Source organism: Aegilops tauschii, chromosome 6 (genome assembly GCF_002575655.3).
Source record: "Aegilops tauschii subsp. strangulata cultivar AL8/78 chromosome 6, Aet v6.0, whole genome shotgun sequence".
Classification (NCBI taxonomy): domain Eukaryota; kingdom Viridiplantae; phylum Streptophyta; class Magnoliopsida; order Poales; family Poaceae; genus Aegilops; species Aegilops tauschii.
Window position 1 is genome coordinate 292,891,089 of NC_053040.3, and position 72,089 is coordinate 292,963,177.

Below are 72,089 nucleotides of genomic sequence, written 5' to 3' on the forward strand. Positions count from 1 at the left end.
GAGCACAGGAAATCTAGACCTGCTCATTCTCATTTGCGCTGTCCCCCAACACCCGTCACTTTCTTTCCTTTTTCAACCAAGAGATAGGTCCACTTCCCCCCACCCTTCGCCATCCACCATGCTTTCTTCGTCTTTTCAACCAAGAGACCGGTTGGGTAGCCAGTATCTACTACTTTCCCCCGTTTCCTCTTAGAACCAAGTCCTAGATTCATGCTACAGCTTTCCCACTTTCTTCCCTGTTTGAACCAACTCTTATAGTCGACTGTATGAACTAGCTTTACCTCTAATAATAGTAAAAGTCTAGGTGGCTTTGGAACAGCGGACGGAAGTAGAAAAAGATTCACACGAAGCCAAGTGGGGAGTTGGGGCAGTAGAGCAAGGCAGGTTTCGAAGGAATATATACATGAGGGTCGTTGGCATGTGGCAAAGACGGCGTCGGGAGGCCGCATCTTGGCCCACAATACCGCAGGGAGGAAGAAGGGGTCGGAGGCCCTCCGGAGCCGGCGCCCTCTCGGAGAGAACGGCACGGCGGCCGATCGGGACACGCGGGCAGCCGTTGGTCTCCTAGCTCGCCGCCGATGACAGCATGAATGATGCACCTACACCCCTGCCCCGGTCGAGGTTGTCCAGCCGGATTTGTGACTAGCCGTGAGCTAAGAGAGAGTGTGGCCACCTATGTCTTGCTTAGATCTGGAGAGCATGAGAGAGTGAACGAGAGGAACCCTAGTAAAGCAAGTGCTAAGGCTCCTGCTTATATATGTAGTGGAGTGATTTTGTTGTACCAGCTTCAAAAAAATGCGCTCCTACGTGTACCCGTGAGTGGGTGTGAGAGAACTAGTGCGTGCGTGCACCGCTTCTCTTCGTGGTGTACAATATACTATGCCCAAAGAACGTTCACCACAAGAGTAATAGTACAAGTGTGTGACATGTGAGCTAAAATAAAATGTGCGCGACGTCTTTTGTTTTTTAGAAGTTCTGAGGGTAGGGTGTGAAGAGCACATATGTGTGTGACGTCTACCTGCAGATAGACGGTGGGTGCGAGAGGACTCGGGAGGGTGCGTGTGCGTGAGAGAGAGGGGGGCACGTATCAATGCAATGCATGTGTCCATAAATCATTATCCGACAAACGTTCGCCACAAGCCTTTTCCTGACGAACGCCGTAAGAACCGTTAGATCGGCATCCGACAGTGTCCGTTTTGCCATGTCATTTAACAGAACAGCCACTCCTCCAACACACAAATCTTCCACGTAAGTGTTAGCAAATGCCGCATGCTCCCTCCGTTCCAAAATGCAGTGCATATAGCTTTATTGAAAATTCAAACCTCGCAAACTTTTACCGAGTTTTCGTGTACCAAATTGCACATGTAGAATACCCTGTATATATCATTTCATTCATCTTCGAGAGGTAACTATAAAGATGGGGGAGGAGTCTACAAAGAAAGACCATCGTATCACCTGCAGCAATTTCAACCATCCTTTGGTGTGGAGGAATATCATAGGAACTCTATATGATATGATTTTTATAGGATTTTTTCCTTTAGAGCCAATTGGTTCATAGGAATATATTCATATACTCCACATTTCAAAGGAAATAAACATGATATCATTTCTATAGCTTTAGAGCCACTTGGTTCATATGAATGGATTCCTATACTCCCATAATTTCAAAGGAAAATAAACATTAGCGTATATTCAATAGAAAAGTTCCTATGATATGAACCAAATTACATCTCTTTTCTAATCCCTCCTCATAGGAATTGAGATACATGTTATCTCTAGATTCAATAGAAAAGTTCCTATGATGTCAACCAAATGACATCTCTTTTCCAATCCCTACTCATAGGAATTTAGATACTCCATGTCATCTCTTTCCCTACAACTTCCATGTATACATCTTATATTCCTAAATAGCTAGTACAACCCACTAGTAGCTTTTTTCCAAGACATGCAACTATGGCACAAGAACTATATAGTGTTTGAATAACTTGAAAGATGGTCGCTAGATGAAGCTAATCCGACAGTGCAGAGATGGCAAATCCGAGCACTACTGGCCGTTGGATATCATCAACATTCCACCAGATCTTCCACATGTACAATTTAGAAGACTCCATGGTTGAACTTAAGCATAATGCACAAACCTCAAAACACATGCACTTCTCCTTTGTTCTAGAATCTTCCGTATCATAATTGATTTTTTTCTAAATGAAATGCCATTATTTGTTTTTTACTTTATGCTTTACAATGCACAACCCCATGAATCTTAACATTTTTATAAAACTAATTGATTTTGAATGAGATGAACTATAAGAACTAAACGAACATCTACATCATGCATATGTGACTCAAAGCTTTACATGCTATAGTGTGTATTTATTCATAATTTGGTTTCGAAATCTCATGCGTTCAATGCATGTGTACCTTACTAGTTTTGAGTAGAGTAGCAAATTTCATGCGGCCCCGGGTATATCAAAATGCAGGGCCCATGCATCATTGCCTTTCGGTCGAACCTACGTCCACAATTTTTTGTACGTACTATATCTCCAGTGGTCCCCGAACCCAAAATGCTGCCTCGTTCCCCTAAAACCAAGCGGCCCACACATATTTAAGGCGTCGACTCGAACTCAATCCCTCTCCCGTTTACTACGGTGGCCCCGCACGCCCTAGTAGTACTCCTACAAACCCTACCGCCGCACGCATCATCGGTTTTCTTCAAGAGGACGAGGGAGAAGCTGATTTGTAGTGGAGGCGCTTTCAAAAAAATGATCTGTAGTGGAGACCCCTACCCTAGGGTGCCCTAGGTAGCTGCCGCACGCAACATTGGTTTTCTCTTTTCTTTATGCTCTTGCACCCTAGAGTGAAATGATGGTTGCTTCGTCCGTCCAGCTTAATGCGGGAAAGGTGGGGCTTTGTGATTTGACCCCTCATCGCTCATTTTCTACTACTGCGGCGCTACGACCGGGGTGCCTCCAATTCCAACCGCTGCTCCGAACTGTAATTTGGTACATCGCACGTGGAACAAGACGGTGGATGAGCCACATGTCGGCCAAAGGGGTCCTGTTAAGTGTGTCGCAATTTTGTGTGCGGACTGACCCTGCTTGAGTCGCTACGCTAACACGACAGGTGCAGCCTACCACTTGGTTTTGATCCTTGGTGAATCCCGACTATATTGATCTAAAAAGATATGTACTGAACTACCCTCTCCGTCTCATTTTTTTAGACGTGTCGGTTTATAGGGCATGCACATAGTTCTAGGTCATCCATTTGACTAACTAAATCTGAGTCACTATGTCACAAAAGTATATCATTGGATTATTAAGCGGATGTAGCTTGTAAACATATATTGTTCATCACATATATAGCCAGTTAAATTCTCAACCTAGAACGACGTGCATGCCATGTAAACCGATACGGAGGAAGCATAGTAGTAAAAATGATGTGATTTTACCGAGCGATCGGCGGGGGAGCATGGCCTGTCATGCGGTCCCACATGTCATGATGTACCAAGGCGATGCGCGTATCCCTCTTGAGGCAGAAGCAATACTACGTGGTTTGAGATGATGGCGAACCAAAGTGTGAAATAATGGTTGCTTCGTCCGTTCTGGGAAGGTGCGACATTGTGATTTGACGTCTCATTGCTCATTACTACTACTACTGGGGCGGTACGACTGGGGTGCGTCCCCCCTGCTGTTCTGCATTGTTATTTGGTGCTTGACACTTCGACCCGGTTGCTATATGTCCCACATGTCAGCGACTGGAAGTACAGAATTCATGAAAGCGAGCGTCGACGGAGGAGTACAAGACACGGCTTGGGTTTTTGCTGCTTCGCGCGATCCATCGATACAAATCCGGACTAAAAAAGGCGAGGGCGGGTCTTTTCCCGCGCGGCAGGCAGGGGACTTTGGCATAGTCTATTCGAGGCAAGGAGGCAGGAAGGGAAACAAGCAAATAAAGGTTGAGCGACTTAGTTTTGGGAAAATCTGATTTTACGGAGTACGTACCCACTAGGGTTTATAGGGCTCATCTACAAAAATTCGTTTTTCCGTTTTATAAGTCTCAATTCTACTACTAGTAGTAGTACCATCACATGTTGGATTTCGAGGTGCATTAGATCACCCGATGCAAGCAGTGTCAAGAGAAAACTCACCAATGCATGTAGAAGTTCATGGAAATTTAGTGGTCATTCATGCATTCGTTCTAATTAATGCCTCGGTAAACATAACTTCTTGAGAAAAATGAGCGTACTAATTACTTGTGCAAACTAGGAGTACGAAATTAATTCGACCACTCACCGTCTACCTTGGTTGGAGAGATTTTGAAATTGAGCCATAAACTGGAAAGGAGGGAGTAGTAACTTTTGTGTCGATTACTATTTGTGGCCTTGTATAGATGCAAAATGTATTTTTTTTATAGTGGCCTTGTATAAGTAAATGGAGGGAGTACTAAAGGACATATATATTCCAAACAATATGATAATCTCTCTAACCAAGGTAGTAGGGACGAGGAGTAAACAGAGGGAGTACTAGTAAAATTTTCTCCTCGTCCTGCGAGCCACCGCACGCGTGGGAGAGGGAGCGGGCGTAAGGCGTAGTAAGCAAGCTTCACCTCACCCTGCGAGCCACCGCGCCCGTGGGCGGGGGAGACGGCGTACTAAGCAAGCTTCTCCTCATTCTGCGAGTTGACGGGACACATCAAAAGTACTCCAGTGTATAGAGCCTTGCCTCTAAGGTAGGCCCCACATGGTTTGCCTCTTTTTTAACATAACGCGTCAAGTCGCAATTTGTTTGTTCACCCGTGGTAGACGATCCTCCCTCCATCTAGTGGACAACCAGTACACGTGTCAAGTTACCACATGGGCTGCCTTTTCGTACAGAAATGAGCTCCACCGTGTACCCGCGCGGGTGTGGTTGGGAAAGAGACAGGAGTACGTGCGCCGTGCGTGCACCTCTTCTCTACGTGCACGCCCCCCACCTACGTGGGTGTGTGTGAGAGGGACTATAGAGATACAAACCTAGACATAAAGACCGCTACAAACATCAATGTTCTGCTTATCACAGATAAGATTGATTAATACTCATAACAATCCATGTCCTTGACAAAGGGTGCATGCACGTATAGGTTGTGCGTGGGTCTTGCGTCGTGTGTTGTGTGCATGCAGGCGTGCGAGTGTTGCGTGCGTGCAAGGGTACGTTTCAGTGTTGCATGCATGTGTGCGTATGTGCGTGTGTTCGTGAGTGCATGTGTACGCGTCAGTGTTGCATGCCTGCATGCGTGCGTGTGTTCGTTATGTGTACGTGTCAGTGCTGCACGCCTGCATGCGTGCGTGTCTTGCGTGCATGCATGTGTACGTGCGGGGTGAGGCTACACGTCAGTCGACTGACTTTTTCATCTCTGGTCATTAGATTTTCCAGCCGTTGGATACGAAATCAAGGGCCTGCAGTTTATCATCAAACTCCACCCCCTGACCCGCCAGCCACCACCGGCCGAACCGCCGGCCCCCGCCCCCCGCGGCCGGCCCGCGCCGCCACGCCGCCCTGCTCGCCCCGCTCGCCCCGAAACCACTCCTCACCGCCGGTCCGCCGCCGCACCGGCCATCCCTCTAGGCCCCCCCGCGCCGAGATTTTTCTCCGGTGATCCCCACCCCACCGCCCAATCAACGCGCCCCCACCGCCGGCGACTGCCAACCAGAGGTCTCACGACTTCTGGTACCCACCAACCACTAATTTATTACCATTTCTGTACTTCATATATGTGCTGACGGGTGGGCCCTATGGTAATGTGCGCTGCTGAATGTGGACCGTTTGACTGGTCAATTGATCGTGTGATCAACAAATTACGGAGCTGTATGGTGAGCCAGTGACCGTATGATCACCCTAAAATGTACTCCGTATTTTATTAACACAGTACAGACTCAAACTACCACTTCTTTCTTTCATATACAGGCTGACAGGTGGGCCCCACGGTTACGCGCCCCAATGGTGCAACACTAGTTGCGCCACATGGAACGTTTGACTGGTCAATTCGTTGTGTCATCAACAAAATACGGAGTTGTACGGGTGAGCCAGTAACCATATAATCATGACATGTATTTTTTTAACACGGTACAGACGCAAGGGCTCATATATACGCGCAAGCACTCACCGCTATAAGCGCACACACGCAAACCCTAACCCTATGAGCACCTTCGAGAGAGTGGGCCAGCATATGATCTTGAGATTTTACGAAGTCACCATAGGTGCCTCGTAGTCGAGTGGAACATCTCCTCCCACTGAACGCACATCACCGGAAAATACTGAAATTAACCCAGGATAAATGTGAGCGCCTGGACTTTAACCCTGGTGGGCTCGAGAAACCACTGTCCTCCTAACCATACAACCACATGTTGGTTAGCACGACAAAATGTATGTGGTGACCGTGATGAGCTTATTCTGAAGTCCAGTGACCATATCGTGCTTTCGCTTCAAATACAATGACTGTAAGTGTCGTCAACAAAATACGGAGCACGCATCAAATGCAAAGTCCGTCAGTGTCATCAAGAAAATACAGAGACGTATCGTGAGCTAGATACCGTATGATCACCACGAGAATGTATACGGTGACCGTAATGAGCATATTCTGAACTCCAGTGACCGTATAGTGCTTTAGCTTGAAATACAGTGACCGTCATGCGTGAATATGCCGTGGGCATGCATACTTTTAGAGGGCCGAGAGATAGTTTGTCTCCGGATGTCCGGTGGAGACAAGGAGAGATATGCCCTTCGTTTCTCTTTCCCATGACTAATATTTTAGGAGAATATATAAACATTCACAATGCAGAACAAATATTTTTGGATGCACCACGCAATTAACTTTCATGTATAACATTGTACTATTGTATATGCTTATTTTCTTAGTGGCCGATTGCGTGTGTGGTGTGGTGGGCACATCATTTCTAGTTGTTGTGGGTCAACATGAGGACTCATTGGTCGGTTCCAACCTGCGCCGCATAGGTTGGATCGAGACACGTTATACGAAGACCCATGTGGAGGACTCGGCGTACAACACGAAGCTAGCTACCAGAGTCGCGGGGGACTCTATCCCCACTGGTGATAAGCCGACTATATATGATTTGTAACCCTAGGCCCCCAGTATGTTATAGAAGCTTGGGGGCTAGTTCGTCGATAGTATACACACATGCACAATGCCTGGTATTCACGTGTACTTTGTACACACCCCTATCACTAATATACAGTACCAGGAGTAGGTTTTTTCCTCAACTGCAAGGGTCCGAACTAGGGTAAAACTTTGCCTCGTATTACAATCCAGCCTAACAGTCATGTACTTTGTACACACCCCTATCACTAATATACAGTACCAGGAGTAGGCTTTTTCCTCAACTGCAAGGGTCCGAACTAGGGTAAAACTTTGCCTCGTATTACCATCCAGCCTAACAGTCAGGGATATCCTACCGAATGATATGACGGAATCATATCTGCTAACTAATAAGAGAGAGGCGTGTCTGGGGGGGCAATGTGTGCGAGAGAGGCCTAAAGATAATGTGCGTGCGGGAGACACGTAGGCACATATATGTGCGTATAGAGGGCTAGTAGAGACCATGCGTGTGTATATATGCATGTGAGAGAAATAGTGTTTTCCAACTGAGATTAGTGAAAAGAGTGGTACATAGTAGTCAGAAAGAGAGAGAGAGATACAGAGAGAGCATGTGTGTGAGACTCCCCGACACCACGAGAGAGATTGTGAGCATGTGTGAAAGAGAAATGCCGATGGATATAAAGTGTGTGCACTTATGCGGTAGATAGAGAGATATATAGCGCGTTTGTGAGAACGGGCCGAGGCATAGTGCATCTACGTGTAAAAGGCGGTTCTACGCATTAAATTAAAATATAAATGGCATTATTATTTTTGGATGAGATAATGAATTTTGCAAATTGCGTATGGACGAAAGTCGGTCTATCAGACACCCATACTCTATTGAATTCTAGCATGTGCATGTGTTTATTTCATATTATCGATCCATAGAGTGAGAGCGGTTTGTAATACAGGCAATGGATGCTTTTGCAATTCATATATAAACATTAATTAGTGCACTCCATGTTGTTAGTGTGAAGCACTTTATACATTTGTCACTTGCATGGATACATTCCAAATTGCTAGCTACGAAATAGAATACATGTCGAATTCAACATAAAGGGGGTTTCGAAGATTCGAATTCATAGGAAGTGCATTCATCTATTTGAACCCGAGATAATGGCATTTGTAAATGAGATGTAAAAGGGGGCATCAATCTTTGTTGTGCGTTTGAACATGCTATATATATTCATACGCATGTCTAACTTTTTTTTTGCAACCAAGGAGATTATATCTGGAACCATGCATGAACTGAGGTAAGTTGCATATTTTTTAATATATACTCGTGTACAATGTATATTCAAATGTCCCACCTCCATTCCAAAATAATCGTAGCTTTAGGATTTTCAATAGTAAAGATTTGTGAAGTTTGACAAATCCTGAATGTTCAATTCAAGAGAACCAAAAACGTTAATGCTTCTGCTCCCAAATATTGAACGAAGCGCCAAATAGGCCTCTGGTCACCCGAAACCACGCGAGACTAATGTTTGGTGGTAGGAAATTACTATCTTGACTCTGGCCCGTGTAGCCTATCGGCCCGATGTCCAAAGGTCCAAACCGGGGTAGGTTTGTAACTTCACCAAGACGCCAGTCTCAACCGCCTCCGAGAAGCATTCATCCGCCGTGGGCGCCTAAACACCCATGCGCTCGGCCGAAATCTATCCCGCCCACATTTGGGACACCTGAGATTACTGTCCTACCCCCAACCCGCAATATGTCCGAAATTTTAGATGGGGCAAAGTTTGTAACTTTCCCCAAATTTCAAACAAGCGCGTCCCAAACCGAAACATTCTTCCCCTTAGTTCCCCGCATCCCTCTGTTTCCCCATTCATACTCCGTGGGCGCCAAAACGCCCTCTCCACCAGACGCGAAACCCCAGCCTCCTCCGTCCTCCACCCCATAGCGCCCAATCCACCGCCGCCCTCCTCCATCACGCCGGAGCAGGTACCGCGACGCCGTCGTCCAACGCAACCGCAACGCCCTCCAGGACTTAGCAGCTGAAGCCGATGTAGAGCTGCCTCCACGACGCCGACGCCGACGTGCGCCGTACTAGAACTACTCCGACCACGCCGTCCTGCGCCTCACAGCTGCCGCTCCACTGTCGCAACCGTCCACCGCACCGGAGCTGTTCCCGCTACGCCGTCGTTCGCCGCCTCGGATCTGCTTCCCCGCCGCCGACAGACGGCCACCGCACCACACTCAACGTCTTGGCCATGGGTTCGTCCAAGGCTGCACCGTCCTCCACAACTTCTCGTTTCCAGCGAACCACAAGAAGATCGTTGGAAAAACAAAAGGAGGACACAGCACTGCCAGCAGAAAGAGGTAATCCTCTTCCCTTATTCGTGCAAACCTTACGTCTCTGCTCACACCGTATTCATCCCACGAAAGAAACTAGTTGAGCGCTTCTTACTGCATCTTCTTCGTGATACTAAATGCACAAGGTTTCCTCCCTTTACTATTTCACCTTTGCTAGAGGTCAGTAGCCCGCCTGGATTTCAATTCAGTGTCAGTCGAACCGCAATTAAAAGAAGCAGCACCAGCTTAGGCGCACGGAGCACCTAGTCCGCCTGTTCGCCGGGGAAGCGGCGCATCGGTGTCTATCATAGGGGTGTGGGGCGCACGAGCTGCTTGCGCCCGATCTGGAGGTCGGCGGGGCTTGAATGGATTGCTAGGGGGCGGTGCCAAGCACAGCGGTGCAGTGAGGTCGAGGGGAGGGCGCGGGCAGGGGACTGGGCCGGTGGTCGCTGCCGTTTCGAGGAAGATCATCAACACTGACTGGATGGAGGTAGATGAAGGCGATCTGCCCGTTCTTTGTACATCGGACGGTGCATAAAAAATGGACTGACCTATTTTTTCAGTCGAATGTTATTTCATAGAATCCTGTAGTAATTTAGTGTGCCATGCATGTTGTAGAGCTATCATATGTCTCCCATCATTTATTTCTCACCGACCTGCTATCTTCTACCTTTACACTGTACTAATTGTGCACACACTTCACCCATACTCACACTAGTTTTTTTATGCATGGGTATTTCAGACTCTGACGCAGTGTTGATGAATGCTGAAAAGAAAAGACAGAAGTCGCTCCAGTGTAATTCGAAGATAAGCACTAAGCGTTTCAGCGCTCTAAAGGATGCAGTGTCAGCAGTTGGAGACAGTAAATGTAGCTCTGCAGTTGATGATCTCAATTGCCACACACAACCATCCCAGGTGCTTCCTTTAACTTCGCGTTGTCAAATGTGATTGCATGTTGCATATGGTGTCTAGCTTGTATTGCTTCCAATTTGGTTAAATTGCATCTGCTTACTTTACACATTATACCTTTGATAATGACATGCCTTCCTGTTTTTGATACATACTACATAAGTCTATTAACCATGTTCATACATCAAACTAATGCTCTTTTGTATCCCTCGTCAATAACTTATGATGAGACAGTCACCCGGGTGGGTTACTGTGAGACGCCATACTCGTTTAAAGAGTGGAGTGTCATCCTCCCCACATGATTCTCAAGAAACAGCAAGGCTAAATGAAGATAGTCAACGTAGCTCTCTAGTTGATGACCGCAATTCCCCCACACCACCATCACAGGTGCTTGCTCTAACTTCGCAGTGTGATATGTGGTTGCATGTTGCATACGGTGTCTAGCTTGTAATGCTTCTAATTAGGGTAAATTGCATCTACTTAGTTTACACATAATACCTGTGAATATGACATGCCTTCCTATTTTTGGTACACACTACATCTATGTGTTAACCTTGTTCTTACATGAAACTACCTCTCTTCTGTATCATGCATCAATCACTTACGATGAGTCACCTTTATTCATTGCATATTGCATATTATTTCTAGCCTGTTTCCATGTATTCCTTCTAATTTGGTCAAATACATTTGTTAGGGCACCCTTTTAATTTGGCAGAGTGATATAGGTTTCATCTTTCATATGGTTTCTAGCTTGCATTGATTCTAACAAGTTCAAGCACCTTTATACATCATACATGTCAATATGTCACGCCGTCCTGTTTTTCATACATATTCCATCCTCCTATCATGCGGCTGCCTTACATGAAAGTAGTGTTCGTCAGTATCATGCATCAATGAGTTCTGAAGAGCAAATTTTATTCCTTTTTCTTGTGGGTTTGACTTGACAAGGCAAAATCAAGAAAGAGGAAGGAAAAGAGGAAGGACGACGATGATGGTGGTCCTCTGCAGCAACGTAAACGGAGCATCTATACCGATTCTCCTTGTACTGATAGTGCATTACAAGGTCCAAGTCTCCGCTCCCCTACTCCACCATCCAAGGTGCTTGCTCTAACTTGGCAGTGTGATATCTGGTTGCATGTTGCATATGGTGTCTAGCTTGTATTGCTCCTAATTAGTGTAAACTGCATCTACTTAGCTTTCACATGATACGTGTGAATATGACACGCTTTCCTGTTTTTGGTACATACTATATCTGTCTATCACACCATGTTCTTACATGAAACTACTCTTATTGTGCATCCCGCATCAGTCACTTATGATGGAACACCTTTAATTTGGTAGTCTGATATTGGTTTGCGTCTTGAATATGATTTCTAGCATGTATTGCTTCTAGTTTGATGAACGCCACCTATGACGAGACAGTTTTAACTTGGCAGAGTGATATTGATTGCACCTTTCATATGGTGTCTAGTTTGCAGTGCTTATAATTTGTTGAAGTGCCTTCTGCTTAGTTACCACATCATAGGTGTGAATATGTCAAGCCGTCCATTTTTTCGTACATATTCCATCCTCGTATCATGACTTTGCCTTTCATCAGAGTAGTGTTCGTCAGTATCATGCATGAATGAGTTCTGAAGAGCGAATTATATTCCTTTTTCTTGTCGGTTTGACCTCACAATGCAAAATCAATAAAGCTGAAGGAAATTGGCAAGGCATTGGATGATGGTGGTCCTTCCGAGCAACTGAAACGGAGGTTCTCTACAGATTCTACTCCGCCATCCTCCCAACAAGATTCGCAAGACAACGCAAGGCTAGACAGTCAACGTAGCTGTGTAGATGATGAGCACATCTCCCCTACTCCACCATCACAGGTGCTTGCTCTAACTTGGCACTATTATATGTGGTTGCATGTTGCGTATGATGTCTAGCTTGTATTGCTTCTAACTTTGTTGAATTGCATCTGCTTACTTTACACATAATGCCTGTGAATATGACACGTGTTCCTGTTTCTAGAACATACGTGTACATGATGAGCACATCTCCCCTACTCCACCATCACACGTGCTTGCTCTAACTTGGAACTGTTATATGTGGTTGCGTTTTCCGTATGATGTCCAGTTTGTATTGCTTCTGATTATGTTGAATTGCATCTACGTAGCTTACAACTTATACCTGCAATGATCACTTACCCATAAGACACATTTTACTTGGGACTGTGATGTAGGTTGCATCTTGCATTGTCTTCTAGCTTGTAGTGCTTCTAATATCTTGAAATGGCACTTACGACGAGACACTTTTTACCTGATAGAGTGATATTGGCTGCATGTTCATATGGTGCCTATCTTTCATTTCTTCTAATTTTGTTGAAATGCCTTCCGCTTACTGTTTTTTCATACATATTCCATCCTCCTATCGTACGTGTGAATATGAAACGCTGTCTTTTTTTGTATATATTCCATCCTCCTATCCTGCGCTTGCCTTACATCAAAGTAGTGTTCGTCTGTATCATGCATCAACCAGTTATGCAGAGCTAATTTTATTCATCTTCTTGTGGTTTTGACTTCATAAGGCAATATCAGAAAATAGGAAGGAAAAGAGTAAGTTAGGGGATGTTGGTGGTCGTCCACACCGACGCAAACAGATACTCTCTAGATTTGCCACGTCTACATGATGAGTTCATCTCCCGTACTCCATCACAGGTGCTTGCTCTAAGTTGACTGTGTGATAATTGGTTTCATGTTGCATATGTTGTCTAGCCTGTATTTCTTCTATTTTGATTAAATTGCACCTGCTGAGTTCATACGTTATACATGTGCATATGACATGGCGTTCTGTGTCTAGAATACATTGCATCTATCTATCATACCATGTTCTTACATCAAAGTACTGCTATTGTGTATCCCGCATCAGTCACTCACTTCTATTTTGTTGAAAATCCTTCTGCTTAGTTTACACATCGTAGCTGTGAATATGTCATGCCGTCCTGTTTTCCTTACATATTCCATCCTCATACGGTTGTCTTACATCAAAGTATTGCTTGTCTCTATCATGCATCAATGAGTTCTGAAGAGCAATTTTATTCTTTTGTGTTGTGGGTACGGCTTGACATGGCAAAGTCAAAAAAGAGCAAGGAAAATAATATAGTAGGGAGTGGTGTTACTCATCGGGTGAAATGGAAAAGGATCGGCCATCCAGATTCTGCTGGTACTTATAGTGCAGTAGAAGGTCCAAGTCCACCGGCTAAATCTACAAACACAGTATCACCTGCTCCACCAGCTGCAGCATCCGCTTCAACTATACCAGCATCTCAACGAGTTACTCGTTCGTTTGCTCTGGAACTGGCCAGTTCCCAAGCTGCCTTCACACCTAACACTACTTCCGAAGCACTACTGACACAACAGGACTTGGCAAGATCAGATGAACCTCATGAGCATCAACACCAAGATGGTACCTGACCGAGTCAAGTTGCAGTTGCATGCTCCTTTATATGTACTCTCATAGTTTGATGTACACTAACACTTTCCATATTCGTTGTTGAACTAGCACCACGACGCAAGCGGAAACATACATCAGGGATAATGCTTGACAAATTAACAAAATCTAAAGGAGGAAGAATGGAGATCCATTTTGAGGCAGGTTTAAAAAGGCCACGTGATGCTACAGAGTCGGCCAAGTTAGTATCAGAGGCAGCCGTTGCCGTTAGGTGTCATGCACGTATCCTCCCAACGTGGATCCAGTACAGGAATGAGAAAGACAATACCCAGTTTAACACCTTCCTTGACCATTTATCCGTAAGTAATGTTATTCATCGCAATTAGTAATATTGTCTTGCTCTGTCCCAAACTTTCTAGCTTCCTCCTAATAAGACTCACACTCTTTTTTCAACAGATGAGGTTCAAGTTGGATCCGAAAGATGATGCAACAAAACAAGCATGCGCTCCTGTTTTTCAGTCTGCTCTGCGACAGTATTGGTACCACCTTAGAAAATCTCACTTTGAAGGCAAGGCTAACAATGAAATCGCCCAAACATCTCCAGTGGAATATATTACAGATGAAGACTGGACAGCCCTTGTTAAACACTGGTCTGATCCAAAGTATCAGGTAGGTTATATGTATTTGATCAGACCACATATTGAACTTATATTTATGTATGTGCCTTACAAGTGTATCTTCTTCTAGGCTAACTGTTTGAAGAACAAAACCAACCGTTCTAAAGTGAAATTCCAACAGACAACAGGATCTCGTAGCTATATTGCACACTGCGAGGCTCTTGTAAATAGCTGCTACTTCCTTCTTTTTTCTGTGCCATATTATCGTATCTATATTGACTTGTTCCAAATATAGAGGAAAGCCTGTGCGGACCAAAAAGAACCTGAACCGAATGCAGTGCAAATCTTCAAGGATTGCCACACCAGCAAGATGAAGGGCATGAGCACACCAGTTCAAGCCGCTGTTGTAAGTCCTTACTCCTCCCGCCTTTGAATTGATTGGCACTATGATGTGTTCATTTAACTACTTGGTTTGCAGCCAATGTCAGTTACTCTGTTCACTTTTATACACAGTTGTCTTAACGTATCATTTCACCTTACATGGTTTAAAAGAGATGAAGGATATTCTTTTGGTCTTGATCTGTATTCTAGTTGTTATGTTCACGTGCGCACACAATGATAAAATATCCTATTTGTTTTATATCTGTTTGCCCATGATATGAATGATGTCATACTATGTTCATCCTACTTTAAACCATGTCTCTTTATCCTTAGATGTCAACGAATGTGAGGAAATAGACAATACAGTAGGCATGCTACATGGACATATGTTCCGTAAGTGATTTTATTATGTAGTTGTCACTACAATACATGCTAATGTATTATAGTAGTTCACCAAAATAAGTTATGTATAAACGTGTAACCTACTTTGTTTGTTTTTGTCTCATTAGTAACTTATCTGGTACACTAATCTACAAGTTCAAACTTTTAGGAAGCTATGGAAAAAATGATTGAACAGCCACAACCACCTGAAGGTGACGAGGCTACCACAGGCACAATGTCACCTCTTGCTGCAGTGCGTCAGTATCTCTCCACTAACAGTGCAAAAAGCACCTTCCTGCGTCATTCTGGGTTGGTTGTCAAGGTAACCTCGTCCAAATCGCCTACTGAACAAAATCTTCCTGCTAGACAGAGTGATATATCTGTGCTCCAGACACAAGTCCAATCCCTAATGGACCTCGTTTTGGAAACAAGAATAGTGGTTGACAAATGTCGTCAAGATATGAATGGTTTTGAAACCAGACTATCAGACATTCGCTTCGTTGTTCAAGAGCAATGGCGGAAAAAAGGTGAAGATCATGCTGCTCCATCAGATTCTATAGCCTGAAACATTAGCACTCAGGTCAAATGATCTGTGCTTCTATACATCTGATGGTGCTTTTATCTGCAAGGACCGTAAACTTTATGCCAACAGGATTTTTGTTGTGATACAACATTTATGCTGCTGCCAAAGGTTGCAATAATTACGACGCTATTTTTGTATAGTGTAGGTTTATCTTAGTAATGTATTCGCCCGAAAGCTTCGTAGGAGCCCAACATGCCAATATTCGTCGGGCCCATTCCAATTGGGCTAAAAGCGATTATGGGCCGAAATTTGCATGTAGCCCACTAAAAATATCTGGGCCTCAATCAGCATAAGATTTCATATTTTTCTGGTAGGCCTGTGCCCATAGTGGGCCTTTAACAGGCCTAAACATAATTTGAGCCCTCAGTAACAATAGTGGGCCTTTAAAAGACCGAAAGTGAGATTGGGCCCATTTACGATGCGGATCTTTCACAGGCCGAAATTCGGACGAGCCGTAAATGCGCCGACCTAATACACGGGCCTTTAACAGGCCAGAAGTTCGGTCGGGCTAGATTATCGTCATTTTTATATGGGCCGTTAATGGGCCCGATGTGATGTTGGGCCACATATGGCCCATGGATTTCGTCTGACGTTAATAGGCTGAAAATCACAACAGGCAGAAAGTGGCCCAAATCTATGGTGGGCCGCTAACTGGCCGAATGTCAGACATGGCCAAATATGACCCAAATCCTTCACGGTCGTTTATGGGCCGAAAGTTTCAATGGCCTGTTAATGGGCCCAAATGAAGCAGGACCTTTAATAGGCCGGAAATACACCGGGCCGTAATTTGGCCCATATACTTAGCGGACTGTTAACGGGTCAGAAGTGATCATGGGTCGCGATGATGACAAGTTTAGGAAAGGCCGTTGACGGGCCGATTTGACACTAGTCGTACGGGCCTTAACTGAGAATGTTGGGCCTTTATCTGGGCCGGCCCATTATGGTCCGCAAAATCTCGCGGGCCTTTAGCTATCGCGGGCCTTTAGCTAGGCCGGCCCGTTATGGCCCGCAAAATCTCGTGGGCCTTTAGCTGGGCCGGCCCATTATGATACAAAAAATCTCGTGGGCCTTTTGCTGGGCTGGCCCATTATGGACCGCAAAATCTTGTGGGCCTTTAGTTGGGCCAGCCCATTTAAACTTTATGGGCCCCTTTTGGGCCGGTCCATGTGTCAGAATATCATAGGCGCATCTCGCCCATTGGATGAGTGACACATGTGCCAACGCGGAGCCAACACGTGTTTCCTCCAGCCAATGATGATTTTACACGTGGAAAATCCCCATGGGTCGGGGCTGTTAACGGGTTATCGGATCCAAAACCGGACCCGATAGCTTAACGGTGTTCCGTTACGGTGGATGCCACGTGTCGGTCACCCTTGACGAAAGCACTTCTGTGACGCGCGATTTATCGTCATGGAAGTGGACACTTCCGTGATGATAATTTTGGTAATGTCATGGAACACTTCTACGACAACACAGGTATGACTATCTTGATTCTGTCATAAAATTGTCATGGATGTACATACATGACAAAAAATGCGACCTACTGTGACAAACACGTATCATCACGGAAGTGTATATTTTTTTTAGTGACTATGACTACGGAGACTCTCAACGAACAAGCTTTGGAGGCGACGGACATGGTGACGAGCAAGGATGATGCTTCCATGTTTGGAGGCAAGAGCGAGGATGTGCCATCTTTGGCTTTCATCCATGGCGGCGGTGGTGAGATGATCGAGCATGGGATTTTCCCTTCGGTCATGGAGGAAAGCTATAATGTGCTATCTTCGGCCTTCATCCACGGCGACAACGATGAGATGGTTGAGCATGAGATTTTCCATTCGACCACGGCCGCATTTTGTGATGACTTGAGTGACTTGTGCCACGATATTAAGAGTGAGAGAGAGTACACCACTAGCCCCATATTTGATGAGTTGCCCCAATTCCCATGTGAGGAGAGCTACAACCCCCACCACTTGAGTGAGATCAGTAACTCCACCATATGTGACTTTGAGTGCACCTATTTTGAGGGAGTGGGTGAGCCACCACATAGAGAGAGTGAGATAGTTGATAGGTCATGTGAGGCCACCTTCAACAGTAATGACTTAACCTCTACCTCAACTGTGTCTTCTCATTTGGTGCTAGGTCCCATCTATGATGACGCGCCGATACTCGACAACTTCGTCCTCCCTTTGGACAAGACGATGGCCATGGTGGAATATGATGCACCCCCCACATGGTTCCATCAAGATGAAGAAGATGACCACAATTCGGTCTTTACCACCTCACCTACACCACTTGAGTGGAATGAGAACGGCAAAATAGGTGAGGTGATGCTCTAGTCCCACTAATGGACTATCTTGACATTGATTGCTTGCATGATGTTGGTCCACCTATTGCCATGCTTCATGCTAGTGCAACTTTCCCATGCGATGATTTACCCATCTATGATGAGTTTGATGATTGCCATGTGGAGTCTATTAGTTGTGATGCCATGTTGCATATGATTTCTTGTGATAATTCTCTTGGTCACATCATGTTTGACAATCCGCTTGACTTGTCATATGATATGCATGAGATCAACCATATGTCATATTTGCAGTCTCTTCGTAGTAACTATGCATATGCCATTAAAATGAACCCAATTTGCACTTATGGCATAGATAACAAGCTCATGGTTATTGGCATTTCTTTTTCTTGTGATGATATTGACATGCTACCTTTGCATCATTTATCTCATATGCCATGCCATGACCACCTAGCTTCGGATATGCCTTGTTTTGGAAGTTGTCAATTTTCTCCATATGATGTTTCCGATATTGCTCATGAGGAGACCCCCATAGTTTCCTCATACATTTTAGGAGATTTTCATCAATCCCATCCATTGCATAATCCCAATAATTATGTGCACAATATGCTCCCCATGAATGAAAATGATATTGATGTGTCATATACTTGTATACTCAATTTGTGTCCCCATCGTGTTATACACAATAACTATTCTTTCATGATGGATGACATGTTCTTATCAATGCATCAAATTTCTTTGAGCAATGCTTCTCTTGTGCTAACTCACATGTGCACATACACATCATGATGGATGATGTGTACATTTACCACGCACACACTTTCTTTGGTTTGTGTCTCTTTGTGTAGGTACCCATGAATACTTGTCAACCTCACAATCCCATGAGTTGATAAAACGAGCTCTAGAGAGCAATGATGATCTGGGATCCCGTGGATTGGTTTTCACACCATTTCCATTATGCAATGACTTCGTGCATTTCTTCTACATGGCCCTCACATGGTTATGGGTTGTTGTCCATTACATATTCTATGCCCATATTGCCATGTTCACTTTGCATGATATGCTCATTCCTATTCCTTTGCCACGCATTTGTGACCTATGCTTTGCATTACACATGATGATTGATTCTCGTTGTATGTGTATTTGCATGCTTGGTGGAGATATTTCTTGTTATTGCCATGTTCCATTTATGACACATTCCTATGATGATACTATGATCTTGCTTTGTGTTCGTGCTTGCGATATGTCATGTGCATTGCCTATACCTACTATTTGCTCACATGACATGATTGCCATGATTTCCCCTAGTGTGTTGCATCTTGGCTCCACTAGTTTGCATGACATGATTGATATGCTTGCTTATGTTGCATCACCAATGATTCATACTTGCTCGTCTCATGAGGTTGATGACAACCATCTACATGATTTGAATATGATTGATATTGCTTCTTATCATATGTCTCCATATGTTGCCTCTCTCATGCTAGATGATTTTCCATCCATTGAGTGCAAAAATGCTTTTAGTCATGCTTATGAGATTGCCCCTATAGCATTCTCGCATATATTTGGAGATTTTGACATATTTTGTTGTGAAGCATGCTTGTCTTCCTTCTTTGCACCATACACCTAGTGCCATGAATATCGCCATTGTTGCATCATATTATTCATGCACTTGTGCTTCTAATGGTTATGTGCAAAATAAGAGAACCATCGTGATGGATGATGTGTTTATCTACCATGCACATACGTTGTTTGCTTTCTTTTGTGCATGTGTGGGATACTTTGTCGGTGTACAAAAGAAGGGGTCCCTTTTTGCACCCCTTTACTTGTGCGCAGGCAGTCGCAGCCCCACGCCCCTGGCCACGCTTGGCGGGGCAGAGGAAGCAAAGGCACAAGACGACCAGACCAACGCCAAGCCGGAAACACAAAGAGCAGAAGGCCAAGGTGGACACCCCCGGCAAGGCCCTTGCCGGGGCGGCCTCCACAGCCCCGGCAAGAGCCTTGCCGGGGCAACTCGCCCAACGCCAGCAGGGCTGCCACCCTTGAGCCTGAGAGTTCCAACGCCTTCAACTACATTGGAACCAAGGCTCGGGAGGCGCCTCCGTGGTGGCATGCAGATCTTTGTGAAGACCAAGAGCATATAAGACTAGATAAATAACCAGAAGACAAAGATCCTCGGCAAGATCCTTGCCAAGGATACTCACGAGACCCCCGGCAAGCTCCTTGCCGGGGACGACCACGACGCCGCGGCAAGACCCTTGCCAGGGCCCCGGCAAGACTCTTGCCGGAGACATCCGCGGGGCCACAGCTAGGCCCACATCTGCCAAAACTCCACCGTCGTTCCCATGTAGCTGCCAGCCCACCAACTAGTCGAACACCTGCATGGCAACATGCGGCCTCTAGTCCAACTCAGCAAGCACCTGCGTGGTGGCATGCAGATCTTTTTGAAGGCTCTGCCACCGCACCAACTCAGCAGCCAGCCAGCCAGCGTGGCACTACCCGCCTCGTCAGTTCGGATGCGCGTCGAAGCCAGGCGAGGCGGCGACAGCTAGGACGAGCTTCCTTGTCATCCTCGATAAAGCGAGAAGGGCACGTCGGCAGTGCATTAAATGCGTTTGTCCTACGGTGCCAGAGGATAGAATCGACCACTGTATAGCTTTCCACCTCCCATGTGCCACTGTGGTAGCCCCTTTGTCTATAAAAGGAGGCCCGCAGCGTACTAGGGGTGATTCGGACTTTTTGGACCCTGCATGCCTTGTAGCTAGTCCAAGAACAACAGATCAACATAAACCAGCAGGAGTAGGGTATTACGCGTCACTCGCGGCCCGAACCTGGATAATCCCCCCGCGTTGATCTCTCAATCCCGCTCTTTCCACAGCCCCGCGCCCGCCAACCGTAGAAAAAGGGATTCCTCGTGATCCCGTAGGTGTCGTTTCCCCCGACATCTTTGGCGCGCCAGGTAGGGGGTGCAAGCCGTGGAAATCTGGTTTTGGAGCCGACGCAGTGACTCTTTCATGAGGATGGCTCGAAGGGAGAGGGCGTCGTCGATCAACCACCCTCTGGTACCGTCCGCAGCCCCGACGGCTATCCACATGGCCCCGAAAAGCTAAGTTTCGGCTATTTTCTTTTATATAAGTTTGTCCTCCCCAAAAGATATCGTTCCTTGTACGGGAAACCTGCACGCAATGGGACCCTTCCGCTATTGGCAACGCCCTTGTCTCTGTCTCGAGTCCGCTCGACAGTTCATGCGGCCGCGCTAAGAACGACAAGGTGGCCTACCCGCTACCAACAGCGCTCTTGTCCTGTTCCGAGTCCGCTCGGCAGTTCAAGCGACCACGCTGGCGGCGGCAAGGTGGCTTGCCTGGTAGCAAGCATTGTTCCGGCAGGGTGCTAAGGATCCGTCCTCAAAGCACCATGGCATGGGTTTACACGCCGGGAGCCTTATCTCAACAAGCGTAGGGTGCAAACATACAAAGAAAGATCTAACGAGAAGATAGCATGCGTGATATTGAAGTACTGCAGAGTTCCGTTACATCAAATAATCGCTGCGGTTCTAACTTAAGATAAAATTGTCTTGGTCTTGAACTCGCAGGGGCGACGAGAAACGGGGTGCCTAGTCCCGGCGCTGACCCTCTATCCTCCGAACTCCGTCGACGCGGGTGATGATGGGCTTGATATGCTCCTCGAGCGTCGCGAGGTCCACATCCTCCGGCAAGCTGTCCAACGCGGCGTCGAAGTCGAGGTTGGGGTTCCAGTACGCCACCTTGGTGAGGACCTTGGTCAGGGCACCCCGGCAAAGCTTCCTGTCATAGCCCTAGAATTTGATTGCAAATAGTTGCACAAGCATCCACGCATCATGTCGAAAGTTCTTTGAAAGTTGAAATGGGGATTGTTGAAATCCTAGCACAAAATGAATTCAACTAGGTTCAATAAAAAATATTTTCAATGAACCCAAATGCCCTTTAGAAAAGTTCATGATTTTTGATAAAGGTGAAAACCTCTGCCAAAAATGATGCACATATTTCTAGGCCATTCTTATTGTATTTGACTTTGGGCATTTAAATACTATAATAATTTAAATTTTCAAATAATGTTGGAACTATTTTAGGGCCACTGAAATAATTCAGCAAGTGTCCATGAATATTTTCAGGATTTTAGGAAATGCCTTGGTATTTTTCCTAAGCTCAAAACAACAGCAGAAAACTAGAAAACGGAAACAAAAGTAGAAAGACAGAGAGAGAAAGAAACCCACCCGGGCATTTTTACCTAGCAGCCCAACGACCGGCCCAGCCCACCCCTGGAGTGCCAGTCGTCCCCAACCTCCTGCCAAGAGGACTGGGGCGCATGCTCGCTTCGCGCTGGCCACGCGCCGCGCCACCTCCTGCTTCCCGCCGCTACCCCGATGTGCCTGGGGATGCCACGCTAGCCCCCCGACCCATCTGGCCCATCCACTCTCCCTCTTTCCATCTCCTCGCTCGATCCCCGCCACAGCCGAGCGCTGCCGTCGCCGCCGCTCGCTGTTGCTGCGCCCAACGCCACAGCCTCGCCTCTTCGACGCGTCCAAGAGGATCGACGCGTCTCCCTCGTCCTCTCCGTCAAGCCACGAGACTCTGGACACCCCGCACCGGCGTCGCCATCGCCGTCTTCAACCTCAGCCGCCCGAGATCACCGGCGATCGCCCGTCTTCTCCGACGCCTCCCCCGAGCCGCAGAGCACCCCCACGACACCGCTGTGAGCTCCTTCGGTGATCCCCTCCCCCCCTCGTGGTCTCTGCCGTGCCGTAGTCCCACTAGCCGTCGCGCCCGCGAGCGTCCCACTGTCGGCCATGTCGCCGCCGTGGCCAGGGCCACCGCAGCTCGCGCCCGCGCATGTCACCGCGCTCGGCAGCCTCCTAGAAGACCAATGCCACCGCCCGCAGCTCCGGCCGTGCACCGCAGCACCCCCGAACCTGGCCGTGCTCCGGCCGCCGCCCCGAGCTCGTTTACGGCAAGCTCCGGCGCCCCCGCAGCCTCCCGCTTGCTCCCCTGGATGCAGCGCACCTTCAGCTACCCGTAGACGCAAACCCCGCACAAAACCGAGCCCCGTAGCGGGTTTCCGGCGAACTCCCGCCACCGATCTAGTTGTCGCCGGCCTAAGTCCGGCGATGATGACGTGGCGCTATATTTAGCGGCTAATCCCCTAATTAGCACTCTGACATACACTGACAGTGGGCCCCACCACAGGATCAAACCCCAGTCAACGCTGGATTTGACCGTGGTTTAGTCCCTGTGTCAATGACATGCGGGTCCCACCAGTTAGCTTTGACCCTGGTCAACTCGGCTGACCTACTGACGCAGTAGTGACACAATGCTGATGTCATTAATCATTTTCTGGATTAAAACTAATCCTGGAAATTCCAGAAATTGTTATAAACTTCTAAAAATCATAGAAAATCAACTGTAGCTCAGAATGAAATAAATTATATATAAAAAATGATCAGAAAAATCCAACCTATCCATCTGTACCATCTTCATGCATGTTTGAGCAACCTGAAGCTACTGTATATGACAATCTGAATTAATGGCATTTGAAATGCCTTATGTGGAGTTTGAATTTGAACCCTTGGTTCAAATCAACTTCATTTAAAATCATTGCTTGTTGCATTAGCTCAAATCACAGCATGTTGCCATGTCATGATCATGCATCATATTGTTGCATTGCATTGATTGTGTTCTTTCTCTGTTGCCGGTGTTTGTTCCCCCTCAATAGACGTATGTTCCGACGATGAGATCGATGACATCAATGAAGAACTATACTATGTTCAGAAGTGCCAGGCAAGGAGAACCCCCTTGTTCATTCCGATACAATCCCAATCTCTCGCTCCTGCTCTCTTTTACTGCATTAGGACAACAACGATTCAATTGTTACATGCTGCGATAGTTGAACCCCTTTCCTCTACATGACATGTCATTGCCACAGTAAATAGATGAAACCCACTAGCATGAGTAGGAGTTGTTTGAGCCCTGATGTGCCTACTCATTCATGCTTGTTTGTCATGCCTGCTATTGCTTAGAGTTGTGTCAGGTGTGATTCATCGGGGATGAGTTGGAAAGTTGTGAACATGTCCTACTGTTGAGAGCTAAGTGTGTGAACACGATTTGGTAAAGGTAGCGGTGAGAGGCCATGTAGGAGTACATGGTGGGTTGTCTCATTGAAACTGTCCTCAGGAACTGAGTTCTGTGTTTGTGATCCATGAGCAGTTACTTCCACACATTGGGTTCTGGTAACTCGACCCCTCTCAGCTTATTAATCAACTCAATCTCTGTCCAGGGGTTGCAACTAGTTTCTGGTGTTTGTAGGTAGTGTTAGTAGTCTACCAAGTGGCACCCAGTACATGTGGGCTTGGGACAGACTAGGCACCGTGGCCGGGTATACCAAGCATCGCCCGTTTGGTGGGCTTTGGGAACCCTGTACACATCGTTTGGGGCCGTGAGCGACACCCCGGACGGATCTCCTTGCGGATGGAACTCGAATAGGCGATAAACCTGGACTAGAGACTTGTGTGGTTAGTCAGGTATTGGCCGAATCCCCCGCCATGCTTCCGCTTGAAGGTTGCCGAGATACACGACGTGTACATGGTGCTAAGTGGTGAGAGCGTGTGTGAAGAAGTACACCCCTGCAGGGTTAACATCATCTATTTGAATAGCCACGTCCGCGGTAAAGGACTTCTGGGGTGCCTGTACAGTTCATAGACAAGTGAAAGTGGATACTTTAAAATGCGCAAGATAAGCACGACTGCTATGGGTGGCCTTCTCATAGGGAGACGGGAGCGGATCCATAGTTGTGTGTTGATGTGGTGAATATGTGGACTCGTGTGCGCCACCTCAAAAGAGTTACTTGCAGTCGTAGTACAGGGTAGCCACCGAGTCAAAGCTGGCTTGCTGCAGTCAAACTCCACCACCCCTTTGTTGATACTGATGCATATGTAGCTAGTTCTGATGTAAGTCTTGCTGGGTACATTTGTACTCACGTTTGCTTAATTTATGTTTTTGCAGAGAGACTTCAGTCTCGCTTGTAGTTCCGCGTGGACTTCGACGTTTAGCTTGTTACCTCAGCTACGATCTTGTGCCCTCAGCAGGGTCTTGTAGATAGTCAGGCTTCTCAGCCTTTTCATTTGTAGTTGTCCGTACTCAGACAAGTTAAGCTTCCGCTTGTGCTTGTGCTTGTATGACTTGAATGCTGGGTCATCAGACCCATGTTTGTAATATCTGGCTCTTCGGAGCCTAATGAATAAATACTTTGAGTTGTAGAGTTTTGTTGTGATGCCATATCGAGCATATTGTGTGTATGATTTGAAATGCTTGGTATGTGTGGGATCCGACAACCTAGTTGTTTATCCTTGGTAGCCTCTCTTACTGGGAAATGTCTCCTAGTGTGTCCACTGAGCCATGGTGGCTTGCTACTGCTCCGGAACACTTAGGCTGGCCGGCATGTGTCCTTCTTCGTTCTTGTGTTTGTCCCTTCGGGGAAATATTACGCGGTGTCTATCGGAGTCCTCTTAGCCTGCTACAGCCCAGATTCTCCGGAGTCTTGTTAGCCCAGCTGCTACAGCCCGGATTTACTCGCTGATGACCGACACGTTCGTTGCTGGGTCATGTATGCCTATCCCTGTAAGTTAGTGCCACTTTGGGTTTACGACTAGTCATGTCGGCCCGGATTCTCTGTCATATGGATGCTTGCGACACTATCATATACGTGAGCCAAAAGGCGAAACGGTCCCGGGCCAGGTAAGGTGGCGCCCATGGGAATACTGTGCGTGAGGCCGCTAAGTGACACTACAAAAAATACACTTCCATGATGATACGTGTTTGTCACGGTAGGTCACGTTTTCTGTCATGCATGTACATCCATGACGATTTTATGACAGAATCAAGATAGTCATACCTGTGCTGTCGTAGAAGTGTTCACTTCCATGACGAAAAATCGCGCGTCACAGAAGTGCTTTCGTCAAGGGTGACCGACACGTGGCATCCTCCGTAACGGAATGCCGTTAAGCTAACGGGTCCAGTTTTGGATCCGATAACCCATTAACAGCCCAGACCAATGGTGATTTTCCACGTGTAAAATCATCATTGGCTGGAGGAATCACGTGTCAGCTCCCCGTTTGTCACAGGTGTCACTCATCCAATGGGCGAGATGCGCTTATGAAATGTTGACACGGGGACCAGCCCAAAAGTGGCCCATACAGTTTAAATGGGCCGGCCCAACTAAAGGCCCACAAGATTTTGCGGTCCATAATGGGCTGGCCCAGCAAAAGGCCCACGAGATTTTGCTGACCATAATGGGCCGGCCTAGCTAAAGGCGCACAAGATTTTGCAGGCCATAATGGGCCGGCCCAGCTAAAGGCCAGCGAGATTTTGCGAACCATAATGGGCCGCCCCAGCTAAAGGCCCACAAGATTTTGTGGACCATAATGGGCCGGCCCAGCTAAAGGCCCACGAGATTTCGCCGACCATAATGGGCCGGCCCAGCTGAAGGCCCAAAAGATTTTGATGACACTAGTAGGTCGGCCCATTAACAGGCTGCCATGTTTTGGGCCAAATGTCGGCCCATATTTGATCCGGTCCATTAACAGTCTGCCACGTTCCGGGCCTAATAAAGGCCCATATGAGATCCGGCCCGTTAAAAGCCTACCACGTTCTAGGCCAAATTACGGCCCAGATCAGGTCCAACCCTTTGAGAGGCTTTGGGCTAAATTATGGCCCATATCAGATTCCGCCCGTCAACTGGACAATATGCTTTTGGGCCCACTTGATAAAGGCCCATTTAGTAATTTGTCCTGATATTAGTTTCGGTCTGTTAAAGGCCCGTTTAACATTTCGGCACTATATATATTTCGTCCTGTTAAAAGCCCGTCATATAGTTGGGCCTAACTACGGGCTCGTTTGCATCCGGCCTGCTCACAGACGATAATCTGATTGGGCCAAACAAGGACCAAGCCAATTTTGGCCTGTTATAAGCCCATCATTTGATTGGCACAATCATGGGCCGGGGTCTATTTCGGCCTGCTGCCGGCCCGTGAGCTGTTCGACATGTTTCAGGCCCAACCTACTTTTCAGCCTCCTAAAAGCCCATTGAGTTTTCTTGGGAAAATAGGGGCGGTGCTTTACTCGGCCTATTAAAGGCCCGAATCTACTAGTGGGCCAGTTTACATTTAGGCCTGTTAACGGACCAAGATGACGGGGCCCATGATGCGGATCTTACATAGTGATTTGCATGATGGCCCGATTATGTACCGTAATTTTACGGTTTGGCCGGTTTACTGCGAAGACAGGATATATATATACAGTAAAATAACTGCAGCATCGTGAATAAGAAAAAAAACCTAGATTATACAATAAAGAAATTACGGCATATTACATCCACTAGGCATCAAAGTTCGCCACTATGATAGTAAAGCACAAGTAGATAGCAGATTACATACACTGGGCATCAAAGATCGCCACCAGTGCAATTAAACACGCCGACAAAATAATATACAAAACCGACAGCACTTCAATAGAGTTCAAGAAAGGTTAGCCCTGCTCGGGAGCTGCAGCGCAAGTAGCTGAGCAAGCTGATGAGACTGCACTTGTTTGACACTTATAACCTCCTCACTCTGAAAGATAAACAAGCAGACATATGACAGGTTTGGACATATAAGTATCAGTGCTGACAATTCATCACATTTCTTCCTGACGAATAAAGTGACAAAGTTTAAAATAGCATTAACACAATATGGTATTGTTCAGGTCAAGACATGGTAGTAAATGACATTGTGAAGGAGTTGGCAGCTTCACGACACCACTGGATTACAGATCAAGAACTCATAAGTATCAATGGTTAGTGTGCTGTCAATTTATCCCATATCAGATTGGAAAAATAAGATCACTTGCTCTGTATAGTTTAATTTACATGGTATGAAGAAGGAACTTGGTTGTACAACTAAAAACTTAAATTGAGGACAAACTTTTGTTTATGAACTACTCCCTCCGTCCCATAATATAAGAACGTTTTTTACACTACACTAATGTCAAAAACGTTCTTATATTATGGGACGGAGGGAGTACATAATAAACTTTAAACATGCAATTTGATGCAAACACCAAAAATAAACAACTGTTGTAGTCATGCCTAACCAAATATACACAACAAAGTTTGAAGGCTTGAAAAGGACAAACTTACATTATTGGTGAAGGCAGGCTCTATAAAGCCCTTGTCCATGCTGATGGGGGGGGGCAATTCAAGAAGTTTACCACATAATCTTCTTCATAAGCATTGCCTTTATTCTACATTTTGTTAAGAGTAAATATAGATGTGACAATATAAGAAAAAATGGAGAATATTTAAGATAAGATGAAGAGTGATGCTACATAACCAAGTAGCTATAAATGTAAGTACAGTGATACAGGCAAAAGGTACAGCCAAGAGCAATGCTGAGCTAAACTTCTTCAGTACCATCGGTGTTATCTAACCTTATGGTAAGAGTAAATATAGATCTTATGTGTAGAAAATGGAGGGCAAAGGAAAATAAGCTACAGAGTGATGGTACATGAACAACTACCTGTCAATATAAGTACACTGATAAAGGACAGCAGGTACTTACAAGAACAATGCAGAGCTAAAAAAATTCATTGGCATTGGATATATTCTACACTAATGTAACCATTCATATAGATCAGATAATTTGGAGCGAACAATTGATAAGCAAGCTATCATGCATACTGCTGTCACATAATGAACCAGGTATGTATGCAAGTACAGTGATACAGGACAACAGGTACTACCAAGAGCAAAGTAACGGGCAGCATATTTGCGATATCCTGTCGTTCTTTTCAAACCGGAATTCTTTTTCGAGCAGATTTCCTGCAAAAAAGATCTGTAAGGCACATGCGGAAAAGTAGAAGTTCAAATTGTCATGCGATATCATAGACAGTACCACATCCTCGAAACGAGACCAGTGCATAACAAGGTTTTTCCATTCAATGTCTTCTAAATTTAGCATAGGAGACTTCACCAGAATTCATTTATAGACTTGCCATCAAAGTGTGATTTCCTCAGGTAACACCGATACTGCTGCAATGCTTCCTTGAAAAGCGCACGCAAGCTTTGCTCGTCATGACTATCCAGATTGACCCTCGCCTACTTACAACAATGTAATGTAAATCATTGATGTGTTCAATCAGCAGAAAACAGGAAAATAATCACCATGAATAATAGCACTTACACGTAAGTGGGACAGGAAGATGTGAAAATGGTGTTTGTCTTCACTATAATCTTCCCATGATGGGAATATATGCACGTAGTCCCTAACAACATTGAAAGCATTGTCTTTTAAACTGGGAATAACTGGAATGGGGTTCCAATCTGCAGGAATTGGTTGTCTCTGTAGTTGGGATAGGTCTTCGGCCGGTGGACTTGCTGTACTTTTTGCTGGAGTGGGATTTTTCTGTGGTACGACTGGTGCTATGGCAACTGAAATCGGCATACCTTTTGCTGGAGTGCAGGTCCTGTGTGGTGGGGCTAGTGGTGTGGCCAGTGAAGTATGGGTATAGTCTGCTGGAGTCGGTCCTACGTTTTGTGTCACTGGTTGTACAGCCAATATAAGTGGGGTGTTGTCTGATTTCTCCGGCACAACCACATTTTTCAAGGACTTTGCTGGTGCTCCTTCAAGTTCAGCAATCACCCTCTTCCTTTTTGATGTCTGATGCACAAGAACAGCATTTGAGTGAAAAAACATGGTATGATGATAGATGGAATATGTATTGATAATGGATGGGCATGGCATCTTGACATATATGATGAGTAAACTAAGCAGATGGCGTGCAACAAAGTAGAAGAAATGCAAGACAACATATGCAAGATACGAGCAATCAATAAAACCTTGCCAAATTAGAACAGGCACCTTGATGGGTGAACATGACAGGCCATCTGCCTTTGACTCCTCAAGGTTAGAATAGTCATTAGGATCATATTCTGAACAAGAATCTACAGGTGGGGAGCGTATGAGTTTCGTTGCATCCAGAATGGCACTCAATGCCTTGGTGCCAATTTTGTAAGTCATTGCAGTGTTCCACAATATTCTTCTGATGCGCGGATTCTGATATTCACCGTAATTACGTATAATATCTGAGAACCATGAAAACATAAATAGTTGTGAGATTATCTTGTAATGCAGAGGATATTCTAATATAGGGGCGCCCCTGTAAACACTTGTGTGCTATCACTGGATTCTGATGAGAGAGCTCATGTGTGCTGTAATATGGTGTGTGCATTTATATAATCTGGCACAAGTACACAAAAAAATAGGCTCCAGAAGTAAGGATAGTTGGCAAATGATAGGTTCATAATATACTGTATAGAGAGTTTATTGCCAAACCATGATAACAAGAGCACACGGCAACTAGGCAAATCATAGTGTACATAAAAGGGGTACACCATAACCACGATATATAAATCGGGAAAGTGGAACTGGCTTGAAAATACGGTGTTGTATTGACGCTAGTAGTTGAAAGCCTATCGATCACGTACAGGCCAGCTCTATCAGCTGTTGACTGCAGATGTCCCTGCTCCCCTTCCTGACAAGGAACATACTGTACGTACTAAGTACAGAATAACAAAAGAGGAACATGTTAAAGAACAGAAGAGGAAGCATATTCTTGAGGTTCCGCTTCATTGCATACAATGTTGGTTGCCCACTCATGATGAATCACAGCGCCCAAAGAAATGCAATTCCATGCTGTCTCTCTATATGTGGCAATTTCGAACAAGAGTCATTAGGATCATATTCTGAACAAGAGTCAATAGGTGGGGAGCGTATGAGTTTCATTGCATCCAGAATGGCACTCAATGCCTTGGTGCCGATTTTGTAAGTCATTGCAGTGTTTAGCTTCAAGAGTGGACTACTGCTAGTGCGACACAAAGCAGCTACACAGATCATAGTGTAGATATAATGGGAAAACCTTAAGCATCAGAGTAAGATCAGCAAAGTGGAACTTGCTGGAATATATGTGCTAGTATTGCCGGTACGGCTAGAAAGGTTTCGGATACCAGCTCTCTTCAACTGAAGGTGCGGTACTGTTAATATCAGTGTAACTCTCAAAGGCGACACAGCTCCCCGCATTTCCTTGCTATTCTTATAGGATTCAAGTGGGCGGGCCACTACAAATCCTATTCCCATGTTTACAAAATCCTGCGAATCAAAGAGGCCCGAAGAGTTCAAAGTGTCCATCACAACCGACCGTATAGACCTCTACACTGCAAATGTCCCTGCTCATCTTCACTACAAGGAACATACTGTACTACTATCATACTCTCTCCGTTCCAAAATATAAGTCTTGGTACAGATTTCCACTATGGATCACATACAGATGTATCCAGATACATTTTAGAGTGTAGATTCACTCATTTTGCTCCATATGTAGTCCATGGTGGAATCCATACAAAGACTTGTATTTAGGAACGGAGAGAGTACTTATTAAAGAAGAATGGAAGAGGAAGAAGAGAAAGCAGGTTTTGGATAGTAAAATGTTCGTTGCGCAGTGCCCACACATGATGAACCAGAGCGCATTAAGAAAGCAACTCCCTGCTGTCTCTCTATATGTGGTGCACGTGCTTTTTGAAAGTAAAATAGGAACATTAGCTGACCAATTAAATGTTATCTGTTTTAGTAATATCAGCATCATATCAGATTCGTAATTGAGAAACAAGTTTGGAATTATGAGTGGCACATTGTTTAGCTTGATGTATTTATGTCTGCTTGCAAGTCGCGTGACTTTTGTCATTTGGGTCAGTCGACAATTTCAGGCGGTTGGATGAAGATCCTACGTCTCCTAACCCTTCTTCTTCCTCGTCTCTGATTCTTCCCATATAGAACACCGCACGGGCCACCGGCCCCCACCGCCTGTGTTCCTCCGCCATCCCCACCCCCACCCGCGTTGAGTTTTCTTCGTTCGGCGAGGCCCCACCACCGCCCCCCCACAACCACCGTCCCCACCCGAGCCCCTTCGTTCGCACCGGCGAACTCCGGCAAGCTCTGAAAAATCGACTGACCCAATTTTGAAATTTAGTCTACTGTGATTTAACTAGTGTGGAATATAAAAGGGGAAAACCATAAGCATTGGGAGTATAGTGTTGAGCGTGCCATGGCGGATCTGAAGGTGCAAACTGGACAAAGGCAACTTCACAACCAATGTTTGCCTTCAACTAGCAAGTAAGTGATGGACAAGAAATCAGAGTAAGCAGTGGCGATCTATTTTCTTGCTGCGATAAATAAGTTGAGCTAATACGAAAGAGTACCGCCTCTGGTGCGGCGCCGTGTATGCATCTGCTGAGAATTTGACGGTGTTGCGGTAGCGATGGCTGTCGGCGGCGTGGAAGCAGATCTAGGAGGGTAGACGGTGGCGGCGGGGTGCGGTGAACGAGACGGTCGTAGGAGCGGCACCGACAAGGCGGACGACGGCGGGGATGAAGCGAGAGGACGGGATGCAAGGATCCCGGTCCGAAGCCGTGGATGAGAGAGGTCGATCTCTTGTAATGGACGGCGGCATCGGGGTATCAGCTCCGGCATGGTGGAGGAGGACGGCGGTGGATGGGGTGGCGGACGGAGGAGGCTGGGGTGGAGAGGGTGTTTTGGCGCCCACGGAGTACGAATGGGGAAATGGAGGTAGAGAGGAAGGGGGAACCATGTCTTCAGGGCGCGCTTGTCTCAAATGCGAGGAAATTTACAAACTTAGCCCCGTTCCAAATTTCCTACATCACAGCAATATTAGTCAGTTGGGGATAGGACGGTAATCTCGCATACACCGAATATTTGCCGACGAGAGTTTGTTTTTGGTGCCCACCGTGTATGAATCGGGGAGGGAGTCGATTTCGGCCGAGGACACACTGTGTTTTGGCACCCACCATGTATGAATCCGGGTGAGATGCGGTTATGTCACGTTTGAGTGAAATTACAAACCTACCCCTATCGAAACCTATAGAAATCGAGCAGAGAGGCTTTGCATGGCAGGGATAGGCAGTAGTAATTTCCATCTCGCGGATTTTGGTTTTCCATCTCGCAGATTTTGCTTTCGGGCGGTTACTGTGACTTTCCCCGCTTCGTTCAAATTTTGCAGAGTGCACGTTTACCGTGCCAACTCAATTTGAATCCCGTTTGTATTCTATTTTTTTCGGGTGGGATCCATTTTCGATTGGAATAAAATTCTATATACATCATTTTTTTAATATATATACTTTCAAAAGCACAACACCCTTTATACATAAATATGGTTTACAAATGGCATGATCTCAGATTCATAAGGTTGTATCCATTAATTTGGATTTTCAAATATTTGAAACCACTTTATGTTGAAATCCAATGTATGCATTCCTCGCTAATTGTCTCCAATAAATGTGTGTTTCATGCGGGTTTTTTTTACTTCTCAAACATGTATAATGTGTTTCACACACGCAACATATAGTGTAATCCCGTTTAGACATTAATTGCATATAAACCATGCATTGTTTCAAATTAAAGAATCTATGGATCACCAATATTGATGAACTATATAACATTACACGTGTCCCAAAATTCAAATGAATATGCATGTTTGATACACCAATTTGCGTTATGATATTATCGATGTCGTGATCTCCAGTTTAAATCTTTGAATCCCATTTAATCCAGATATTCGTCTCATATAACTATCACTCATGCTTATATAGGACTATCTCTCTAGACCTATACGCGTTCATCGTCTCTCGAGTATCTCTCGTGCTACCAGTATGTCGACAATGATCTTTTATCTTCGTAACACACTGACGGTACTCTCTCCCTCGACCTTCATCACTCTATCTCTCTCTAAGTATATCTCGCTCCCTGCTACATGTCTCTAACTATGATTCTCCATGTGGAATCTCTTTCTCTCACACAAACACAAAACTTTGTCTCCCGTGGTCTCATTTCTCTCTACTATTCCCATGTATGCCACTCTCACACCCCTCATACAGAGATGTCTTTCGCTCCTTAGGTATGAGAACCTACGACTCTTCCTCTTAAATATCTCTTTCTCACACACAAACACAAACTCTGTCTCCCAGGGTCTCATATTTCTCCACTGTTCTCTTGTATGTCGCTCACACAGACTCTCTCCCTAGAGATATCTTGCGTTCCCTCATATGTCTCTCTAGCTATCACTCTTGTTGTGAAATATCTTTCTCTCTCGCAGACACAAAACTCCGTCTCTCGGGATCTCATTTCTCTCCGATATTTGTTTGTATGTGAGTCACATGCACCCTTTGTTCATCTCTCTCACACCCACACACATAAATCAGCCTTCTGATCCACTCGACTCCTATCTCTAACGCACACTAGCTAACATCTTTATCGTTCTATTTATCTGCTTCTCCATCAACCTTCTTTCATTTATAGGTTGATCTCTTTTGCATAATCGTTGTGCCTCACTCCCTCTACTCGCCATAGATGCATGCTCCAGCCCACACCACTATCTCTTAAAGACAAAAACACATGCTCAATTGTCGGGCCTTCTTCCCTGCATTCTCACATGCATGCATATTGTCATACCGATCCGTCTCTCCCATGTCATTGATCTTATGACTTATGTCTTCTTTCTTTTATCTCGATCATGCGCGCGCGCACACACACACACATCCCACGTATACATGTATACCTCTCACACATGCATGTTCAAGGTCTCTATGTCTCCATACGTAGTTAATTACCCTCAACCCTAACGCCACATCGAATCGTGCTCTTCTTGTGTGCACATAACTTCTGCTTGGATGGGTAAAACACACACTCACACTTAACAATCTCCTTCTAGCTACCCCCTCCCCCCTCTCACCCTTCCCCTATATCCCCGAAACCAATAAGACCATCCCTTCGTTTAATTCCCGCCTACATGCACCATTGATATATAGTTGTCTTCCTCGGTGTCTCTCGAACAAACACGTTCTCTCGATGTCGACTCCTCTCACGCGCACACACCTTCTCTTCCCTCTCTACGGGCATTTTCTCTCTCGCACCCCATCGTTGGTGGCCTCTGCCATACACATCACCTCTCTATGATGAAGCCATGCACACTTAAATTACATCCGCCACCGAGGACCCCGCGACACACACACACACACACAAACACACACACACACGCGCACGCACCCACCCACCCACCCACCCACCCACACACACACACTAAGACTCCATCACACACACGCGCGCACACACACACACACTAAGACTCCATCTCTCTCTCTCTCTCACACACACACAAACACACACACACACACTAAGACTCCATCTCACACACACATGCTCTAGGCGGGGCATTTGTTCCTACCACCCTTCATCCAACCTTACCCGTATGATAAACAATCACCTTAATTTACTTGTATAACATGGACAAATTCCACTTTACTTTAGTAGTTAGCAAACTTATCATCTGTACCCTTATAAAAAACCGAGTTGGCGATGATGGTGTGCCTGCCATCTTGTAATATAGACCGTCTGATCTATATCTAACGGATAGAAAGCAAACCATGATAATTTTACAAAAGATACCCGCACCTCTCTCCAGATCCTTATCTCCCACAACCTCATTGCTGAGCAATTAAAAAAGAAAGTCTCTAGAACAATCTAGCATGGTGGCCGCTGCCGCCTGCCGGCGCCATCCATCCCCATGCCTCCGCCCATTCCGACCACCAGTCACCACCACGCTCCACTCCTCCTCACCTTATCTCTCATCTTTCATTTTTTCGATGACATTCTCGAGATACCAGTTTTCCGATAAAATTCTCGAAATATCATTAGTTTTTACACATGGGATTACTCCTGCATGGATAAATCACAATAGGTGTTTTGTAAAAAAATGCATATTGATGTTCCGTGCAATGCACAAGCATCTTGCTTGTAATTATATAACGCAAATCACGAGCAGGAAGTGACATTTTTTTACACAACCACATTAACATGGCCACGTAAATCACTAGCTAAAGTAAATACCATTATACTTATATCCCGATGCAAAAGGTTGAGTACATGTCCGAAGAGTAGAGTCGCACACACGCACTCTGTCTCTCAGAATCTCACACACACACACACACCAGTTACGTGACGCCCACTTAAGCAGACACGTATGTTACAATTTTTGCACCCGCGGGTACACGTGATGCTGCACATTTATTTAAGCCGGATGGCGAACCCAAACAGTAGCTGCATTCATTCCCCTCCCACCGCCTCTTCTCTGGTCGCCGTCGCCCGATAGCCATGGCCCGGCCGAAGGTAACAACATACGCCATACTCCCGCCGAAGCGGCGCTTTAATCTGGAAATTTTAGTGGTCATGCATGCATATTTTTGTGCTAGCACTCCTATATAAGGGTTGACCGGTCGCTTCCCGCGGATGTGCGCGGGCGGTGGAAGAGGAAGGAGAAGGGAAGCGGGCTGTGGAGTAACATTTTTTACCACAATTTATTAGGAAATTGAGTGCAATAATTGAGTAGTTTTGCAAACTACCAGTACTACACCTGAAATGGTTCAAACCTATACTCCCTTGCCAGCGCGCGCTTCCCGTGTGAAATGGTCAGTGTCGCCCTAAAGCGTCAGTGCCGCATAATGCCCGACCAGAACGGAGGCAACCTCTCACTAGCACCGGCTTTGAAGCGGCGCGACGGCAGAGAGAGTGCCGCTTCCTGGTGCACGCGACTGATCCGCGTCGAGGCTGGCCATAGGCCCTGTTTGGATCCATGGGTTAGAGTTAGTTTGAGCTAGTTGGGGCTCAAATAGCCCTAAAGTATCCAAGCATGAGGGTTTAAATTGGAGCAAGTTGCACCGAACCCACCAAAAAAAACTATCCCACCCAAGAGGTGCTAATTGGAGATAGTTCTCATTGGGACCACTGAAAAATCACTTTTCTCTCTCCATCAAGTGCATTATTGTCAATCTAACCCTGTCACCCAAACACCACTTTGGCTACAGTTAGTTCAGGGTTAGTCATGAGTTAGTCTAACCTCTAGCTAAGTTAGAGTATCCAAACAGGAGCAGTATAGGACATGCAAGTTGCTCAAAGCATACAGTCAAATTCGTACATGAAAGGATTTTTTTTCTTTTTGAAAACGGAACGTGAAAGGAATTTTTTTTAGAATGCTCTTGGCATGTCGCTAACATGTGATGAGTTAAGCGACCTCAATAGACGGCAAAAATGCCAGCCCGCCACACTTTGAGAGAGACGAGGAGGGAGAAGCGATACGGGCTGCTGGATTAGTAGAGATAGGTGTCGCACGGAAGCCAAGAAATATGGTGATAGCGTGGGTTAGCCATGTACTAGTATGATGTAACTACACTTGGCTGCCGTGTTTCGTACTCTTCCAGTCCACCGTGGAGATTATTGGTTGATTTTATATCGCTGAATAATATAAAATATTATGAGTGCAGACGCTCCACCACGAGGTTCCTTGCTCCTTCTCGGTCGTCGGGAATCTATGTTCTTCCACTCTATTTTTTACGTGAGCTTTGTTCATCCTTTTGCCAACACGCGAGACATCTAGCATCAAGGTGCACGTGTCATGCAAGGATCGTTCCATCTATATGAAGAACACGTGGGACTGGAACTACGAGACGGACGTGTACCCAGGAGTGGACGTGCGAACCTGTGTAATGTAGCGCAGTAAGTGAAGTAGAAAGGCACAAATAGTATGAACATGCATGGCATATAGGCATTTGTCTCTTACTACCACTAAATGTTGTACGTGCAATGCCCGGTGATGTTATGGAGTACGTGACAAAGTACTCTACTACTACTATATTAATTGGAGGTACATATTAGGTTTTATATTTGTTTACGCGTATGCACCGAGACCTTCGAACTAGACGTGTCTTTCTCTCTGGGTCGCACTTTGTATAGTTCATACCACTAGTACAGTAGTACTACTATGTGTGGTCTCCAACCCAGAAGTGGAGACGCTCTACCACGCTGTTCATGTCCCACTCCTTTCGCTGACGTGTGGGACATCCAGCACGTGCCGTGTGTTTGGCACTCCTTCGTCGTAAGGGTTGAAACGCTAGCATTCATCAGAAATAAAAAATAAATATAAATCACCAGTGATACTATACCACGTGGTTTCCTTGCTCCTCGATGTCGGAAAGAATACTTCCGCTCGCCGACATGTGGGACGTCGACCATCCAGGTCCACTTGCCATGCCCGCAGAACTCCAAAAGAGAGTCACCCCGGTTGTCGTGCCGCAGTAATTGTTGGAAATATGCCCTAGAGGCAATAATAAAATGGTTATTATTATATTTCCTTGTTCATGATAATTGTCTATTGTTCATGCTATAATTGTGTTATCCAAAAATCGTAATACATGTGTGAATAAATAGACCACAACGTGTCCCTAGTAAGCCTCTAGTTGACTAGCTCGTTGATCAAAAGATAGTCATGGTTTCCTGACTATGGACATTGGATATCACTGATAACGGGATCACATCATTAGGAGAATGATGTGATGGACAAGACCCAATCCTAAGCATAGCACAAGATCGTGTAGTTCGTTTGCTAGAGCTTTTCCAATGTCAAGTATCATTTCCTTAGACCATGAGATTGTGTAACTCCCGGATGCCGTAGGAGTGCTTTGGGTGTACCAAACGTCACAACGTAACTGGGTGACTATAAAGGTACACTACAGGTATCTCCGAAAGTGTATGTTGGGTTGACATGGATCAAGACTGGGATTTGTCACTCCGTATGACGGAGAGGTATCTCTGGGCCCACTCGGTAATGCATCATCATAATGAGCTCAAAGTGACCAAGTGGTTGGTCACGGGATAATGCATTACGGTACGAGTAAAGTGACTTGCCGGTAACAATGTTGAAAAAGGTATTGGGATACCGACGATCGAATCTCGGGCAAGTAATGTACCAATTGACAAAGGGAATTGTATACGGGATTGATTGAATCCTCGACATCGTGGTTCATCTGATGAGATCATCGTGGAACATGTGGGAGCCAACATGGGTATCCAGATCCCGCAGTTGGTTATTGACCGGAGAGTCGTCTCGATCATGTCTGCATGTCTCCCGAACCCGTAGGGTCTACACACTTAAGGTTCGGTGACGCTAGGGTTGTAGAGATATTAGTATGCGGTAACCCGAAAGTTGTTCGGAGTCCTGGATGAGATCCCGGACGTCACGAGGAGTTCCGGAATGGTCTGTAGGTGAAGAATTATATATAGGAAGTCCAGTTTCGGCCACCGGGAAAGTTTCAGGGGTCACCGGTATTGTACCGAGACCACCGGAAGGGTCCCGGGGGTCCATCGGGTGGGGCCACCTATCCCGGAGGGCCCCATGGGCTGAAGTGGGAGGGGAACTAGCCCCTGGTGGGCTGGTGCGCCCCCCTTTGGGCCTCCCCTGCGCCTAGGGTTGGAAACCCTAGGGTGGGGGCGCCCCCCACTTGGCTTGGGGGGATGCCACCCCTTGGCAGCCGCCCCCCTTGGAGATCAGATCTCCTAGGGCCGGCGCCCCCCCCCCCAGGAGGCCTATATACAGGAGGGGGGAGGGAGGGCAGACACACCACAGCCCCTGGCGCCTCCCTCTCCCTCTCGCTGAGCTTGGCGAAGCCCTGCCGAGATCCCCGCTACTTCCACCACCACGCCGTCGTGCTGCTGGATCTCCATCAACCTCTCCTTCCCCCTTGCTGGATCAAGAAGGAGGAGACGTCGCTGCTCCGTACGTGTGTTGAATGCGGAGGTGCCGTCCGTTCGGCGCTCGGTCATCGGTGATTTGGATCACGACGAGTACGACTCCATCAACCCCGTTCACTTGAACGCTTCCGCTTGCGATCTACAAGGGTATGTAGATGCACTCCTCTCTCTTGTTGCTAGATGACTCCATAGATTGATCTTGGTGATGCGTAGAAAATTTTAAATTTCTGCTACGATCCCCAACAGTGGCATCATGAGCCAGGTCTATGCGTAGTTTCTATGCACGAGTAGAACACAAACTTGTTGTGGGCGTAGATGTTGTCAATTTTCTTGCCACTACTAGTCTTATCTTGTTTCGGCGGCATCGTGGGATGAAGCGGCCCGGACCGACCTTACACGTACGCTTACGTGAGACAGGTTCCACCGACTGACATGCACTAGTTGCATAAGGTGGCTAGCGGGTGTCTATCTCTCCCACTTTAGTCGGAATGGATTCGATGAAAAGGGACCTTATGAAGGGTAAATAGAAATTGGCATATCATGTTGTGGTTTTGGCGTAGGTAAGAAACGTTCTTGCTAAGAAACTTATAGCGGCCACGTAAAAACTTGCAACAACAATTAGAGGACGTCTAACTTGTTTTTGCAGCATATGTCGTGTGATGTGATATGGCCAAAAGGATGTGATGAATGATATATGTGATGTATGAGATTCATCATGTTCTTGTAATAGGAATCACGACTTGCATGTCGATGAGTATGACAACCGGCAGGAGCCATAGGAGTTGTCTTTATTTTTTGTATGACCTGCGTGTCATTGAATAACGCCATGTAAATTACTTTACTTTATTTCTAAACACGTTAGCCATAGAAGTAGAAGTAATCGTTGGCGTGACAACTTCATGAAGACACGATGATGGAGATCATGGTGTCATGCCGGTGACGAAGATGATCATGGCGCCCCGAAGATGGAGATCAAAAGGAGCAAAATGATATTGGCCATATCATCTCACTATTTGATTGCATGTGATGTTTATCATGTTTTACATCTTATTTTCTTAGAACGACGGTAGCTTAAATAAGATGATCCCTCGCAATAATTTCAAGAAAGTGTTCCCCCTAACTGTGCACCGTTGCGAAGGTTCGTTGTTTCGAAGCACCACGTGATGATCGGGTATGATAGATTCTAACGTTCGAATACAACGGGTGTAAGCCAGATTTACACACGCAATACACTTAGGTTGACATGACGAGCCTAACATGTACAGACATGGCCTCGGAACACGGAAGACCGAAAGCTCGAGCATGAGTCATATAGAAGATACGATCAACATGAAGATGTTCACCGATGTTGACTAGTCCATCTCACGTGATGATCGGGCACGGCCTAGTTGACTCGGATCATGTTTCACTTAGATGACTAGAGGGATGTCTATCTGAGTGGGAGTTCATTGAATAATTTGATTAGATGAACTTAATTATCATGAACTTAGTCTAAAATCTTTACAATATGTCTTCTAGATCAAATGGCCCATGTTGCCCAACTCTTCAACGCGTTCCTAGAGAAAACCAAGCTGAAAGATGATGGCAGCAACTATACGGACTGGGTCCGGAACCTGAGGATCATCCTCATAGCTGCCAAGAAAGATTATGTCCTAGAAGCACCGCTAGGTGATGCACCCATCCCAGAGAACCAAGATGTTATGAACGCTTGGCAGTCACGTGCTGATGATTACTCCCTTGTTCAGTGCGGCATGCTTTACGGCTTAGAACCGGGGCTCCAAAAGCGTTTTGAGCAACACGGAGCATATGAGATGTTCGAAGAGCTGAAAATGGTTTTCCAAGCTCATGCCCGGGTCGAGAGATATGAAGTCTCCGACAAGTTCTTCAGTTGTAAGATGGAGGAAAACAATTCTGTCAGTGAGCACATACTCAAAATGTCTGGGTTGCACAACCGCTTGACTCAGCTGGGAGTTAATCTCCCGGATGACGCGGTCATTGACAGAATCCTTCAGTCGCTTCCACCAAGCTACAAGAGCTTTGTGATGAACTTCAATATGCAGGGGATGGAAAAGACCATTCCTGAGGTATATTCAATGCTGAAATCAGCGGAGGTGGAGATCAGAAAGGAACATCAAGTGTTGATGGTGAATAAAACCACTAAGTTCAAGAAAGGCAAGGGTAAGAAGAAGTTCAAGAAGGACGACAAGGGAGTTGCCACGCCTGGTAAGCCAGTTGCCGGGAAGAAGCCAAAGAATGGACCCAAGCCTGAGACTGAGTGCTTTTATTGCAAGGGAAGTGGTCACTGGAAGCGGAACTGCCCCAAGTACTTAGCGGACAAGAAGGCCGGCAACACCAAAGGTATATGTGATATACATGTTATTGATGTGTACCTTACCAGCACTCGTAGTAGCTCCTGGGTATTTGATACCGGTGTGGTTGCTCATATTTGTAACTCAAAGTAGGAGCTGTGGAATAAACGGAGACTGGCAAAGGACGAGGTGACGATGCGCGTCGGGAATGGTTCCAAGGTCGATGTGATCGCCGTCGGCACGCTACCTCTACATTTACCTACGGGATTAGTTTTAAACCTCAATAATTGTTATTTAGTGCCAGCTTTGAGCATGAACATTGTATCTGGATCTTGTTTAATGCGAGATGGCTACTCATTTAAATCCGAGAATAATGGTTGTTCTATTTATATGAGAGATATGTTTTATGGTCATGCCCCGCTGGTCAATGGTTTATTCTTAATGAATCTCGAACGTGATGTTACACATATTCATAGTGTGAATACCAAAAAATGTAAAGTTGATAACGATAGTCCCACATACTTGTGGCATTGCCGCCTTGGTCACATTGGTGTCAAGCGCATGAAGAAGCTCCATGCTGATGGACTTTTAGAGTCTCTCGATTATGAATCATTTGACACATGCGAACCATGCCTCATGGGTAAGATGACCAAGACTCCGTTCTCCGGAACAATGGAGCGAGCGACCAACTTATCGGAAATCATACATACTGATGTGTGCGGTCCAATGAGTGTTGAGGCTCGCGGTGGCTATCATTATGTTCTCACTCTCACTGATGACTTGAGTAGATATGGGTATGTCTTCCTAATGAAACACAAGTCTGAGACCTTTGAAAAGTTCAAGGAATTTCAGAGTGAGGTTGAGAATCAACGTGACAGAAAAATAAAGTTCTTGCGATCAGATCATGGAGGGGAATATTTGAGTCGCGAATTTGGCACACACTTAAGGAAATGTGGAATAGTTTCACAACTCACGCTGCCTGGAACACCTCAGCGAAATGGTGTGTCCGAACGTCGTAATCGCACTCTATTCGATATGGTGCGATCTATGATGTCTCTTACCGATCTACCGCTCTCATTTTCGGGCTATGCTTTAGAGACTGCCGCATTCACTTTAAATAGGGCTCCGTCGAAATCCGTTGAGACGACACCGTATGAATTATGGTTTGGGAAGAAACCTAATCTGTCGTTTCTAAAAGTTTGGGGATGCGATGCTTATGTCAAGAAACTTCAACCTGAAAAGCTCGAACCCAAATCGGAAAAATGCGTCTTCATAGGATACCCTAAGGAAACCATTGGGTATACCTTCTACCTCAGATCCTAAGGCAAGATCTTCGTTGCCAAGAACGGGTCCTTTCTGGAGAAAGAGTTTCTCTTGAAAGAAATAAGTGGGAGGAAAGTGGAACTTGATGAAGTACTACCTCTTGAACCGGAATGTAGCGCAGCTCAGGAAGATGTTCCTGTGGTACCTGCACTGACTAGAGAGGAAGCTAATGATGATGATCAAGGTACTTCGGATCAAGTTACTACTGAACTTCGTAGGTCCACGAGGACACGTTCCACACCAGAGAGGTATGGCAACCCTGTCCTGGAAATCATGTTGTTAGATAACGGTGAACCTTCGAACTATGAAGAAGTAATGGCGGGCCCAGATTCCGACAAATGGCTAGAAGCCATGAAATCCGAGATAGGATCCATGTATGGAAACGAAGTATGGACTTTGACTGACTTGCCCGATGATCGGCGAGCCATAGAAAATAAATGGATCTTTAAGAAGAAGACATACGCGGATGGTAATGTGACCATCTATAAGGCTTGACTTGTCGCTAAGGGTTATCGACAAGTTCAAGGGGTTGACTACGATGAGACTTTCTCACCCGTAGCGAAGCTGAAGTCCGTCCGAATCATGTTAGCAATTCCCGCATTCTATGATTAAGAGATATGGCAAATGGACGTCAAAACGGCATTCCTTAACGGCTTTCTTAAGGAAGAATTGTATATGATGCAGCCGGAAGGTTTTGTCGATCCTAAGAATGCTAACAAGGTATGCAAGCTCCAGCGCTCCATCTATGGGCTGGTGCAGGCATCTCGGAGTTGGAACATTCGATTTGATGAGATGATCAAAGCATTTGGGTTTACACAGACTTATGGAGAAGCCTGTGTTTACAAGAAAGTGAGTGGGAGCTCTGTAGCATTTCTCATATCATATGTGGACGACATACTGTTGATGGGAAATGATATAGAATTCTTGGAAAGTATAAAGGCCTATTTGAATAAGTGTTTTTCAATGAAGGACCTTGGAGAAGCTGCTTACATATTAGGCATCAAGATCTATAGAGATAGATCGAGACGCCTTATTGGTCTTTCACAAAGTACGTACCTTGACAAGATATTGAAGAAGTTCAATATGGATCAGTCCAAGAAGGGGTTCTTGCCTGTATTGCAAGGTGTGCAATTGAGCACGGCTCAATGCCCGACCACGGCAGAAGATAGAGAAAATATGAGTGTCGTCCCCTATGCCTCGGCCATAGGGTCTATTATGTATGCCATGTTGTGTACCAGACCTGATGTAAACCTTGTCGTAAGTTTGGTAGGAATGTACCAAAGTAATCCCGGCATGGAACACTGGAGAGCGGTCAAGAATATCCTGAAGTACCTGAAAAGGACTAAGGATATGTTTCTCATATATGGAGGTGACGAAGAGCTCGTCGTCAAGGGTTACATCGACGCTAGCTTCGACACAGATCTGGATGACTCTAAGTCACAAACCGGATACGTGTATATTTTGAATGGTGGGGCAGTAAGCTGGTGCAGTTGCAAGCAAAGCGTCATGGCGGGATCTACATGTGAAGCGGAGTACATGGCAGCCTCAGAGGCAACACAAGAAGCAATCTGGATAAAGGAGTTCATTACCGACCTAGGGGTGATTCCCAATGCGTAGGGCCCGATGACTCTCTTCTGTGACAACACTGGAGCTATTGCCCTTGCCAAGGAGCCCAGGTTTCACAGGAAGACCAGGCATATCAAGCGTCGCTTCAACTCCATTCGTGAAAATGTTCAAAATGGAGACATAGATATTTGTAAAGTACATACGGACCTGAATGTAGCAGATCCGTTGACTAAACCTCTCCCATAGAGCAAAACATGATCAACACCAGAACTCTATGGGTGTTCGATTCATCATAATGTAACTAGATTATTGACTCTAGTGCAAGTGGGAGACTGTTGGAAATATGCCCTAGAGGCAACAATAAAATGGTTATTATTATATTTCCTTGTTCATGATAATTGTCTATTGTTCATGCTATAATTGTGTTATCCGGAAATCGTAATACATGTGTGAATACATAGACCACAACGTGTCCCTAGTAAGCCTCTAATTGACTAGCTCGTTGATCAACAGATAGTCATGGTTTCCTGACTATGGACATTGGATGTCATTGATAACGGGATCACATCATTAGGAGAATGATGTGATGGACAAGACCCAATCCTAAGCATAGCACAAGATCGTGTAGTTCATTTGCTAGAGCTTTTCCAATGTCAAGTATCATTTCCTTAGACCATGAGATCATGTAACTCTCGGATGCCGTAGGAGTGCTTTGGGTGTACCAAACGTCACAACGTAACTGGGTGACTATAAAGGTACACTACAGGTATCTCTGAAAGTGTCTGTTGGGTTGACATGGATCGAGACTGGGATTTGTCACTCCGTATGACGGAGAGGTATCTTTGGGCCCACTCGGTAATGCATCATCATAATGAGCTCAAAGTGACCAAGTGGTTGGTCACGGGATCATGCATTACGGTACGAGTAAAGTGACTTGCCGGTAACGAGATTGAACAAGGTATTAGGATACCGACGATCGAATCTCGGGCAAGTAACGTACCGATTGACAAAGGGAATTGTATACGGGATTGATTGAATCCTCGACATCGTGGTTCAACCGATGAGATCATCGTGGAACATGTGGGAGCCAACATGGGTATCCAGATCCCGCTGTTGGTTATTGACCGGAGAGTCGACTCGGTCATGTCTGCATGTCTCCCGAACCCGTAGGGTCTACACACTTAAGGTTCGGTGACGCTAGGGTTGTAGAGATATTAGTATGCGGTAACCCAAAAGTTGTTTGGAGTCCCGGATGAGATCCCGGACGTCACGAGGAGTTCCGGAATGGTCCGGAGGTGAAGAATTATAAATAGGAAGTCCAGTTTCGGCCACCGGGAAAGTTTCGGGGGTCACCGATATTGTACCGGGACCACTGGAAGGGTCCCGGGGGTCCACCGGGTGGGCCACCTATCCCGGAGGGCCCCATGGGCTGAAGTGGGAGGGGAACCAGCCCCTGGTGGGCTGGTGCGCCCCCCTTTGGGCCTCCCCTGCGCCTAGGGTTGGAAACCCTAGGGGTGGGGGCGCCCCCCACTTGGCTTGGGGGGAAGCCACCCCTTGGCCGCCGCCCCCCTTTGAGATCAGATCTCCTGGGCCAGCGCCCCCTAGGAGGCCTATATATAGGAGGGGGAGGGAGGGCAAACGCACCACAGCCCCTGGCGCCTCCCTCTCCCTCCCGTGACACCTCTCCCTCTCGCTGAGCTTGGCGAAGCCCTGCCGAGATCCCCGCTACTTCCACCACCACGCCGTCGTGCTGCTGGATCTCCATCAACCTCTCCTTCCCCCTTGCTGGATCAAGAAGGAGGAGACGTTGCTTCTCTGTACGTGTGTTGAACGCGGAGGTGCCGTCCGCTCGGCGCTCGGTCATCGGTGATTTGGATCACGACGAGTACGACTCCATCAACCCCGTTCACTTGAACGCTTCCGCTCGCGATCTACAAGGGTATGTAGATGCACTCCTCTCTCTCGTTGCTAGATGACTCCATAGATTGATCTTGGTGATGCGTAGAAAATTTTAAATTTCTGCTACGATCCCCAACAGTAATTACTAATGAGCCGTCAAATCACATGCCCAACCTTACCCACCGTGAAGTTGCTCAGACGAAGGAACCATCATGACTTCATTGAATTCCGCTTCTTGAAGAAAACTACTCTACCAGCAATACTGCTAGCTACAATAGTAACTCCAGCAGAGGCCTCCTTTGGTTCATAGGATAGGAATTTTATAGGAATATGAAAATCATAGGAAGTGAGATGACATGCATCTCAATTCCTATAGAGAAATAGATTCCATTTGATGCATAGGATAGGAAGTTTTCCATTGAGTCTAGGCTAATGTACTGGTAATTTGCTCTAAAAACTACAATAGTAACTTGTAGTACTGGTACATGCTCGTAATTAATTAAACAAACGTACGGGCGACACAGACACACACACTAACTACTAGTACTACTACTTCTCACATGCTGGCCAGACACCGTCGTTCTCCTTCCCGGCTTTGTCGGCGACACCCCACCGTGCTTGGATCTCCGCCGACCTCTCCGCAGCAGCGCGTGCATCCTCTTCTTTCTTGCGGCGGCGAGCCTCTCTTTTCTTGAGTGCTTTCTGACTTTTCTGCTCCCTCTGTGCGGCATTGACCGCCTCTTGCTCTACCGCCCATTCGGCCTTGGAAGCTTCAAATTCCGCCCACATAGGTGTGAGGTCGCGAGCGGCGATGAACTCGGCACGACGGGATGCCACTGCTTCCCTACCATTCTGTGTGCGGTCATGGGCGGCGAGGAACTCGGCGCGGCGGGATGCCATTGCTTCCTTACCGGTTAGTGTGCGGCGCGGTGGCATGAACGACGCTTGGTGACAGCTCTAGGGTGGAGTGGCCGGACAACCGTAAAGTGCATTGGTTTGTCAAGAGCTCAAGGACAGAAGACGAAGGAAATTTGGATTCCCCTTCAATCTTGGTCATTTATTATCGAGTAAAATGCATTGGCGGTCATTGAACTTGTCTTGATAGCTCACTTTGATCATTGTATACGAGATATGGTGATTATACGGTCACTGGCTCAGCATATAGCTCTGTATTTGTCTGGTTGACTAGTCAAACAGTCCGCATGCGCCTCATCAGCTCGTGTTCTTTATCTATCTATCTATGCGGGCCTACCTGTCAGTGGAGAAAGAAATAAAAACCAAAATTATGCATATGTGACATTACTGTTTAGACGTTTGCTGGAGGCCTCCGCGAACACCGAGCATGTATTCATCTGGCTCAACACCAATGGTCATACTCGTGACTCGGCGCCTTGCTCATGTATATCGTCCATCACAACGACAATCTATAAAACAGCCTAGCTAGAGAGGGTACTATGGTGCGAAGTATGTACTATCGTGAGTAACCGATCATAGTGCCACTGCACACGAGTGTGTGTCTGATCGATTCGTCCATTATTCGTAAGTTATGCATGGTTGTGTGGTGTCTAATGGTGGTCGTTGAAGGCTAGCCGGCGACAACAGCGGTTGCATGGACGCCTGGTTGTCAATACGTGCCGCATACGCTTCAAAGGCTCGTCATCCATGAGTTCACATTTTACCACCACGCCAGCGTCTGACCGCCCTGGCCTACCGAAACCCCTTCCATCGCAAGCGCGCGCTTCCCTCTTGAAACGATCACTGTCTCTCAAGAACGTCAATGCCGCATTCACCGGCCTTAACTACAGGTGCAATTGGTGTGTCACTGACATGCGGGCCAGATGCCCGTTGGGCCCACATGTCAGTGATACAACGCACCTGCAGTTAAGTCACTTAAGCAGCGTCCGCATTCACGCCCGACGCGACCTCTCACTGGCGTCGACATTGCAGCAGCGCGATGGCGAGAGAGCGCCACCCGCGCGGCATCCCAATGCAAGCGGCTGTTCCGCGTTAACGACACCATGGCTATCGTTCCATCCGCCGCCCACATTAATGAACGCGGCAGCCGACGAACCTACTCCGGCGCCAGCCGTCCATCCGTCTGCCGCGGCTCATTGCCATTCGCCCGCTATATTAACTTGAGCCCCAGCTCCCAGCCATAGCCAAAGACCCACACTCATTCTCCTCCGGTCCCTTCCTTCTGTCGACACCACTCCAACCATGGCCTCCTGGCGCTCCAAAGCTCTCTTGGACGTACTGTCACAGGAGCAGACGAAGGACATCGGCGGCCCCGCTCCGGGCGTGCTCCAAAGCTCTCTTGGACGTACTGCCACAGGAGCAGATGAAGGAGATCGCCGGCTCCCCAGGCCGCCCTCCGCCGCCACAACCACAAAGCCGGCGCACGTGTGCGGGCGCAGCCGGCAGCGAGGAAGAGTAGTACACGGTAGGTCGCCGCCGCTCCTCCACTCAGTCAACGCCATTCTTGGTAGGATAAACATCGGCGGCCAATTAGCCGCTTGACGGCGACGTGGAGGCGGAAATCTTCAGAACCTTGTGCTCCGAAGGAGGAGGTTATCAAGGCGGATGAGGAGGAGGCAAAGGCAATAGCCGACTTTCTCAGGTTCATGCCCAGACATGATGGTCAGGCGCCGGTGATCGTTTAGATTAGGTTTACAGTAGGTTTTAGTATGGTTTGTGCGAAATATGTAATGAATTTCGTCTAGTTTATAGGAAAAGTTTTCAAAATGTTATGAATTTCATCCGATTAATTTGAAATTTGCTTTGTTTGCACGAATTTCGTCCGGTTAGTTCATATAGTTGTCGAAATGTATGCGGGCAGCATTAGATGGCATCCATCAGTGTCCTCGGACAGATGCGAGTGTAAATTTGAGGGCCAGCGCTAGAGATGCCCTAAGTATCATGCTATAATCGCTAACAGTGCTCCATTATTTCGCAGGGAACAGTTTTCCCTCGATCAAAATTAGATCCGCCGTGTTTCACACTCCTCCCACGTAAGAGTGTAGACTCTTGCTTACATAAAAATGGAGCAAGTGGACGGCATTGTAGCACGTCATATCACTCAAACTAGCCCGCCTAACACGCGGGAAAGCACTACCCTCGTCATTTTGTTCTGGATTTCTATGATCGATCGCACGAAAATGTTACGCTTTGCAAGTTCAAAAGGAAAAGGCGGCACACTTACGACTCGTACGCGTCGCACCCCTGGCAGTCCGGCTCGCACGCCGCTCACCAGAGGGAACATGCGTTGTCTCGCATTTTCACTAACATGTGGGACTGCAATTGAATAAACCTTCGATAGCCAAAATCTAATCGCTCGGCGGGCGTCGGCTGAGAAGAGAGAGACGGGGGAGGGAGAAGAGATCGCCCACCCGCCGCGCATGGACTCCAAGAAATATATATGGTGATAATGTGAGGTGGGCCATGGGGGAGTCCAGAGTAAGTGAAGTAGAAAGGCACAAATGGTATGAACATGCGTGGCATATAGGGTGTGTTTGGTTGCGTTCTCGTCTCAGCATAGTTGTTCCCTCTTCGTGCATGCTCAACTCAACACCCCTCTTCATGCATGCTCTCTTCATGCATGCTTCTAGTGTATTTGTGCTAAACTAGTGTGGACTCATGCACCCTCCATAAACTCTACCAAACACCCAAAAGTGGGTCGAGAAGGGAACTCTTGGGCGGCATTTGTCTCTTACTACGTACTCCCTCCGTTCCAAATTACTCGTCGTGGTTTTAGTTCAAATTTGAACTAAAACCACGACGACTAATTTGGAACGGAGGGAGTACCACTAAATGTTGTACGTGCAATGCACGGTGATGTTATGGAGTACGTGCCTAAATACTCTACTACTACTATATTAGTTGGAGGCACATATTAGCTTTTATATTTGTTTACGTGTATGCCCCGAGATCTTCCAACTAGACGTCTCTTTCTCTCCAGGTCACACTTTTTATCGTTCATACCACTAGTACTACTACGTGTGGTCTCCGACCATGAAGTGGAAGAAGTGGAGACGCTCTACCACGCTGTTTTTTTCGCTGGGCTCTACCATGCTGTTCATGTCCCACTCCTTTCGCTGACGTGTGGGACATCCAGCACGTGCCGTGTTTGGCACTCTTCGTCGTAAGAGTTGAAACGCTAGCATTCATTAGAAATAAAAAACAAATATAAATCAGCAGTGATACTTTTTTTTGAAAAAATTATCCTGGTCTACCCGGTCGTATCACAGGCCCAACCATTCCCACTATAAGTTGGTCGGACGAAGGAAACATCATGACTTCATTGAATTTTGCTTCTTCAAGAAAACTTACTGTACCCGCAATACTGCTACCACACGCGAAGACTGGACGACACTGTGCCACGTCATATCACTGAAACCCACTAGGCCATCCTAAAAAAACCCACTAGGCCAAACTAGCCCGCCTATAGGTCATCTATTTTGGAACGGAGGGAGTACGTCTCTGTAGTGCTATGATTTTCTGTTGTACGTCTCTGTACTTTTGCTATGATTTTCCTACCCTATGAACCAAATGAGGCCTAAATGTATCCGTGTCGACTAAGCCTACAATTTGAGGAGCTTGGGCTATTGGCTGATCGACGACGGATAAGTATAAGCGTACCACGAGCTCATTAGCCCCAACATTTCTATTTGGTGAGTGTTTTGCAAGTACTATAGCTCGCACAATAGCTAGCCTACTAACACAAAGAATCATCAAACAAGCCCTGCTGATATTATAAATAGTTCAAACTTACATCTAAGCATGCCATATATTACATCAAAAGCTGGTGAGGATACATCTGTTTCCATAACTCGGAGAGGGTCCGCATGATTCACTATCAAACAGAAGTAGCAAGTACCGCCCACACAAGACAGTGCACTAGCCCTAAGATGGTTTGATAACACGCATCATTCTGGTAATTAAACACAGGGCAATGCAAACTACCCTGAAGGATTAGCGTGACCAACTATTTCTGGTCATTGATCTCTCGGGCAATGACCACAGCACGGACAGCGGCATGGGAATCGATCTATGGGGCGATGTCCACAGGACTGACCGCGACATCGGAATCGATCTCTGGGGCGATGTCCACAGGATGGACAGCGGCATCAGAATCGATCTCCGGGGCGATGCCAACAGGACGGACCGCGACATCGAAAACGATCTCTGGGGCGTTGTCCATAGGACGGGCCGCGACATCGGAACCATCAAGGACGTCCACCGGCACCTGCACAACCCTAACATATTAGCAAGCACATTGCAAATAATCAAAAACCAAAACTATGGTAATAAGCCATTATTTTTTACCTTGTGCAGCTCACTAGGGGATCCCATCCCTCCGGGGGCCATCTCCTCGTCCTCGATGGGGGCCATCACATTGCCAGGGGAATACTGCTTCTCAACGGCGACTATCTCCTCAAACCCGGCCTTGAGCCTCACATAGGTGGCCATCAGAGTTTCTGGGGTAGGCAAGGTGGGGCCCTTGCTGTTCTTCCAACTTTCTTTGAGGAGTTCGTCCGCCAACATCGTCAACTATTTGGCCAGTGCTTGTTTCTTGGAGTTCTTCGTCTCCATGGGTTGGCCCGCCAACATGGTCAACTCGTTGGTTGGTGCTCGCTTCCTGGAGATCGCTGTCTCCAGTGGGCTGTCCACCGGCAACTCTTTTCCTAGTGCTCCAGGATCCATCAATGAACTGACAAACAAAAATCAATCGAAAGGAAACCACAATCGCAATGAAAACGGGAAAAGAATAGGCTGTGCGAATCGGTCGGTGCTTCCCAAAAAGAAGATTCTTGGAATGAAAATATAGCAGCATCACTGATTCGCCCACCTTTCCTTCATCGATACAGAAGAAAAATGGCAGAAGTGAGTAGCCTGGAGTGAGGTTTTCTTCAAGAAAGAGGACAAAGGGCTTGAATGAGCGTTCCAGTGAAATGATGGTTGCTTTGTCCAGTCCAACTTCGAGGCCACTTTACCACTACTGGTAAAGGTGTGGGTTTTGTGATATGACGGGTCATGACGGCCACACCAGGGTGACCGGTGAGTTTCGACTGTAGCACCTTGTTGTGATTTGGTGGATGGCACGCGGGCCCGGATGCTTTGATGTCCCGCATGTAGATAGAGTGGCTAGTCATATAGGAGTGCTCAATACTGTGCACCATGACCAAGGCGAAGAGAGAAACGAGAGAACTACGTAATTAATGCATGAGTTTAATTAGGGTAGTTTTGTAAAGTACGAGATACATTCCTCCAGTCGCAAAATGCCTTGGTTGATGAGATTTGAGATTTGAGCCCTATAAACCGGAAGGGAGGGAGTACTGCACGCGGTGTAGTCTAGTCACTTGTTGAAATCTCTAGAAAGGCAAATAGTACTCCTTTTCGATTTACAGGGCTATACTAGCAAGTACTAGTACTACAATGGTGGGCTCAAATAGCAATTTTGTCTCATGCAAGAGCGTGGTTATATGCGTGCTCCAAGGCACCGCACCACGCGAGCGTTCGCAACTGCCATGTTCGGGTTGCGCTTGGCTCTTCGCCTCTTCGAGAAGACGAACAATTATGTTACTCCTACTTCTACAGTATCGAATCTGCTGCTGCATGTCCATCCACCTTGTGCGGGAGGGATAGCGTGTAGCGAAAGCTCCTACTAGTCCTGCCAGCCACCACGCTCATGCGTGAGGGAGGGACACAGCTTCATTGACTTAGTGCTCCTGCCTTTGCGTCTATGACAGGTGGGCCCAATAGGTGGTTGGCCCACCTGTCATGCAGCCAAAGATAGGTGTAGTTAAGGAACCCGAGCTCAGTCCACGAGGGAGAGGGCGTTGTAGTAATCAAACTTCTTGGTCTTGTACGAGTTCACGCGACACATCAAAGCACTGCACTCGATATAAGTCTTTTTACACATTTCAAATGGACTACAACATACGGATGTATGTAGACATATTTTGCTTCGTATGTAGTCACTTGTTGCAATCTCTAAAAAGACTTATATTTGGAAACGGAAGGAGTACAACGCATGCATGCATGCATGTCGTGACTTCCCTTTTGATACTTGCATGTGTTGATTTGATGCACCTTGCCAAATTTTGACTATAAATTTAACTAACCAAATTTTCATGCATGTCACAAAAAATTACGGGGTTGTTTGGATTGTGACTATGTTTGTCTTATGTTGCCACATTATTTTTCCCACACTTGCCACACTTGCCTAACTTGAGTTGCTCAAATTGTTAGACACACTTTGGCTTGCCTAAGGGAATCTTACCACACTTTTTGTGTCTATGACATGTGGGGTTCACTGCTAATAAAAAAATTCTTGTCTTAGGTGTGGCTAATAAAAAAGACTTATATTTAGGAACGGAGGGAGTAGAAAATATAAATAATAATGCATGTTGGGGCAACCCACGTTTCCGATAATTTTAGCCGTGGGCTTGTTCACAATTTTTACGAGGGGGTGGTTGTTCATTTAATGGAGGGACTTGTACCAGACTTGAACGATACAAAGTGCGACCTAGCACACCGTAACACCACTTGGAACAAGCAGATAGCTATCTCAAAAAACAATCAACAACTGTAAAAACGTCGACCTGGCACGTAGTACACAATTTTAAACGATTGTTTTGATGGAGTGAAAAAGGAAAACTACCCCACTACGTATATATAGGCCGGAGCCTCCGCGCTTGCTTGCTAGGGTTGCTCTATTCACACACTCTCATCCTCTCCAGATCTAAACAAGATAGGGGTGGTAACACTGTCTTTCTCCCTTCAAAAAACACTGTCTTTCTATCCTCACCGCTGGTTACAGATCCGGACGTATCCCCCTCCGTCGGTGAAGGGGAGGAGGGGCAGCATTTAGGCCGTCATCGACCGCGAGGGAGGAGACCCACTGCCGGCCGCACCGTTATCTCTGGCCGATCGCCGGCGCGGGAGGTCCTCCGATCCCTTCGTCGTTGCCCTAGTGTGGGCAGATCAGGCCTCCAGCCGCCCACCTATCCACATCCCGACGACCTTCAGGTATATCTTCCTTCGAAACCGCCTTAGCTCTACTTCCCCAGCTCGCTACGTCGCTGCATGTGCATCATTTTCTACCTCTCAGCCCCTCTCGATCGGATGGTCCAACAGCACCTATTTTTATTCCTATTGTTAGAGGTAAAGCTACTTCATGGAGTCGAATCTTGTACTTGGTTCAAACAAGAAGTAAAGTGGGGGTGGGGGAATTTAGTATGTACATCAGACTTGGTACAAACAGGAAGGAAAGGGCGTGAAAGTAGTACAGACTGGTCATCCAACCGGTGTGTTGATCGAAAAGGGAAATATAGGGGTAACGCTGTACACAGTGGTATGACCAGGACTAGATTTGCTATGCACATATAGGAGTAGGTGGCTAGAGTGAACAAAAACGGGACCAACCCAGATATGTTTCTTGGATGTTTGTTTCTCGGGGCAACAAACTATGAATCACCACTTTATGCCCCTGTTTAGGTACATGGTGCTGGACTGCTGGTGCACCCACTGTCCCATGCCCTTATACCAAATATTTAGTTGTTCTTAATCTAATGCCCCTGGTAAAAATGAAGCCATGCCACTATTATAAGCCATGACAAGTTTAGCCAAATGTTTTTGCCTGTAATTGTTTGAGACTCTGACTGTTTCCTCTATAGCTTTTTGTGCAAACAGGGATATCCATTTCACCTGGTTTCTGTTGTGACCTTTTGGTGCACTGCACAAAACTCTTCTTAAAAGAAGTGACTTTTGTGTTGTTTAACTGGAATGTCAGAATGGAACAGTTGGTTCATTTCGGTGGAACTGCACAAAGGGAGATCTGTGTTCCAATCCTCATCATCCATATTGGCACCATAACCTTCCTTTAGGTAGGAATGATATTTAATGCATGTGTTCATCTCTATTTTGCGACTGCCATGAGAAAATAATGCTATTTCTTACTAGTACACTTGTACTCCCTCACTGACAAAACCAATTCTAAAATAGAAGGCCAATCATGTACTTGGTTTCACCAACTGGTAAGGAGAATGAGAAACAGAGCATGAAGAGGAAGAAGAAGAAGAAGAAGAATAAACAGTGCCAAGGCGATCTTGCTAAAGCCAGAGGCCTCAGTCGGGGCCATTCAAGGGCTCCGGCAACGACTACCCTACATGTGAGACGATCCTCCAGGGAGCGCTTCCACTTCTGCTGTCTCACTTAATTAATTATGAGTACTTAAGTACCACTAATGTATTGCTGCCTAATTTTCCTCTCGGAGTTAAACAAATCTTTAGTAGCACCCTATGCTGAATCATGTACGTGTGTGAGTTTGTCTATGGAGGTGAATCATGTGGTGGAGCAGGGAGGGAATATTATTAGTGTCATGAGATAATAGTGCTATTGTTTTGCACGTCAATTTATTGCCATTGGTTCAATGAGGCAATGTTTTGCGTATTCTCCATCATGAATTTGATGCTACTGTTAGAGTAATATGCTAATGTCTTTCTATCCTTTCTCACTAAGCTAATGAAGGTTTCACCTTGTTCCTACTTGTGCAAACAGGGATCATGTTGTGCCAATCATACATTTTAGTGGAACTACACAAGACAATACAATGAACTGTATCCCAGACAGTGCTTTAACTCTGCTGGAAGTTCTTGATAATCTTTCGATATAATCTCAGCACTGGTAAACAAGATTGATTTCAACCATACATTTGAAGTGCACAAAAATATATACTATTGAGTGATTCCAGTGAGTGCTTTATCATCTCTTATGGGACTACATGAATAAGCTTTTTTCCTCAGGTTGGTACGGGCCTAAGGCCTTCATCCATATTAGTTTGCTGTCATCTCTATTTGTATCGTGCTACTGTCATGAGAAACTCTTTTATCTTTGCACGTTAAAGTTTTGCAACCTATGATACATGGCAATGCTTTGAGTGTTGAGCTAATTGGCACTGATTAAATAAACTAATACCTCTCCTTAAGCAAGACTACTATGTTACTAACTTTACCCATTAAGATAATGAGGGTGCTTCTATTTGTTAGTGTATGTTTCATCAACTAGTCCCACTATTACAATAATCTCACTCTCTCAGTATATGTGCCAACAGGGATGCTCGATTTTGGCGGAACTGCACAAAAACTTTGGGTGCTTCATTGCCTCGACAGCTTCTGTCCTTTCCTGTCAGTCGCTAATCTGGGCCTGCTTTCTTCCTTTGCTGTCAGTCGCTTCGCTTATCTCGGCTTCCAGTCAAAGGAAATAGTAATTGATATGCTACCTCACACAGGTTGGTACTGGTCTTTATCCTGATTATTGTGCTTGTCATGTATTGGTAATTTGGTATTGTTCTAATGTTTGCCGATTTTATAAAGGAGTAACTTGGAGCCTGAACTCGCAGGCAAATCATTGCATTGGGTGATTTCAGTAGAACTGCACAAAAAGATCAGATGGACAGATACTTATACTGCTGCTATGTACTCCAAAGTTCACTCAGACAAGCATCAATGTTGACAAGAAGTGCCTATATTCATTCGAGTATCAACTGGTGTCAACCAGTTGTCAAACTCCAAGTATAAGGAGAGTGAACGCTAAAAATATTGCTTGGCGCATAGCCGAGAAAAACACAGTCCAGTCTTTGGTCCCAACTTGTGCCTTTTGGTTATCGGCAGATATGGTAGCGAACTATATGGCATGGAGTCGAAAGATTCCAGACAAGTTGGTTGACGCGTATATTCATCTGGCACTTAATCAGTCTGCATGCCAGGGATGCTCCATTTCAGTTGAACTGCACAAAAAAATTTGGGTGGTTCATTTTCTCAACCGCCTCCTTTCTCGTCTGCAATGTATAATTTTGGCGAGCTACAGGACCAAGATGGGCCATTAAACTAGTTGGATGAAAGTAGTGGCCAAGTTGCTCAAACCTCCCTCGGCACGAGGCCACTATTTGAGGATAAACCTACAAGCAAAGTTCAGATTGTCTGTGCTGCCTCTTATGTACTCGAAAGTTTACTCGTACAAGCATTAATTTTAGCAAGAAGTACCTCCGACTGAACACCATTTACCAGTCTGTACCCTAGGTAATTAAAGTTCGTCCATGGATCATATTGGCTGTGATCTCAATCATTTGGATGCATAAACATACTGAACATGTGTATATCTGAATCTTTTTGTGAATTATCTATGAATATTGTTGTGTGATCTATCAATCATTTGGATCCATAGACATGCTGAACTTGTGTATATATGAATCTTTTGAGTTGTTGATAGTGAATGTTGGCTATGAATGTGAACGTGTCCTATGAACCTGAGTTTGATACGAATGTTTACCTTTTCTGTTGTACTTGTGTGTGAACTTGTTAGTATGCCTACTGTGGGGTATGTGACGTGTGGGTGTCAACGGCACACCTTCTTCCCGAGAAGAATTGCACCTTCTTTGTTAGGTTAGCAACGGCGCATCAGCTCTTTTTAATCGTTTTGCTCTGTCTTGCCCCCTCCCCCGCTCAACCCCTACCGTAATGTTTTCGGCCTCAAAACAAACATAGTACTGCATTGTTTTTGGGGCTTGATGAAAAATCGAGTGCTGGTTTCTGTAGGTTGGCCCGCCCAGCAAATGGGATGCTGGTCCACCACGGACTGGGAGGCTAAAAATACAAGTTGTATGGTGCAGAGGCAAGTAAAAAAATGCCATCAAGAGCCATCCACTGAAGAAGAAAAATCGCTCTTGATGTGCTTCTTCAGTCGTGCCGCCGGCCCCCTCTTTAATCCAGTTCGCTCAGGGATCTGGTATCATTTTTTTCCAGAGGGCGAACAAGTATCAGCTAGGCCTAGGTTTTGTATTTTAACATGTGTAGCCCACGACATACGGTGACAGTGGTTTCAACTTATTTTTTGAGGTCCATACCGGCCTATGGGCTTTTTCTTAAAGATCGGCAGCCCAATGTATTTTTTAACCACATTATATATATTTATATTATTACTATTATCGTATATTTTATAGAGGCTTATATATACATTATAAAAACATCCCATGTGTTATTAACTTATAAAAGTAAATGTTTAACAGAAGTTGGCAAGGAAAATCCTGGTTGTTTTTGACTCACAGGCAAGGAAAATCCTGGTAATTGCGTACAAAAGCTTGCGAAGATTTTAAGGAACAATGTAATAATAACTCGCTCATTTATATTTTGAGCAATAACTCGCTAATTTGTTAATTATGTATATAAAAAATGTGCCTCTCCAGTTTATTTTTTGATATTAATTGCTCCTTCTAACATAACATTATATATATAACAAGCCCAGCTAATTCGTGTATTTGAAGGAAGTGCAAATGGGCTGGGATTTCTTAGAAAATATAAATGGGCCGCATTGACGCAAAATGATTTGTTCACTCAGCCCAGCAAATGGACTGTACATTCTAGTAAACATGGGTTAAATATATGCCACATTTTTGCAGGCTGACATGTGGGCCAATAGGTCAAAGCCTACGCAGGGCGTTGTCAACTTGGTCAACAAATGATTATGACATCCACAACCATTGGATTTATATCCAACGGCCGACATGCACCTTCAATCTCTCGTCTTCTTCCTCCAGCGTTGCCAGGACCGCCTAGTCCGGCCTCCGGCGGCTAGCAGCTCTGCTTAGCACGCATTGCTGCGAAGCGCTACCCCACCGCCGGCCAGGCTATCCTCCACCCCTCCACACCTCCTGTTATTCTCCACCGACTGCAGCCCCACGCCGCACCAGAACCGGTTATAACCCCTCCTCCTCTCAATCTGCGACTCCACTGCCGCGTCTTCCCATCTCCGAGTCGTTCCCGTCCGGGGCCTCGCCACCGTCCATCGCCCCGCTGCGCTTGGTGCGGCGTGGTCAACAAACGAGAGTCATCGGAAGAGGACTGTACGTGGAGAGCCTGACGGCTGGGACCCACGAGGTCCATGGTCGCACGCAAGGAAAGTTCCTCCTTATTAAGCTGAAAAAAATGTTTCCTCCACCTGACAGCTGGGACCCACTGGCTATATCTTCGCACGGAAGGAAGTGCCTCCTTGTTATGCGAAAAAAATTATTCCTCCCGTTGACAGCTGGGACCTGTCAGATTTGGTGGCTGACTTGTGGGCCTACTAAGCGGACGTGTACGCAGGGCTTTGTCAACTTAATCAACAAATGATTCTAGCAGCTGGACCGTTGGATGTTAATCCAACAACCGTGCTCCTTCTTCAACCACTGTTCTTGCTCCTGTGTCCCGTGGGCGGCACCGTAGTTGTGCTGCCGCGCACCCGAACCAGTCAATTTTCCCACTCCTCTCCATCTGCGACTCCACTGCCCCGTCTTCCCCATCTCCGCGTCGTTCCAGTCTGGGCCTCGTCGTCGTCCACCGGCCTTGGTGCGCTCGGCACGGTGTGGTCAACGTGGTCAACAACCGAGAGTCATCGGAAGATGACTGTACGTGAGAGGCTGATAGTGGGGACGCACCACGCCCATGGACGCATGCAAGCAATGGAACGCGGCGTGGTCAACGTGGTCAAGGAACGACTTCCATCGGAAGTGTACTGTACGTGGAGAGGCTGACAGCTGGGTCCACGGCCGCAGCAAGGAAGTGCCTCCTTATTACGCGGAAAATAATGATTCCTCCACCTGACAGCAGGGACCCATCGGACGGGCCACCGTATTTTGTGAAAAAAAAACATTTCCCCCCTGACTGCTGGGACCCACCGGACGGGCCACCGTATTTCGCGAAAAAACTTTCCCCCCGCTGTCAGCTCGGATCCACGGGAAGTGCCTCCTTATTACGCAGAAAAAAATGAATACTCCCCCTGCTAGCTGGGACCCACCTTGGTGGGAGGCTGACTTGTGGGCCTACTAAGTTGACGGGGACAGAGGGCTTTGTCAACTTAGTCAATATGAACGATTCTAGCTCCAGTGATCGTACGATGTCCATCCAACGGCCGTAGTGCTTCTTCAACCTCTGGGCTTCTTGCTCCAGCCGCCCAAACCAGCGCCGGTCGTGCCGCGTGCTCCTGCCTCCCGTGGCCGGCTGTGATGCCGCGGAGGCCTCACCACCCCCTAATACTCCCACCGCTGGCCAGGCCACCCCTCTACTCACCCACACCCCATGTTATTCTGCGGCGACGGCAGCCTCACACCGCAGCCAAACCAGTAAACCCTCATACTCCTCTACGCGTGGCCATCCACTGCCGCGTCTTCCCCGGCTCCGCGTCGTCCCCTTCCTAGGCCTCGCCGTCTTCCACCGCCCTGGTGCTCTCGGCACGGCGTGGTCAACGTGGTCAAGGAATGACTTCCATCGGAAGAGTACTGTACGTTGATAGGCTGACAGCTGGGTCCACGGCAGTCGCAAGGAATTGGCTCCTTATTACGCGCAAAATAATTATTCCTCCACCTGACAGCAGGGACCCACCGGACGGGCAACCGTATTTTGCGAAAAAAACTTTTCCCCCCTGACTGCTGGGACCTACCAGCTACATCTTCACACGCAAGAAAGTGCGTCCGGGCAAAAAAAAGACCAATTCGCCCTAGAATTTGATTGCAAATAGTTGCACAAGCATCCATACGTCATTTCTAAATTTCTTTGAAATTTGAAATGGGGATTTTTGAAACCCTAGCACCAAATGAATTCAACTAGGTTCAATAAAAAATATTTTCAATGAACCCAAATGCCCTTTAGAAAAATTCATGATTTTTTTTATAAAGGTGAATACCTCTACCAAAAATGATGCACATATTTCTAGGCCATTCTGGATTTTTGAATTAAATCTTATTGTATTTGACTTTGGGCATTTAAATACTATAAATAATTTAAATGTTCAAATAATGTTGGAACTATTTTTGGGCCACTGAAATAATTCTGCAAGTGTCCATGAATATTTTCAGGATTTTAGGAAATGCCCTCGTATTTTACCTAAGCTCAAAACAACAGCAGAAAACTAGAAAATAGAAACAAAAGTAGAAAGACAGAGAGAGAAAGAAACCCACCCGGGCATTTTTACCTGGCAGCCCAACGACCGGCCCAGCCCACCCCTGGAGCACCAGTCATCCCCAACCTCCTGCCAGGAGGACTGGGGCGCGTGCTCGCTGCGCGCTGGCCACGTGCCGTGCCACCTCCTGCTTCATGCCGCTACCCCGATGTGCCTGGGGACGCCACGCAAGCCCCCCGACCCATCTGGCCCATCCACTCTCCCTCTCACCATCTCCTCGCTCGATCCCTGCCACAGCCGAGTGCTGCCGTCGCCGCCACTCGCTGTTACTGCGCCCACCGCCACAGCCTCGCCTCTCCGACGCGTCCAAGAGCATCGACGCGTCTCCCTCGTCCTCTCCGTCAAGCCACGAGACTCTGGACGCCCCGCACCGCCGTCGCCATCGCCGTCTTCAACCTCGGCCGCCCGAGATCACCGGCGATCGCCCGTCTTCTCCGACGCCTCCCCCGAGCCGCAGAGCACCCCCACGACACCGCTGTGAGCTCCTTCACTGACCCCTCCCCCCCCTCGTGGTCTCTGCCGTGCCGTAGCCCCGCTAGCCATCGCGCCCGCGAGTGTCCCGCCGCCGGCCATGTCGCCGCCGTGGCCAGGGCCACCGCAGCTCGCACCTGCGCATGTCACTGCGCTTGGCAGCCTCCCAGAAGACTGATGTCTACTACGCAACCTTCTTCTTGTAGACGTTGTTGGGCCTCCAAGTGCAGAGGTTTGTAGGACAGTAGCAAATTTCCCTCAAGTGGATGACCTAAGGTTTATCAATCCGTGGGAGGCGTAGGTTGAAGATGGTCTCTCTCAAACAACCCTGCAACCAAATAACAAAGAGTCTCTTGTGTCCCCAACACACCTAATACAATGGTAAATTGTATAGGTGCACTAGTTCAGCGAAGAGATGGTGATACAAGCGCAATATGGATGGTAGATATAGGTTTTTGTAATCTGTAAATATAAAAAAGCAAGGTAACTAATGATAAAAGTGAGCACAAACGATATTGCAATCCGTTGAAACAAGGCCTAGGGTTCATACTTTCACTAGTGCAAGTTATCTCAACAATAATAACATAATTGGATCATATAACTATCCCTCAACATGCAACAAAGAGTCACTCCAAAGTCACTAATAGCGGAGAACAAATGAAGAGATTATGGTAGGGTACGAAAGCACATCAAAGTTATCCTTTCTGATCGATCTATTCAAGAGTCCGTACAAGAATAACACCTTAAGATACAAATCAACCAAAACCCTAATGTCACCTAGATACTCCAATGTCACCTCGCGTATCCGTGGGTATGATTATACGACATGCATCACACAATACCAGATTCATCTATTCAAACCAACACAAAGTACTTCAAAGAGTGCCCCAAAGTTTCTACCGGAGAGTCAAGACGAAAACGTGTGCCAACCCCTATGCATAAGTTCATGGAACTCGCAAGTTGATCACCAAAACATACATCAAGTAGATCACGTGATATCCCATTGTCACCATAGATAAGCACATGCAAGACATACATCAAGTGTTCTCAAATCCTTAAAGACTCAATCCAATAAGATAACTTCAAACGGAAAACTCAATCCATTACAAGAGAGTAGAGGGGGAGAAACATCATAAGATCCAACTATAATAGCAAAGCTCGCGATACATCAAGATCGTATCACCTCAAGAACACGAGAGAGAGAGAGAGAGAGATCAAACACATAGCTACTGGTACATACCCTCAGCCCCGAGGGTGAACTACTCCCTCCTCATCATGGAGAGCGCCGGGATGATGAAGATGGCCACCGGTGAAGGTTCCCCCATCCGGCAGGGTGCCGGAACAGGGTCCCGATTGGTTTTTGGTGGCTACAGAGGCTTGCGGCGGCGGAACTCCTGATCTATTATGTTCCCTGCTGTTTTTAGGGTATATCGATATATATAGGCGAAAGAAGTCGGTAAGGGGAGCCACGAGGGGGCGACGAGGGTGGGGGGCGTGCCCAGTGGGGCAGGCGCGCCTCCCTGCCTCGTGGCCACCTCGAAGCTTCCTTGACTTCAACTCCAAGTCTCCTGGATCACGTTCGTTCCAATAATCACGCTCCCGAAGGTTTCATTTTGTTTGGACTCCATTTGATATTCCTTTTCTGCGAAACACTGAAACGAGGGAAAAAATAGAAACTAGTTGTCGGGGGTAACGACACCTATGGGATCACAAGAATCCCTACTACGGTTGCGGGGCGCAGGGTTGCAAGAAGAGCAGGATCAGTAGCCAGCACGAGGAGCGTTTACCCAGGTTCAGGCCGCGAGGATGCGTAAAACCCTAGTCCTGCTTTGGTGGGTGTATTTCAGAGAGTTATTGAGCTCTCGAACTAGCTGTGGTGAGTGCATGGTTTGAAAGAGCCGAATCCTTCTCTAGTATGCCATGGGCCTCCTTTTATAGTCGAAAGGGGCTGCCACAGTGGCACACAGGAGGTGGAAAGGCGCACAGTGCCCTGAGCTTATCGCTCGTATTACAGGACAAGACGCATTTAATGCGTAGCTTAGGTGTCCCCCTGCTTTATCGGGGACGGGGGCGAGGCCCGTCCCGTCCGTCGCCGCTCCTCCTTGCTTCAACACGCACCTTGGCCAGCGATGCGTGCGGCGCCATGTAGGCAGGCAGGCAGCTGAGGTGGCACGGTGGTGGAGCCTTCATGAAGATTTGCATGCCGCCACGCAGGCGCTCGATGAGTTGGCCTGGGGGCTGCATGTTGCCACGCAGGTGCCCGCCCATCTGGTTGGGCTGGCAGCTACATGTGAACGATGGTGGAATCTTGGTTGGCGTGGGCCTGGCGGTGGCCCTGCTGGCGTCCTTGGTGAGGGCCTTGCCGGGTGGCCCGGCAAGGGTCTTGCCGTGTGGCCCGGCAAGGGTCTTGCCGTGGCGCGCTGTCGTCCCCGGCAAGGGCCTTGCCGGGGGTCTGGTGGCCTTCCTCGGCAAGGATCTTGCCGAGGATCGTCGTCTTCTAATCGTCATCGGATCTTGAATATGTCTTCACAAAGATCTGCATGCCACCACAGAGGTGCCTTCCCGAGCCCTGGCCCCATGTGGATGATGGCGTTGGGGACCGTGGGCTCAAGGGTGGCTTGCTCTGTTGGTGTAGGGCGAGCTGCCCCGGCAAGGGTCTTGCCAGGGCTGCTGAGGCTGCCCCGGCAAGGGTCTTATCGGGGGAGCCTGCTTCGTCCCTCTGCTCCTTGTGGTCTTGGCCTTGGCGTTGCTCTGATTATCTTGGGCTTCGGTCTTACCTTGGCTCACTTCCCATGTTCTGCCTGGTGTGACCGTGGGCGTGGCTCCGACTGCCCGTGCACAGGTAAAGGGGTACAAAAGCGTGCCCCTCTTTTTGTACACCGACAGAAGCCCCCAAGCCTGGGCCACACATAAGCGCGACACGTTGTTGGGCCAGGCCCAAAACGGTGCACGGGCAGGCGGGGCGGTTTTTACCGTGGTAAGACTTTTCGTGCGCTGCGCTTCCCACGACCCGTGCGCGCGGCCTGGCGTGGAGGGGTGTGTGTGACGTGGGCGGCATGCGTGGGGCGGTTTTCACACGCATGCGTCACATCGCAGTAAATGGGCAGCGCGACCCGCGGCTTCCCCATAAAAAGGGATAACCGCGGGCGCACTGTTCCTTTTACCCTTCGCGCAACCCCAGTCTCGGAAACCTCCGCTTGCCTTCCTCTTCTTCTCCAAGCTTCGTTCCTACTCGCCGCCGTTGCGCTTCCGCCGCCCTCTATCCTGCCCTCCTCCCCCAGCTGCCATGGCGCCAAAATCCACAAAGGGCAAGGCAGTGGCCAAGGACGCCGGAGCCGTGGAGCCGCTGGAGAGTGCGATGCCGGTGCAGCGGATGCTGTCCGCCTTCTTCCTCTTGACAGTTGATGTGTTCGAGCTTCAGGACTCCTTCAGGCCCCTGTGGGGACTGAAGACGGGGGGGGGGGGGGGGGAATTCGGGGCATCCAGCCACGCGCGTCATCCCTGCCGACTGTGCCGAGGTTGCCCCAAATCGGTACCCCTTCTTTGTCGATTATTTTTCCTGCGGGCTCTGTCCTCCCTTCTCCGATTTCTTCAGCGACATCATGCATACCATTGGCTTCTGCCTCCTGGGTTTTACTCTGAATGCGGTGGCGTGCATGGCCCTTTTCGCGCATCTCTGCGAGGGCTTCGCCGGGTGCACCCCAACACGGCGCTCTTTCGCCATTACTTCTCCCCTCCGATCCAACCAGGGGGCGCCATCTCCGGTTGCATCGCCTGTGTCTCAAGATCCAAGGGAGCGTATCCGGAGGGCGCCATGAAGGAGAGGTGGGAAGAATGGCGGGGCCGGTGGTGCTGGATCGAGGAGAAGGACCCGCCAGCGTTCTGCGAAGTTCGCCGGGCGTCGCCGGTCCGCAGAAGCGATTGGAGCGACATCGATGCTGACGACGAGAAGCTCACAGTCGCCACCACCAGGATCCTCCGGCTCACCGAGGCCGGCCTCAACCTTGAGATGATTGGGGCGGACTTCATCCGCCGCCGGATCGCTCCACTGCATAACAAGGGGAGGCCAGCCTGGCTCTTCACGAACCCCGCCGACATCATGCGGCTTCGTTCCGGTCTTGACCACAATTTCACGGTGATGGGGCATGCCCATTTCTGCCAGCGGCTCTTCCAGCTTGACGTGGGCCGCGACGGCGAGGTCAAGCGGACCGGCAAGGTCGCGAGGGCCGCCGCGAAGGCCGGCAAGGTCCTCAAGGGGCCTCTGTTCAAGCTGCCGACGGGGGTGGTCCTGTTGTGCAATAACTCGCGCCGGTCCGATATCGTTGCCATGATGTCGGACTGCAACGCGCATGGCCCTGACCCGAGCTGGAAGGAGTCGGAGGACGCCGAGGTGCAGTAGTTCTTTGATACTCTGCACGAGGGGTACGTCAACGCCGACGCCGAGCGGCTGCTTGTCCAGGACACCACCCAGGCGGAACTGGACTACATCGCCACCAGGGCGAGGGAGGCACAACTTGCCGAGGAGGCCGGTAGCACTGGTGGTGTGGAGGACAAGGCCGCGACGGCCGCGGAGCAGGAGGATCTCGCCCGGTGGGCGGCGGCCGCCAGGGAAGCCAGCAGCGCCGGCACCAAGGCTCCTCTGGTTGAAGATGTGGTCGGCGAGTCATCGTCGGAGGAGGCCGGGACCGCCGGCCCGACGCCGGCTATGGGGAGAGGGCGATTCCTGCGGCGGGCCAGTTCCGGTGAGCCGGTCCGGCCCGGCAGGGCTGCGCGGCCGCAGCTGACCTTGGAGGGGTCCGGGCGCCACACGAGGGCCGCGGTGGTAAAGAAGCCGGCGAAGGCCGCGGTGAAGAAGAAGACAGCCGCCCCTTCTTCGTCCACGCGTGTCCAGACACCACCTCCTTCCCCCCTCCGACGGATGTTGACACGGAGGTTACTTTTGATTATGGATCCCTCAGCCCGAGGAGGAAGAGGAAAACAGCAGAGGAGGAGGCGGACGATGAGTAAGTATCTGGTTCCTTTTCATTATCTCTGCCTCCTCAATCTGTGTTGCTCGTCTTCGCCTTTGCAGGGACGTGGAGACGCTGGCCCAGAGAGTGAAGAGGGCCAAGGTCTCGGCGGGTGGCCAGCCCCCGGTTGGTACTTCGAGGGTGCCACTGGTGGTGTTGAGAGGCCCGGACAGCAGCCCCCGGCTTAGCCCCCAGCGTAAGTTCATCTTTCTTCCCCCGTCAGGGGCACGACACTTTGGTGCTCACCTTGCCAGGTATGCAAGAGGAGAGCAGCAGCAGGAGGAGCCGTAGAGGGCTACTCCTAACACGCCGCCCCCATCGACCACGCCGCCCCGAGGGGAGTCCCCGGCAAGGGCGCCAAGCACCGAGCCCACGCACATGGAGGAGGAGGAGGAGAACTTGGGCGCCGGCGGCTTTGCCTCGACGCCAAATGTTGGCGGGGAGGGGACTTCCGTTTCCCAGCCTGGTACCAGCACAGGTAAGTCGTTCACCATTCGTCCCTATTTCTTTTTCTTTCTGGCTCTTGGTCCTGGCCTTGCCTCACCCCCTTCTTCGGCGTCCGGATTCCTCCTCGGTAAACCCAGAGGACATGGACGCCATCATCGAGGACGTTGCCAAGGCCGCCGAGGCGGACGCCGAGAAGATCGATGCCGAAGAGGCCGCCAAGGGCACTGCCGAGGACGCCGGCAACGGGCCTACCGGGGAGGCCGGCAAGGCTGCCGTTGAGGAGACCGGCAAGGGGCCTGCCGGAGAGGCCGGCGGGGCCGCTGCCGAGGGGGAGGAGGAGGTGGCTGATGGCCAGCCTTCCTCTTCTATTGCTTCCAGCTCCGGCAAGTAACTGAGTGTGAGCGACGACTTGTTCGTCCACCCTCCAGGCGCGTACAGCACCAGGACACCCGTTGAGGGAGAGGTGTTCGACGACGAAGTGCTTGCCGCTGCCGAGCTTGAAGTCGTTGACGAGCCGATCGTTGGTGGCGACGGTTCGCGGGAGGAGCGGCTCGTCCACGCCATGGGCGCCAGCTTCCGGAAGCTCCAGGCGCTCCACCGCGCCCGCCTGGACAAGGCTAAGTCCAGGACGGCGGTGGTGGAGAAGGCGGAGGCGGACCTCCAGAAGCGCGTTGCCGAGACGCAGGACTGGTTCCGCGAGGCCCACAAGGAGCTCAAGGCTACTCAGGGCGAGCTGGCCAAGCGCGACGTGGAGCTCACCATGAAGCTCGCCGACGTCGAGAAAGCTCTAGAGACGGTGAGGAACTTGGCCGCAGCCGCAGAAGCCGCCCGGACCCAGCACGAGGCCGCGCTGAACTCCCAGGAGGAGGACCTCGCTGCACGCGAGGAGAAGCTTGCCGCCATGCTTCGCGGCAAGGATGCAGAGGTGGAGAAGCTTGTCTTGCAGCGGACCAATGAGCTGGAGCAGAGGCACAAAGAGGCACTCAATGCCCAGGCCCAGGTTCACGCTGGCAAGGTGGAGGAGCTGGAGGCGGAGCGCGACGGGCTGAAGGAGCAGGCCCTGAAGCTGTCCCAGGAGAAGGACACGCTTAACAGTGCCCTGACAGAGGCGCATGGCGCGGTCGTCAGCAAGGCTGGGGAGCTCTCCGAGGCCAACAACTCCATCAAAGACCTCAAGCTGAAGCTGGAGGGTCTCGAGAAGGTGCTGTCGGAGGCCAAAACCCGAGAGGGGACCCTGGCCAAGGAGCAGGAGGCCGAGAAGCAGTTGCGGAAGAACGAGGGCCTCAACTTCGCGGATCACGTGGAGGGCGAGAACCGTTGGCTCGATCGCCTCGCCACCGTCGCCAACCAGGCCGCCGCGCAGCTGGCCATCATGGGGATGTCGGACGTGAGGTATGTCCCGGAGCGGAGCGTGAGCACCAATTGCACCCTGACCATGTTCTTTGAGAAGGTCATCGGCGCTCTGGAGCGGCTTCACGCCAACCGGGCGGCCTCACTGGCCGACGAGTCCCGGAGGCTTTGCCAGGATGCCATGACCAAGGTTCTCACCAAGGTGGCACACTGGTACCCCGACCTCGACTTCGACGCCGCGCTTGAGAGCTTGTCTGAGGGTACTGACCTCGCGCCGCTCAGGGAGCGCATCAAGCCCATCATCAGCCGAGTCGGAAAAATTCAGAGGGTGGAGGGCCAGTGCCGGGATTAGGCACCCCGTTCTTTATCGCCGCTGCAGGTTCACAACCAAGACAATCACTATCTCTAGTTAGAACCACAGCAACAATTCGATGTAATATAACTCTGCAGCACTTTCAGTATCATGCATGTTATTTTCCTGTTCGATTTTGCTTTGTATGTCCACCCTACGCTACCCGGGTAGGTTTGCCGGCGCGTAAACCCAGGGCGGCGTCTTGGGGACGGATCCCCATTGGCCTGCCGGGTGTGCTTGCTGCCGGGCAAACCACCTTGCCGCCCTTAGTGCGGCCGCCCAAACTGTCGAGCTTGACTCGAGTCAGAATCGAGAGCGTTGCCAGGTGCGGAAGGCTACCCCGCCACTCTCGACGCGGCCGCTTGAGCTGTTGAGCGGACTCGAAACAGAACAAGGGCGTTGCCAATTGTGGGAGGGCCCCTTTGCGTGCAGGTCTCTCATACATGGGCAAAATCTCCGAGGACGATAACCTTATATATAGGAGGAAATAACTCAAAGCTCTAAATGACTTAGCTTTTCTGTTGCCGCGCCGGCGTCGTTCCTCCGGCCGCCTTCTTCTCAGGAGCCAAGGGCGATGAAGAACCGCTAGGTTTGCTACTAGGCCAGATTCTCACAATTGTGCCCCCTACCTGGCGCGCCAAAGATGTCGGGGGAAACGACACCTATGGGATCACAAGAATCCCTACTACGGTTGCCAGGCGCAGGGTTGCAAGAAGAGTAGGATCAGTAGCCAGCACGAGGAGCGTTTACCCAGGTTCGGGCCGCGAGGATGCATAAAACCCTAGTCCTGCTTTGGTGGGTGTATTTCAAAGATTTCTTGAGCTCTCGAACTAGCTGTGGTGAGTGCGTGGTTCGAAAGAGCCGAATCCTTCTCCAGTATGCCATGGGCCTCCTTTTATAGTCGAAAGGGGCTGCCACAGTGGCACACAGGAGGTGGAAAGGCGCACAGTACCCTGAGCTTATCGCTCGTATTACAGGACAAGACGCATTTAATGCGTAGCTTAGGTGTCCCCCTGCTTAATCGGGGACGGGGGCGAGGCCCGTCCCGTCCGTCGCCGCTCCTCCTTGCTTTGACACGCGTCTTGGCCAGCGATGCGTGCGGCGCCATGTAGGCAGGCTGGCAGCTGAGGTGGCGCGGTGGTGGAGCCTTCACGAAGATTTGCATGCCGCCACGCAGGCGCTCGATGAGTTGGCCTGGGGGCTGCATGTTGCCACGCAGGTGCCCGCCCAGCTGGTTGGGCTGGCAGCTGCATGTGAACGGTGGTGGAAGCTTGGTTGGGGTGGGCCTGGCGGTGGCCCTGTTGACGTCCTTGGTGAGGGCCTTGCCGGGTGGCCCGGCAAGGGTCTTGCCGTGGCACGCTGTCGTCCCCGGCAAGGGCCTTGCCGGGGGTCTGGTGGCCTTCCTCGGCAGGGATCTTGCCGAGGATCGTCGTCTTCTAATCCTCATCTGATCTTGAATATATCTTCACAAAGATCTACATGCCACCACAGAGGTGCCTTACCGAGCCCTGGCCCCACGTGGATGATGGCGTTGGGGACCGTGGGCTCAAGGGTGGCTCGCTCTGTTGGTGTGGGGCGAGCTGCCCCGGCAAGGGTCTTGCCGGGGCTGCTGAGGCTGCCCCGGCAAGGGTCTTGCTGGGGGAGCCTGCTTCGTCCCTCTGCTCCTTGTGGTCTCGGCCTTGGCGTTGCTCTCTTTATCTTGGGCTTCGGTCTTACCTTGGCTCACCTCCCCTGTTCTGCTTGGTGTGACCGTGGGCGCGGCTCCGACTGCCCGTGCACAGGTAAAGGGGTACAAAAGCGTGCCCCTCTTTTTGTACACCGACACTGGCACTGGGCTCTGGGTTAATAGGTTAGTCCCAAAAATAATATAAAAGTATTTAATAAAGCCCATAAACATCCAAAATAGATAATATAATAGCATGAATACTTCATAAATTATAGATACGTTGGAGACGTATCAAAGACCAACGCCGCCGCCCGCAGCTCCTGCCGTGCACCGCAGCACCCCGCCCGAACCTGGCCGTGCTCCGGCCGCCGCCCCCAGCTCGTTTCCGGCGAGCTCCGGCACCCCCGCAGCCTCCCGCTTGCTCCCCTGGATGCGGCGCACCTTCAGCTACCCGTAGACGCAAACCACGCTCAAAACCGAGCCCCGTAGCGGGTTTCCGGCAAACTCCCGCCACCGATCTGGTCGTCGTCGGCCTTAGTCCGGCGATGATGTCGTGGCGCTATATTTCGCAGCTAATCCCCCAATTAGCACTCTGACAGACACTGACAGCGAGCCCCATCACAGGATCAAACCCCAGTCAGCGCTGGATTTGGCCGTGGTTTCGTCCTTGTGTCAATGACACGCGGGTCCCACCAGTCAGCTTTGACCCTGGTCAACTCGGCTGACCTGCTGACGCAGTAGTGACACAATGCTGATGTCATTAATCATTTTCTGGATTAAAACTAATCCTGGAAATTCCAGAAATTGTTATAAACTTCTAAAAATCATAGAAAATCAACCGTAGCTCAGAATGAAATAAATTATATATGAAAAATGATCAGAAAAATCCAACCTATACATCTGTACCATTTTCATGCATGTTTGGACAACCTGAAGCTACTATATATGACAATCTGAATTAATGGCATT